Source organism: Ranitomeya imitator, chromosome 2 (genome assembly GCF_032444005.1).
Source record: "Ranitomeya imitator isolate aRanImi1 chromosome 2, aRanImi1.pri, whole genome shotgun sequence".
NCBI lineage: Eukaryota > Metazoa > Chordata > Amphibia > Anura > Dendrobatidae > Ranitomeya > Ranitomeya imitator.
In genome coordinates this window covers 300,023,216-300,075,082 of record NC_091283.1, presented here as the reverse complement: position 1 = coordinate 300,075,082, position 51,867 = coordinate 300,023,216, and the positions used below count along the sequence as shown (strand labels likewise).

The 51,867-nt window shown below is 44.3% G+C and overlaps 1 protein-coding gene across 2 annotated transcripts; it reads left to right on the top strand.

Annotated features, from left to right (window-relative positions):
* The first annotated feature begins 589 nt into the window (after positions 1 to 589).
* On the top strand, positions 590 to 35,258 carry LOC138663349 (oocyte zinc finger protein XlCOF22-like). Of its 2 annotated transcripts, none has more exons than XM_069749529.1 (7): positions 590 to 737; positions 3,028 to 3,177; positions 3,307 to 3,486; positions 3,571 to 3,694; positions 3,778 to 3,875; positions 18,932 to 19,022; positions 33,051 to 35,258. In XM_069749529.1, the coding sequence occupies exons 1-7, from the start codon at positions 735 to 737 to the stop codon at positions 34,322 to 34,324; spliced, it is 1,920 nt and encodes a 639-aa protein (XP_069605630.1). In that variant the 5' UTR covers positions 590 to 734; the 3' UTR covers positions 34,325 to 35,258. The 2 variants fall into 2 exon arrangements, with proteins under 2 accessions (XP_069605630.1, XP_069605631.1); XM_069749530.1 differs by having other exon boundaries at positions 590 to 802.
* Positions 35,259 to 51,867: the final 16,609 nt, after the last annotated feature.

The window sequence follows — 51,867 nt, the reverse complement described above, 5'->3', positions numbered from 1 at the left end:
CAAACACAAACAACTCTGCTCTGTACATACAGTACACTCACGGCTTACCACCGTACACCCTGTACACACACCGCTCCACTCAACACACCCTGTACACAGGCGGCTTCACTCCATATATCACACATGGCTCCGCTCCGTACACCTCGTACACACACGGCTCCGCTCTGTACACCTCGTACACACACGGCTCCACTCCGTACACCTTGTACACACACGGCTCCACTCCGTACACCTCGTACACACATTGCTCTGCTCCATACACCTCATACACACACGGCTCCGCTCCGTACACCTCGTACACACACGGCTCTGCTCCGCTTCATACACCTCGTACACACACGGCTCCGCTCCGTACACCTCGTACACACACGGTTCCGCTCCGTACACCTCGTACACACACGGCTCTGCTCCGTACACCTCATACACACGCCGCTCAGCTACATCCTCACAGTAAACCCCTCCTGACCCCACACATAAACTTCCCCTCATCCAGCACCATGACAACCAGCACAGCAGAGTCCTGCATACACTGAGGCCCTGATCATGTGACCCCTGACTCCTCCCCTCCTGTGACCTCAGCACAGGTCCTGTGCGCTCAGAGCAGCCGTAGAAATCTCAGGCCTCGGTGGTCTCACCCAACTTCTGCTCTTTCTCCTTCTTTTCTTGCAGGGGCCGCAGTGGATTTCATCCTAGATCCATAGATCCAAATAGAGGAGCGATGTTCCTTCAGTCTGATGGTAATTGATGGTGATATTTGTCCAACGGCCACTTTACTGAGTAAATCCCACCAGGACTGTAGCAGGTAAAGACCCCAATATCCACAGGTGTCCCTTCTAATTGGGGGGAAAGTACCAAAGAAAACCAATCATATCCTGAGAAAAAGAAACCCTGTACATGGAGACATTGGCCTCATGTATCTCCTGTCTTGTTCTTACCAACAACCTACTATATAATTCTGTAAGGGTCACTTCCGTCTGTCTTTCTGTCCGTAACGGAAATCCCAAGTTGCTGATTGGTCGCGGCTGTTTTGCCGCGACCAATCAGCGACGGGCACAGTCCGGCGGCAAAATGGCCGCTCCTTCCTCCCCGCAGTCAGTGCTCGCTCCATACTCCCCTCCAGTCAGCGCTCACACAGGGTTAATGGCAGCGCTAACGGTCTGCGTTATGCCGCGATGTAATGCACTCCGTTAATGCTGCTATTAACACTGTGTGACCAACTTTTTACTATTCATGCTGCCTATGCAGCATCAATAGTAAAAAGATCTAATTTTAAAAATAATAATAAAAAAAAAAAAAATCGTTATATACTCACTGTCCATCAGCCCCTTGGATCCAGAACCGGCCTTTCCCGCTCCTCGCAATGCTCCAGTGACCGCTCCATGCATTGCAGTCTCGCGAGATGATGGCGTAGCGGTCTCGCGAGACCGCAATGCACTCTTGAGACCGGAGCGTCGCGAGGAGCATCGGTAAACGCTTCGGCTGGATCCGGGGGCCAACGGAAGGTGAGTATATAACTATTTTTTATTTTAATTTGTTTCTTTAACAGGGATATGATGCTCACATTGCTATATACTACATGGGCTGTGCAATATACTGCGTGGGCTGTGCAATATACTACGTGGGCTGTGTTATACACTACGTGGCCTGTGTTATACACTACGTGGCCTGTGTTATACACTACTTGGCCTGTTTTATACACTACGTGGCCTGTGTTATACACTACCTGGCCTGTTATAAACTATGTGGCTGTGTTATATGCTATGTGGGCTGTGCTATATACTACGTGGCTGTGCAATATACTACGTGGGCTGTGCAATATACTGCGTGGGCTGTGCAATATACTGTGTGGGCTGTGCTATATACTACGTGGGCTGTGCAATGTACTACGTGGGCTGTGCAATGTACTACGTGGGCTGTGCAATATAATACGTGGGCTGTGCAATATACTGCGTGGGCTGTGCAATATACTGCGTGGGCTGTGCTATATACTGCGTGGGCTGTGGTATATACTACGTGGGCTGTGCAATGTACTGTGTGTGCTGTGCAATATACTGCGTGGGCTGTGCAATATACTGCATGGGCTGTGCAATATACTGCGAGGGCTGTGCTATATACTGCGTGGGCTGTGCAATATACTATGTGGGCTGTGCAATGTACTGCGTGGGCTGTGCTATATACTGCGTGGGCTGTGCAATATACCATGTGGGCTGTGCAATGTACTACGTGGGCTGTGCAATGTACTACGTGGGCTGTGCAATGTACTACGTTGGCTGTGCAATATACTGCGTGGGCTGTGCTATATACAACGTGGCTGTGCTATATACTATGTGGCCGGCCGCAAACAATTAGCGACCGGCGCAGTCCGACCGCGAATTGGCGCGGGATTTGAACCACACTTCGCTAGTTGGTCGCGGCCGGCCGAATCCTGTGTATTCAATGTATTATTCTAAAATCTTCATAAATAAACTACAGACATATTCTAAAATACCCGATGCGTTAGAATCGGGCCACCATCTAGTCTCTTATAAAAGCCTCAAACTTCTGTGTGTGAATCAGACCTGAGATCTAACGTGATAGAAGATTACAGTCCGGGGAAGATGGGAAACCTTCATATAGACGGCCGGTCGTGATGGAGTCAGTGACGGACTCTGGACAAATCTGTTTCTAGAGCCATAGTAGAAGATGAAGATGTCGTCCTCATCATGAAGTAGTTATTTCTCCTTTCACGTGTAATGAATATCTCCTCCTGCAGTATTGCTAATGCCGATTCCAGTGTCGGTAAATGAGACGAGAATTAGCGTTATGGAAGATGAATCTATGAGAAACGTATTCAGCTGCCGACTCCGAGGAAGAAACTGCTTGTTGTCTGTGGCCTAAATATATAGGTTTTATTAGTAGATGTAAAGAAGGAAACTAAATACTGTAAAATAATAAACCTCCTCATATGTTTCCCTTAGTATCTCCAGTAATTGTATTATTACACGGGATTTTTATGATGTTACATCGGCTCATCTTCTTCTCATTCAGGTCTCTACAATATCGGATCCTCTCAGTGAAGATCTTCTATATAAGAGAATTTTCCTGATTTACCCATCAAGGATGGATATGGCCAGAGACAAGATGGCAGAGAGGATATTACACCTCACCCTAGAGATTCTCTTCCGTCTTACTGGAGAGGTGGGAGATTCTGATGGCGTCACATTACATCATTCTTATCTATGGGAATAACAGATGGACAGAACTGGAGAGGTGAGGACTCTGGAAATGTCTGTAGTGAGATTTATTAATGTGTCTCTCCATAACCAGGACTACACAGTGGTGAAGAAGACCTCTAGTAAGCGCTGTCAGGACCCTGTGTCTGAGGGATGGGGAAGACCACTGAGTCCAATCATGGGGCCTCCACCTCACCCCCTGATACATGAGAACATCAATGACCAGAAGATCCTAGAACTCGCATACAAGATGATTGAGCTGCTGACTGGAGAGGTGACACTGCTGGGAATGTTGGGACATTATACAGTAACGCTATGAAGGGATCGGGGGGGATGACATTATCATTGTATGTGTCAGGTTCCTATAAGGTGTCAGGATGTCGCTGTCTATTTCTCCATGGAGGAGTGGGAGTATTTAGAAGGACATAAAGATCTGTACAAGGACGTCATGATGGAGGTTCCCCAGCCCCTCACATCACCAGGTAATAGACAGGACTAAATATACACGGCCTATAATTATCTGTATGTAAAGAATGAATTCAGTCCCTGTATGTGTTTCCTCCAGATCTATCCAGTAAGATGACAACACCAGAGAGATGTCCCCGTGCTCTTCTTCCACAGGACTGTAAACAGGAAGATCCCAATGTTCCTCCGTATTATCAGGTAGATGGAGAGAAAGTGTCATGAGATCTCCCTTAGGCCGATTTCACACTTCCTTTTATTTCCGATCCCGGAAAAACCAATACCGGAGATATCAGTGTCCATGTGTGTAATACTTGCGGCACATGTGTGGCAACCGTGTGTTGCATCAGTACCACACAGATGGCCACCTGGGAAGAAGTGCTACTGTAAGCGCTGTTCCCCGGTGGCGGGTGCTGAAGACGGCTCTCATCATTCTCCCCTACTCTGCCGGCAATCGGTGTGAGCAGAAGAGAATGATGAGTTATATTAACCCCTTCCCGACCTGTGACGCCACGTAGGCATCATGAAAGTCAGTGCCAATCCGACCTGTGACGCCTATGTGGCGTCATGGAGGGATCGCGTCACTGCAGATTGGGTGAAAGGGTTAACTCCAATTTCACCCGCTCTGCAGGGACAGGGGGAGTGCTACTTCAGCCATGGGGGGTGGCTTCACCCCCACGTGGCAACGATCGCTCTGATTGGCTATTTCACTTTCAACAGCCAATCAGAGCGATTTGTAATATTTCACCTATGAAAACTGGTGAAATATTACAATCCAGCCATGGCCGATGCTGCAATACCATCGGCCATGGCTGGAAACCCTGGTCCCCCCCCCCCCCCACACCGCCACCGATCTCCCCAGTCCTCCGTCCTGTGCTCCGCTCCCCTCCGTCGTCCTGTCTGCTCCCCCGTCCTCCTGTCTGCTCCCCCGTGCTCCGATCCCCCCGTGCTCCGATCTCCCCCCCTCATACTTACCGAGCCTCCCGTTGTCCGTCCGTCTTCTCCATGGGTGCCGCCATCTTCCAAAATGGTGGGCACATGCGCAGTGCGCCCGCCGAATCTGCCGGCAGGCAGATTCGTTCCAGGTACATTTTGATCACAGTGATCAAAATAAAAAAAATAGTAAACGAACCCCCTCTTTATCACCCCCATAGGTAGGGACAATAATAAAATAAAGAAAATATATATATTTTTTCCACTAGGGTTAGGGTTAGAGTTAGGCTATGTGCACACGGTGCGGATTTGGCTGCGGATCAGCAGCGAATTGGCCGCAGTTTTCCATCAGGTTTACAGTACCATGTAAACCTATGGAAAACCAAATCCGCTGTGCCCATGGTGCACGCTGCATTGTATTTTCCGCAGCATGTCAATAGTTTGTGCGGATTCTGCTGTGTGACAGCTCTCCAGCGACCAAACAGCGACGCTGCAGCGATCCGGATCGTTGTCGGTATCGTTGCAGCGTCGCTTAGTGTGACGGTACCTTTAGGGTTATGGTTAGGGGTGCGTTGGGGTTAAAGTTAGAGTTAGATTTGAGGGGTTTCCACTGTTTAGGCACATCAGGGGTCTCCAAACGCAACATGGCACCACCATTGATTCCAGCCAATCTTGCGTTCAAAAAGTCAAATGGTGCTCCCTCCCTTCCGAGCCCTGACATGGGCCCAATCAGTGGTTTACCCCCACATATGGGGTATCAACGTACTCAGGACAAACTTGGCAACAAATATTGGGGTCCACTTCTCCTGTTACCCTTGTGAAAATAAAAAATTGCTTACTAAAACATAATTTTTGAGGAAAGAAAAATGATTTTTTATTTTCATGGCTCTGCATTATAAACTTCTGTGAAGCACTTGGGGGTTCAAAGTGCTCACCACACATATAGATAAGTTGCTTGGGGGGTCTAGTTTCCAAAATGGGGTCACTTGTGGGGGGTTTCTACTGTTTAGGCACATCAGGCGCTCTGCAAGCGTAACATGATGCCCGCAGACCATGCCATCAAAGTCTGCATTTCAAAAGTCACTACTTCCCTTCCAAGCCCTGACGTGTGCCCAAACAGTGGTTTATCCCCACATATGGGGTATCAGCCTACTCAGGACAAACTGGACAACAACTTTTGGGGTCCAATTTCTCCTGTTACTCTTGTGAAAACAAAAAATTGCTGGCTAAAAAATAATTTTTGAGGAAAGAAAAATGATTTTTTATTTTCCTGGCTCTGCGTTATAAACTTCTGTGAAGCACTTGGGGGTTTAAAGTGGTCACCGCACACCTAGATTAGTTCCATGGGAGGTCTAGTTTCCAAAATGGGGTCACATGTGTGGGAGCTCCAATGTTTAGGCACACCGGGGCTCTCCAAACGCGACATGATGTCCGCTAACGATTGGAGCTAATTTTTCATTCAAAAAGTCAAATGGCGCTCCTTCCCTTCCGATCCCTACCGTGTGCCCAAACAGTGGTTTACCCCCACATGTGAGGTATCACTGTACTCAGGAGAAATTGCCCAATAAATTTTAGGATCCATTTTATCCTGCTGCCCATGTGGAAATGAACAAATTGTGGCTAAAACAAATTTTTTGTGAAAAAAAAAGTACTTTTTCATTTTTACGGATCAATTTGTGAAGCACCTGGGGGTTCAAAGTGCTCACTATGTATCTAGATAAGTTCCTTGGGGGAGTCTAGTTTCTAAAATGGGGTCACTTGTGGGGGAGCTCCAATATTTAGGCACACAGGGGCTCTCCAAACGCGACATGGTGTCCGCTAAAGATTGGAGCCAATTTTTCATTGAAAAAGTCAAATGGCGCTCCTTACCTTCCGAGCCCTGTCGTGCGCCCAAACAGTGGTTCCCCCCCACATATGGGGTATCGGCGTACTCAGGACAAATTGTACAATAACTTTTGGCATCCAGTTTCTGTTTTTACCCTTGCGAAAATAGAAAAATTGTTGCTAAAAGATCATTTTTGTGACTAAAAAGTTAAATGTTCATTTTTTTCCTTCCTTTTTCCTTCATGTTGCTTCTGCTGCTGTGAAGCACCTGAAGGGTTAATAAACTTTTTAAGTGTGGGTTTGAGCACCTTGAGGGGTGCGGTTTTTAGAATGATGTCACTTTTGGGTATTTTCAGCCATATAGACCTCTCAAACTGACTTCAAATGTGAAGTGGTGCCTAAAAAAAAGGTTTTGTAAATTTCGTTGTAAAAATTAGAAATCGCTGGTCAAATTTTAACCCTTATAACTTCCTAGCAAAAAAAGTGTTGTTTCCAAAATTGTGCTGATGTAGACATGTGGGTAATGTTATTTATTAACTATTTTGTGTCACATACCTCTCTCGTTTAACAGAATAAAAATTCAAAATTTGAAAATTGCAAAATTTTCAAAATTTTCGCCAAATTTCCATTTTTTTTACAAATAAACACAAAAATTATCGACCTAAATTTACCACTAACATGAAGCCCAATGTGTCACGAAAAAACAATCTCAGAACACTAGGATCCTTTGAAGCGTTCCTGAGTTATTACCTCATAAAGGGATACTGGTCAGAATTGCAAAAAACGGCCAGGTCATTAAAGTCAAAATAGGCTGGGTCATGAAGGGGTTAAAGTCTGAACGATGACAGCAGGTGGGGGCTTTTGGGACTCTTACTCCCATCATCTGACATTTGCTTCCCCTAATAACAGTGACATCATGAGCGGATCATCGGGGTATTCCTCAGCCGCCACTTGTGATATAATGAAATAAATGAATGATAAACCTGGTGAGCGTTCCCCCCTATTTTCTTGAACCAACCAGGCAAAACTCACAGCTGGGGGCTGCAACCCTCAGCTGTCAGCTTCAGCAAGGTTGGTTATCAAGAATAGAGGGTGTGAAGATCTGAGGTTGTGGGTTATAAAAATCACCTAGGCAGGTTAACGATGCTACTAATTTTTTTTTATTCCATGCATTCATGGTTGTACAACAAATCCAGATAGATGACCAACATACAGTGTCCTCTGTCCACAAGTTCCCAATCTGAGATCAGTAGTTCCACTGGCTCCATACCAGGCGATGCCCACTGTCTCCCAACTTTTGGTTGGCCCACAGATTTTGTATCTCCAGCTGGTATAGTGTGCAGTCACAGCCTATGTTCTTCCAGACGATGGCTATCCTGACCGTAGCTCATGGATACCCCTCCAGCCAACAATCTCCAAAGCTCCATAGATCATCCATCCATTCCAGCTTGGATCCTCTTCCATCGAAATCCCTCCAACAACTCGTCTTAGGTTTACATAAGCTCTATTCTGCTCATCTTCCTCTGCTGACTGCCACTGAATAGAGACATTGATTCCTGAGCATGAACTGATGAGCCAAGAAAATCACTAATAAAACACAGCAAGAAAATAACTAATAAAACACATCAAGCAAAGTAACTATTAAAGTACAATAATATTGATGTAACCGGTGGTCCATGCAGGAAAAAGTATTTATGTCTCCACTCTACATCCATTTGTCCTATAGTCTTCAGTAAAGGGCCATATCCTCACACTGGGGTCCACATGCTGTGGGTTTTTTTTTTAAATATTTTTATAAATCATTTTAAAAAAATGGCATGGGGTCCCCCGCATTATTGGCAACCTGCCTTGTTAAAGCTCACAGTTGGGGGCTTGTATTCTCATGCTGGTAAGGGCCCATTGCTTTTGGCCCCCCTCCAGCCTAAAAACGGCAGCCCACAGCTGCCCAGAAAAGGCACATCTATTAGATGCGCCAATTCTAGTGCTTTGCCCAGGTCTTCCCACTTGCCCTGTAGCGGTGACAATTGGTGTTAATATTTGTGGGGTTGATGTCACCTTTGTATTGTCAGGTGACATCAAGCCCATGGCTTAGTAATGGAGAATTGTCTATAAGACACCTATCCATTACTAATCCTATAGTTTATATGTAAATAAAGACACAGCCAGAATAAAATCCTTTAATTGAAAAAATGACACAGACTCCTTTATAATCTCAATGATACCATACTTACTGTATTGTCTAATTCCACCGAAGCCCTCGATCTATAATAAAAGTAAAATAAAAAAAACAACAATGTACCGTATGTGTCCATCTTTCTGTCCCACGCTGTAATCCATGTCTGGGGGCTAAATAGTTTTCAACCTGGACGGTGCCAAGATGTGACCGTCCAGGCTAAAAACCACTGGTGAATGAGCTGCTGCGAGCGCAGCCTCAATGGCTAGCGGTGACCTCATCACTGGCATTTTCCCACTTATATAGTAATACTTGGCACACTCGGGTGGATGTGGTGAAAAAACAGTTTTAATGTATTGTGAGATACATACAGGAGTCACAACAAACATTTCAGTCTTTCAAGACCTTCATCAGTGTACTACAAAATAAAGCAGAATAAACAATAAAGAAACCATATAAAGAAATTAGCGACAATCGAACAGGAAGGTCACAGTGAGTGACATAAATACCACAGTAAGGTTATCCAACATAATCGACCCATATCAACGTACAGAGGAGGTTGCAGCATGCATAAGAGAGCTAGAAGGTGGTAAGACATTGATATAACACCAACATACCTATTAGAAGTAAGAGCTGGGCATATGATTTTAACCCTTTAAGAGTGCGCTGGAATTTGGGGTAGGAAAAGGGGTGCATATGAAGTGGTGTTTTGCCTCAATTAATAAGCCAGGTGTGTCAGCAAGAAGAGAAAAGACACCTACCAATTTATAGGATAAGCCAGGCGTACTGGTTTGTGGGGGCCGTTTAATGGTCTATCTGAAGATATGTACAGTAGGTTAATATCATCGAGGTACTCAAAAAGATTGGGGCCTAACAGTGCATAAACTTACCAATACATCAGGAGCTATGTGCAAAGACACGGTATCCACCGCAGGTCTGGAGGGTGATCGTGGCGTGCCCGGGGTCCTGTTATGATCCGGTGACCTTGGAGCAGCATGAAAACTTTCACTGGAGTAGGTGGTAACTGTACTGACCGCAAATCCTGATCTTAACACCGCAAATAGAAGTAGCCATGGGGTGTACCTAACAAACCCTAGACACCTCGTCACAGCCGGAGGACTAAATACCCCTAAAGATGGAAATAGGAATTCTACCTTGCCTCAGAGCAGAACCCCAAAGGATAGGCAGCCCCCCACAAATATTGGCTGTGAGTAGGAGTGGAAAGACACACACAGGCAGAAAACAGGATTTAGCACAAGAGGCCACTCTAGCTAAAATAGGAAAGGATAGGACAGAGTACTGTGCGGTCAGTATTAAAACCCTTCCAAAAATATCCACAGCAGATTATACAAAAATTCCTCCATCTAACTAAAGATGTGGAATGTATATCTGCAACTCCAGAGAATCCTACACTCAGAGCAGGAATACAATCAAAAAACAAGCACACAGCAAGTGTGCCATAGAAAAAGAAACAGACACTTATCTTTGCTGAATTGGCAGCTAAGCAGCAGAAGCCAGACAGAGGTCCAACACCTTCCAAGAAACATTGACAACTGGCAAGGACTAATGAGTCCTGCAAACCTAAATACCCCAGTCAGAATTGCAATCAGTAGATACACCTGTCCAGGACTGCAGCCCAGGGACAACTGCATTACCACCTACAACCACCGGAGGGAGCCCAAAAGCAGAATTCACAACAGTACCCCCCCTTGAGGAGGGGTCACCGAACCCTCACCAGAGCCCCCAGGCCGATCACGATGAGCCAGATGAAAGGCACGAACCAAATCAGCGGCATGGACATCAGAGGCAAAAACCCAAGAATTATCCTCCTGGCCATAACTCTTCCATTTGACAAGGTACTGAAGCTTCCGCCTCGAAAAACGGGAATCCAAAATCTTCTCAACAGCATATTCCAACTCCCCATCAACCAACACAGGGGCCGGAGGATCAACAGAGGGAACAACGGGCTCCACATATTTCCGCAATAAAGATCTATGGAAGACATTATGGATCACAAAAGAGGCCGGAAGCGCCAGTCGAAAAGACACCGGATTAATAATCTCAGAAATCCTATAAGGACCAATAAACCGAGGCTTAAACTTAGGAGAAGAAACCTTCATAGGAACATGACGGGAAGACAACCAGACCAGATCCCCAACCCGAAGCCGGGAACCAACACACCGACGGTTAGCAAAACGTTGAGCCTCCTCCTGAGACAACACCAAATTGTCCACCACATGAGCCCAAATCTGCTGCAACCTGTCAACCACAGAATCCACACCAGGACAGTCAGAAGGCTCAACCTGCCCAGAAGAAAAACGAGGATGAAAACCAAAATGACAAAAGAAAGGCGAAACCAAAGTAGCCGAACTAGCCCGATTATTAAGGGCAAACTCGGCCAATGGCAACAAAACCACCCAATCATCCTGATCAGCAGACACAAAGCATCTCAAATAAGTCTCCAAAGTCTGATTAGTTCGCTCGGTCTGACCATTTGTCTGAGGATGAAACGCAGAAGAAAAAGACAAATCAATGCCCAGCCTAGCACAAAAGGCCCGCCAAAACCTAGAAACAAACTGGGAACCTCTGTCGGACACAATATTCCCCGGAATACCATGCAAACGGACCACATGCTGAAAGAACAACGGAACCAAATCCGAAGAGGAAGGCAATTTAGGCAAAGGCACCAAATGAACCATCTTAGAGAACCGGTCACAAACAACCCAGATAACCGACATCCTCTGGGAAACCGGAAGATCAGAAATAAAATCCATAGAAATATGCGTCCAGGGCCTCTCAGGGACCGGCAATGGCAAAAGCAACCCACTAGCACGGGAACAACAAGGCTTGGCCCGCGCACAAGTCCCACAGGACTGCACAAAAAAACGCACACCACGCGACAAAGAAGGCCACCAAAAGGAGCTACCAACCAAGTCTCTGGTACCAAAAATGCCAGGATGACCAGCCAACACGGAACAGTGAACCTCAGAAATCACTCTGCTAGTCCATCTGTCAGGAACAAAGTTTCCCCACAGGACAGAGGTCAGGTTTGTCAGCCTGAAATTCCTGAAGAACCCGTCGTAAATCAGGGGAGATGGCAGAAAGAATCACCCCTTCCTTCAAAATGCCGACCGGCTCAAGAACCCCAGGGGAATCAGGAAAAAAACTCCTAGAGAGGGCATCCGCCTTAACATTCTTAGTACCAGGAATGTATGAGACCACAAAATCAAAACGGGAAAAAAACAAGGACCATCAAGCCTGTCTAGGATTCAGCCATTTAGCAGACTCGAGGTAAATCAAATTCTTATGATCAGTCAGGACCACAATACGGTGCTTGGCCCCCTCAAGCCAATGTCGCCACTCCTCAAATGCCCACTTCATAGCCAACAACTCACGATTGCCGACATCATAATTGCGTTCAGCAGGCGAAAACTTACGGGAAAAGAAGGCACACGGTTTGATTAAGGAACCAACAGGATCCTTCTGAGACAAAACGGCCCCTGCCCCAATCTCAGAAGCGTCAACCTCAACCTGAAACGGAAGAGAAACATCCGGTTGGCGCAACACCGGAGCAGAAGTAAATTGATGTTTAAGCTCCTGAAAGGCAGAGACAGCCGCAGAGGACCAATTTGCCACATCAGCACCTTTCTTCGTGAAATCGGTCAAGGGTTTAACCACACTGGAAAAATTAGCAATGAAACGGCGATAAAAATTTGCAAAACCCAAAAATTTCTGAAGGCTCTTCACGGATGTGGGCTGAATCCAATCATGAATGGCCTGAACCTTAACCGGATCCATCTCTATAGACGAGGGAGAAAAAATGAAGCCCAAAAAAGAAACCTTCTGCACCCCAAAGAGACACTTAGACCCTTTCACAAGCAGAGCATTGTCACGAAGGATCTGAAATACCCTCCTGACCTGTTCCACATGAGACTCCCAATCATCGGAAAAAAATCAAAATATCGTCCAAATATACAATCAAGAACTTATCAATATAAGTCCGGAAGATATCATGCATGAAGGACTGAAAAACAGATGGAGCATTAGTGAGCCCGAATGGCATCACAAGGTATTCAAAATGGCCTTCGGGCGTGTTAAACGCAGTTTTCCATTCATCACCCTGCTTAATACGAACAAGATTATATGCCCCCCGAAGGTCAATCTTCGTAAACCAACTAGCTCCCTTAATCCTAGCAAACAAATCGGTAAGAAAAGGTAAAGGGTATTGAAACTTGACCATGATTTTATTCAAGAGGCGATAATCAATACAGGGTCTCAAGGAGCCATCTTTTTTAGCAACAAAAAATTACCCCGCACCCAACGGTGAAGAAGATGGCCGAATATGCCCTTTCTCCAAAGACTCCTTAATATAGCTCCGCATGGCGGTATGTTCAGGCACAGACAGGTTGAAAAGTCGACCCTTAGGAAACTTACAGCCTGGAATCAAGTCAATAGCACAATCGCAGTCCCTGTGCGGTGGAAGGAAACTGGACTTGGGCGCATCGAATACATCCTGAAAATCAGACAAAAACTCTGGAATTTCAGAAGAGGAAGAAGAGGAGATTGACATCCAAGGAACATCATTATGAACCCCCTGACAACCCCAACTAATCACAGACATGGACTTCCAATCCAACACAGGATTATGTACCTGCAACCACGGAAAACCCAGCACGATAGCATCATGCAAATTATGCAACACCAGAAATCGACAATCTTCCTGATGGGCTGGAGCCATGCGCATGGTCACCTGTGTCCAAAACTGGGGCTTATTTTTAGCCAAGGGTGTAGCATCAATGCCCCTTAAAGGAATACGGTTCTGCAAAGGCTGCAAGGGAAAGCCACAACGCCTGGCAAACTCAAAGTCCATTAAGTTCAAGGCGGCGCCTGAATCCACAAATGCCATGACAGAAAATGATGACAATGAGCAGATCAAGGACACAGATAACAGAAATTTAGGTTGTACAGTACTGATGGTTAGGGTTGAGCGACTTTTGTTTTTATAGGATCGGGTCGGATTTCACGAAACCCGACTTTTTCAAAAGTCGGGTCGAGTGAAATCGGCCGATCCTATAGAAAAGTCGGGGTCGGCCGAAACACGAAACCCAATGCAGTGCATTGGGTTTCTAATGGTTCCCAGGGTCTGAAGGAGAGGAAACTCTCCTTCGGGCCCTGGGATCCATATTAATGTGTAAAATAAAGAATCAAAATAAAAAATATTGAAATACTCGCCCTCGGACGCGCCCTGGTTGTAACCGGGAGCCTTCCTTCCTAAGAATCAGCGCTTGAAGGACCTTAGATGACGTCGCGGCTTGTGATTGGTCGCGTGACGCCCATGTGACCGCTCACGCGACCAATCACAAGCCGCGACGTCATCGAAGGCCCTTCAGGCGCTCAATCTTGGGAAGGAAGGCTCCCGGTTACAACCAGGGCGCGTCCGAGGGTGAGTATTTCAATATTTTTTATTTTGATTCTTTATTTTACACATTAATATGAATTCCGATACCGATTCCCGATATCTTAAACATATCGGGAATCGGTATCGGAATTCCGATTCCAGATTCAGAAGATCGCCGACCTCATGGCCGACCCCACAGAGGGGTCGGGTTTCATGAAACCCGACTTTGCCAAAAGTCGGCGACTTCTGAATTTGGCCGACCCGTTTCGCTCAACCCTACTGATGGTAAATGAACTAGCGATCCTCTTTGTCTGCTTAGGGCAGACTGAAATGACATGAGAAGCATCGCCCCAATAGTAACACAACCTATTCTGACGTCTGAATCCTTGTCGTTCCGTTCTAGACAGAATCCTATCACACTGCATTGGCTCAGGAATCTGCTCTGAGGACAACGCCACAGCGCGCACAGTTCTGCGCTCCCGCAAGCGCCGGTCAATCTGAATGGCCAGAGACATAGAATAACTCAGACCGGAAGGCATGGGAAACCCCACCATAACATCTTTAACGGATTCAGAAAGACCCTTTCTGAAAATTGCCGCCAAAGCATCATTATTCCATTTAGTCAACACAGACCATTTTCTGAATTTCTGACAATACAATTTTGCCGCCTCTTGACCCTGAGACAGGGCCAACAAGGTCTTCTCAGCTTGATCCACAGAATTAGGTTCATCATATAATAATCCTAAAGCCTGAAAAAAGGAGTCTACATTAAGCAAAGCCAGATTCCCAGATTCCAGGGAAAACGCCCAATCCTGCGGATCGCCACGCAGCAGGGAAATGACGAATGGAATCACCGGAGGATCGAGGTCTCAAAGCAAAAAAACAGTTTACAGTTGTTTTTAAAACTCAAAAATTTGGACCTGTCACCAAAGAACAAATCAGGAGTAGGAATCTTCGGTTCTAAAACAGGAGTCTGAACAATATAATCAGAAATACCCTGTACCCTAGCAGCAAGCTGGTCTACACGAGAAGCTAATTCCTGAACTTCCATGCTAGCACCAGACTCCTCAGCCACCCAGAGATAAAGAGGGAAGAGAAGACAAAACAGACTGAAGAAAAAAAAATGGCTCAACACCTTTCTTCCCTTCTTCTGAGATGCATTTAACTCATTGTGGGCCAGTTGTACTGTTATGATCCGGTGACCTTGGAGCAGCATGAAAACTTTCACTGGAGTAGGTGGTAACTGTACTGACCGCAAATCCTGATCTTAACACCGCAACTAGAAGTAGCCGTGGGGTGTACCTAACAAACCCTAAACACCTCGTCACAGCCGGAGGACTAAATACCCCTAAAGATGGAAATAGGAATTCTACCTTGCCTCAGAGCAGAACCCCAAAGGATAGGCAGCCCCCCACAAATATTGGCTGTGAGTAGGAGAGGAAAGACACACACAGGCAGAAAACAGGATTTAGCACAAGAGGCCACTCTAGCTAAAATAGGAAAGGATAGGACAGAGTACTGTGCGGTCAGTATTAAAACCCTTCCAAAAATATCCACAGCAGATTATACAAAAATTCCTCCATCTAACTAAAGACGTGGAACGTATATCTGCAACTCCAGAGAATCCTACACTCAGAGCAGGAACACAATCAAAAAACAAGCACACAGCAAGTGTGCCATAGAAAAAGAAACAGACACTTATCTTTGCTGAATTGGCAGCTAAGCAGGAGAAGCCAGACAGAGGTCCAACACCTTCCAAGAAACATTGACAACTGGCAAGGACTAATGAGTCCTGCAAACCTAAATACCCCAGTCAGAATCCGTAGATACACCTGTCCAGGACTGCAGCCCAGGGACAACTGCATTACCACCTACAACCACCGGAGGGAGCCCAAAAGCAGAATTCACAACAGGGTCCCTATTAATTCCTGGCTATGTGCGCGCCTTATTGCTGTGTTCGAGGGCCGGAAGCAGCTAACCAAAAGTGACGTTTGCGTGTCAGGAGCCGGAACAAGCGGCTCAATGCGTTACACTTGCCGGAAGCAGCTAACCAGAAGTGATGTTTGCGTGTCAGAAGCTGGAACCAGCGGCTCAATGCATTACACTTGCCGGGAGAGTGTTTAGCTCATGGATCCAGTACGCTTCCCTCTGTTATTATTGAGATGCGGTCGCTCCCCCTGCGGGGGAAGGGGGGGTGAGACATGGTCGATCACTTGAAACCTTAATTGTGCCACGTTATGGCCCTTAGAGAAAAGGTGTGGTGGAATGGAAAGTAAAAGGTTCTTGTACCTGATGGTAGACTTATGTTTCGAAATTCTGTCTTTTACCGATTGGGTAGTCTCACCGAGGTAAAGTAGGCCACAGGGGCACTTAATCAAATATACTACGAAATTGGAGTCACAGGTGAGAAATTGATTGATATTGTATCTCTTCCCAGTGTATGGATGATGGATAGTGTCTCCCTTCAGAACTTTGTTGTACTGATTGCAGTTGAGGCAGGGCAAAAAGCCCATTTTGGGATTCCGCAAGAAATATTGTGTATTGGATGTACGAGTAGGGCCAGTGTCAGCTCTGACTAAGGTGTCACGTATATTATTGCGTGCTCATCTGAAAGGGTTTTTTAAATCTTCATTTGTGGGATCGGCCGTCTGTAAAAGATACCAATGTTTGCAAATGGTTTTATGGCTAATATAGGCTGAAGGGTGATAATGATGTACAAAAGGGACCCGGCTACTCATAGTGTTATTGCGACTCCTAGTGGGATCATGGGTTGTGTTAACGCTTTGTGGGGGTAACCCCTATTGAGGAATTTAGACTTCTTTTCACCAGTAATAGCATTTTCCCACTGTCCTGAGGTCACCGCAGTTCAGCCCGGCCTCGATGATGTCACCGCTGGTAAATGATGCTGTGCTCTCATCAGCTCAGTCACCAGTGGTTTTCAGCCTGGACGGTCGCATCTTAACACTGTCCAGGTTGAAAACTAATTATCCCCCAGACATGGATTACAGCGTGGGACAGTATGACAGACAGGTATGGTATATTGTTGTTCTGTTATTTTATTTTTATTACAGGAGATCGAGGACTTCGGTGGAATTAGGGGAGGTCGTAAGTATGGTTTAATTGAGAATATTAAAGGAGTCTGTGTTTTTTTTTTCAAATAAAGGACTTTATTCTGGCTGTGTCTTTATTTACCATATAACTATAGGATTAGTAATGGAGAGATGTCTTATAGACACCTCTCCATTACTAAGCTGTAGGCTTGATGTCACCTGACAATACAAAGATGAAATCAACCCCACAAATATTAACCCCTCTTGCCACCGCTACAGGGTAAGTGGGAAGAGTCGGGCAAAGCACAAAAATTGTCGCATCTAATAGGTGCGCCTTTTCTGGGCATCTGCAGGCTGCTGTTTTTAGGCTGGGGGGTCAATATCCATGACCCCTTAACAGCCTGAGAATACCAGCCCCCAGCTATGAGCTTTAGCAAGGCTGGTTGTCAAAAATGGGGGGACCTCACGCCATATTTTAAAATTATTTATTTAAATAATTTAAAAAATAGCGTGGGTACCCCTCTATTCTTGATAACTAACCTTGCTGAAGCTGACAGCTGAGGGTTGCAGCCCCCAGCTGTGAGTTTTGCTTGCTTGGTTCAAGAAAATAGGGAGGAACCTACACCGGGTTTTTCATTTATTTCGATATATTGTAGGTGGCTGGTGAGGAAAATCCCCGATCATCCGCTTCTGCTGTCACTGTTATTAGCGGCAGCATTTGTCAGATGATGATAGTCCCAAAAGCCCCCACCTGCTGTCATCATTCCGACTTTAATATAACTCTCATCTTTCTCCTCTGCTCGCGCCGACTGCCAGCAGAGCAGGGGAGAATGATGAGAGCCGTCTTCAGCACCTGCCGCCGGGGAACAGCGGTTACTGTAGCGCTTCTTCCCCGGTGCTGATGTGTGTCACACGGAGGACATAAGTGTGTGTTCTCCATGTGCACATGTGCAGTACGTTTTCCCATCCATGCTGACAGTAAAAAAAGGACATGACTTCTTGCGGGACACACGGTCCATGGAAACACACTGACGTGCACAGACATTCATTTGAATGGGTCTACGTGTGTACGTGTCTCCGGTACATGTGAAATCTGTCACCTCACATACTGGAGACACGGACGTGTGAAAGAGGCTTTATGATGTTGCCGTAGTTCACTCACATGGTGGCACACAGAGGTAGGAAAAATGGGAACACTGTCTCTTTAAATCCTCATTGAGTTATTGTAAGGCAGCATAAACCAACTTGTGGGGAAAACAAACTCAGCCTTCTTGGATAAAACAGGAACAAAACGATAAAGGAATACAAAAATGCTGCAGCACAGTCCGTATGTTGTTGGTGGCACCCCGCTCTGGAGCAGGACAGGTTCAGTCTGTACTCGACGAGCCACAAAGCCTCTGGAGGTTCCTCTCTCCAGGCTAGCTGAACCCAGACTGCCTGTAGAGCTCGGTTATTTCAACCCAAGCCTGTATCTTCCCCATCATGTGATTGATCACATGATCATGACCTCATGCAGGTCCTGGCAGGTCAGCCAGGGGAGATGGACCTTCTCCCACCCGCTCTGTGAAGGTCCACATAAAACAAGCCCTGTTTATGCAACTTAACCCTCACAACACGTAGTGTGCTGGAGAAAAAATGCTCTGGTTTCACATCACTGATGCCGTTAAGCGCAGTGACACATATCTCCTCTATATCACCTTACCAGTGAGTCTGTGACAAGGTGTAGATGGCTGTGAAGGTCTTGTGTTCAGTGTTGCTTTATCCACCAGTATTATATGTTTTATACTTGTGTTATGAGAACGGTGGAGATGGCAGGATTAGAGCTGATCATAGATGTGACTTCTCCATCTGTCTGTGACCTTTACAATATTTGTTTCAGGGTGAAGACCTGACCCATATTAATACTACAGAGACATATGTGAGGGGTGATGAGCGGTGTAAAGAGGAGATTCCTACATATGACTACCCAGGTGAGTACTAACCACTAAATGCAGAGAAGTCACAGATTCTTCTCAGTCACCGGCTGTGGCTGCTTTATCGGTGGTGTAGTCCGGCCATATCACAATCGTGTGATCACCATTTTGCCTCTAGACCACAACATTCTTCTCCACCCAAAACTGTCCAAGTGACTTTGGACATTGAAAGCCCTTTTCTATAGAACTTACAACCTGGAGGATCCACCTACCCCCTGAGATTAGAAGACGGTGACCGTTATCTGCCCAAATCTGTAAACTACAAAGCCAAATGACAGCGTACGTAGAATGTGCTGACAAGTTAGAAAAATATTATGATGAGCCTTTTAGAGAAAACGGAGGGTAATGATGCTGTTGGCTTCCAAAATCCCTGACATGAGAGGAAGGAAAAAATCAGAGCTTTGAAAAGCGCTGCCAAGTGCTGAGCCATAAAATTGGCTATCAAAACAAATGAACGTAAAAAACCCCCAAAGTTTTCATTTTAATATTCTACCCATTTCCGATGTGAACCAGCTCCTTCCTCAGGCATATACAAATGATACATTGTGGATGTTTTATATGTGTTAAAACCTTTCTTCATATACAAAACAATACAAATAGATGTAAAATGCATATTGGATGCACAATAAAATCCATATAAAGAAAAATATATGTACAGGGAAAATCCTCCGGTTTAAGTGTGGATAGTTTAAAAATCCAATAGGATTCTCTATTCACAAGTCTCTGGGACCTATTAGACACATGTTCTGATATTTGTTCTGATATATTGTGTCTTAATCTGGTGGGATCTCGTTTATATTCTAAAGCGAAATGCCTAAACAGACTGTGACAGATTACACCTTTCCTAATATTATGTATCTGGCTGGTCATCCTATTATGGATCGTTTGGGTAATTTTTAGATCCCTGATATTGGATGAATCTACCTTCTCCTCTTCTGTGCTGCTGAATGTGCTCATATCGTCCCTACAAGACCAGGTCCAGTCTTTCTGACCAAACTTCGCTTTTATGATTAACAACATTAAATGTGCAGTGAGGGCCAAGTGCGAATTTCTGTACAATAACAGTAAATTCAAAAAAGCTCATTTTTTTCTCATTAATGTACACTCTGCACCCCATATTGACTGAAAAAAACAGGAATGTAGTAATTTTTGCAAATTTATTAAAAAAGAAAAACTGAAATATCACATGGTCGTAAGTATTCAGACCCTTTGCTCAGTATTGAGTAGAAGCACCTTTACAGCTACTACAGCCATGAGTCTTCTTGGGAATGATGTAACAAGTTTTTCACACCTGGATTTGGGGATCCCCTGCCATTCTTCCTTGCAGATCCTCTCCAGGTCCGTCAGGTTGGATGGTGAACGTTGGTGGACAGCCATTTTCAGGTCTCTCCAGAGATGTTCAATTGGGTTTAGGGCAGGGCTCTGGCTGGGCCAGTCAAGAATGGTCACAGAGTTGTTCTGAAGCCACTCCTTTGTGTGCTTAGTGTCATTGTCTTGTTGGAAGGTGAACCTTCGGCCAAGTCTGAGGTCCAGAGCACTCTGAAAGTGGTTTTCATCCAGGATATCTCAGTACGTGGCCGCATTCATGTTTCCTTCAATGACAACCAGTCATCCTGTCCCTGCAGCTGAAAAACACTCCCATAACATGATGCGGCCACCATCATGTTTCATCATGTTGGGATTGTATTGGGCAGGTGATGAGCAGTGCCTGGTTTTCTCCACACATACCGCTTTGAATTTTCACTAAAAAGGTCCATCTTTGTCTCATCAGACCAGAGAATCTTATTTCTCATAGTCTGAGAGTCCTTCATGTGTTTTTTTAGCAAACTCTATATGGGCTTTCATATGTCTTGCACTGAGGAGAGGCTTCCGGGCCACTGTGCCATAAAGGCCCGACTGTTGGAGGGCTGCAGTGATAGTTGACTTTCTCCCATCCGCCTACTGCATCTGTGGAGCTCAGCCACACTGATCTTGAGGTTCTTCTTTACCTCTCTCACCAAGGCTCTTCTCCCACGATTGCACAATTTGGCGGACGGCCAGGTCTAGGAAGACTTCTGATGGTCCCAAACTTCTTACATTTAAGGATTATGGAGGCCACTGTGCTCTTAGGAACCTTGAGTACTGCAGAAATTCTTTTGTAACCTTGGCCAGATCTGTGCCTTGCCACAATTCTGTCTCTGCGCTCCTTGGCCAGTTCCTTTGACCTCATGATTCTCATTTGGTCTGACATGCACTGTGAGCTATGAGGTGTGTGCCTTTCCAAATCAATTCCTATCAGTTTAACCCCTTACTGACATCGGGCGTAATAGTGAGCCGATGTCAGACTTCCTCCCTTTGATGTGGGCTCCGGTGGTGAACCCACATCTTTCATCATGTTTTGAACAGCTGACATGTGCCTGCAATAGCCACGGGTGGAATCGAGATCCAGCCACGGCTATTAACCAGTTAAATGCCGCTGTCAAACTCTGAAGCGGCATTTAAATTTCGCTTCTGGCAATCGCGAAGGAAATACGCACATCGGTGGCAACTCGTCAGGTGATTGCGGCTCACCGGTGTGTTGGCATGACAATCTGAGGTCTCCTGGAAACCTCTATGGTTATCAGTGCCGGCTTCCTGTGAGCGCCACCCAGTGGTCGGCGCTCATAGCAAATGAGTAAATCAGCTACATAGATATGATCAGAACATCGCCTCTATGTAGCAGAGCCAATCAGGTTGTGGCAGCTTCTAGTCTCCTATGGAGACTATTGAAGCATGCCAAAAGTAAAACAAAAAAAGATTTTAAAAATATAAAAATTAAAATCTCCCCCCTTTGCCCATACAAAATAAAATAAAAATAAAATCAAACATACACATATTTGGCCCTGCTGCGCTCAGAATCGCCTGATCTATCAATAAAAAAAAGGATTAATCTGATTGCTAAACGACATAGCGAGAAAAAAAGTCAAAGAATGTAAGCCCGCAAGGGCAGGGTCCTCACCTTTCTGTATCAGTCCGTCATTGTTACTTTGTTTACTGTAAGTGATATCTGTAATTTGTATGTAACCCCTTCTCATGTACAGCACCATGGAATCAATGGTGCTATATAAATAAATAATAATAATAACCAGAATTATGTTTTTTTGGTTGCTGCGACATTGCATTAAAATGCAATAACGGGTGATCAAAAGATCGTATCTGCACCCACATGGTATCATTAAAAACGTCATCTCGGTGCGCAAAAAATAAGCGCTCACCCAACCTCAGATCACGAAAAATGAGACGCTAAGGGTATCGGAAAATGGCGCAAATTTTATTTTTTAACAACTTTTTTTTTTTCACCACATAGATAAAAAAGAACTTAGACATGTTTGGTGTCTATGAACTCGTAATGACCTGGAGAATTATAATGGCCGGTCAGTTTCAGCATTTAGTGAAGGTAGCAAAAAAGCCAAACAAAAACAAGTGTGAGGTTGCACTTTTATTTTTTAAATTTCACCGCACTAGTAATTTTTTCCCGTTTTCTAGTACACAACATGGTAAAATCAATGGTGTCATTCAAAAGTACAACTCGTCCCGCAAAAACAAGTCCTCACATGGCCATATTGATGGAAAAATAAAAAAGTTATGTTTCTAAGAAGAAGGGGAGTGAAAAACGAAAACGCAAAACTGAAAAAGGCGTCGGGGGTTAATTAAACACAGCTGGCCTCCAATGAAGGCGTAGAACCATCTTAAGGAGGATCGCAACGAAATGGACAACATGTGACTTAAATATGAGTGTCTGAGCAAAGGGTCTGAATACTTATGACCATGTGATATTTCAGTTTTTCTTTTATATTAAATTTGCAAAAATTTCTACATTTCTGTTTTGTTTTCAGTCAAGATGGGGTGCAGAGTCTACATTAACCCCTTTACCCCCAAGGGTGGTTTGCACATTATGGACCGGGCCAATTTTTACAATTCTGACCACTGTCCCTTTATGAGGTTATAATTCTGGAACGCTTCAACGGATCCCGGTGATTCTGACATTGTTTTCTCGTGACATATTGTACTTCATGATAGTGGTAAAATTTCTTTGATATTACCTGCGTTTATTTGTGAAAAAAACGGAAATTTGGCGAAAACTTTGAAAATTTCGCAATTCTCCAACTTTGAATTTTTATGCAATTAAATCACAGAGATATGTCACAAAAAATACTTAATAAGTAACATTTCCCACATGTCTACTTTACATCAGCACAATTTTGGAACCAAAATTTTTTTTTGTTAGGGAGTTATAAGGGTTAAAGGTTGACCAGCAATTTCTCATTTTTACAACACCTTTTTATTTTAGGGACCACATCTCATTTGAAGTCATTTTGAGGGGTCTATATGATAGAAAATACCCAAGTGTGACACCATTCTAAAAACTGCACCCCTCAAGGTTCTCAAAACCACATTCAAGAAGTTTATTAACCCTTCAGGTGCTTCACAGGAATTTTTGGGATGTTTAAATAAAAATTAACATTTAACTTTTTTTCACAAAAAATTTACTTCAGCTCCAATTTGTTTTATTTTACCAAGGGTTACAGGAGAAAATGGACCCCAAACGTTGTTGTACAATTTGTCCTGAGTACGCTGATACCCCATATATGGGGGTTAACCACAGTTTGGGCGCATGGGAGAGCTCGGAAGGGAAGGAGCGCCGTTTGACCTTTCAATGCAAAATTGACAGGAATTGAGATGGGACGCCATGTTGCGTTTGGAGAGCCACTGATGTGCCTAAACATTGAAACCCCCCACAAGTGACACCATTTTGGAAAGTAGACCCCCTTATCTAGAGGTGTGGTGAGCACTTTGACCCAATAAGAGCTTCACAGAAGTTTATAATGCAGAGCCGTAAAAATAAAACAAAAATTTTTTCCCACAAAAATTATTTTTTAGCCCCCAGTTTTGTATTTTCCCGACGGTAACAGGAGAAATTGGACCCCAAAAGTTGTTGTGCAATTTGTCCTGAGTGCGCTGATACCCTATATGTGGGGGAGAACCAGCGTTTGGGCGCATGGGAGGGCTCGGAAGGGAAGGAGCGCCATTTGGAATACAGACTTAGATGGAATGGTCTGCAGGCGTCACATTGTGTTTGCAGAGCCCCTAATGTACCTAAACAGTAGAAACCCCCCACAAGTGACCCCATATTGGAAACTAGACCCCCCAAGGAACTTATCTAGATGTGTTGTGAGAACTTTGAGCCCCCAAGTATTTCACTACAGTTTATAACGCAGAGCCGTGAAAATAAATCTTTTTTTCCCACAAAAATTATTTTTTAGCCCCCAGTTTTGTATTTTCCCAAGGGTAACAGGAGAAATTGGACCCAAAAAGTTGTTGTCCAATTTGTCCTGAGTACGCTGATACCCCATATGTTGGGGTAAACTCCTGTTTGGGCACACGGGAGAGCTCGGAAGGGAAGGAGCACTGTTTTACTTTTTCAACGCAGAATTGGCTGGAATTGAGATCGGACGCCATATCGCGTTTGGAGAGCCCCTGATGTGTCTAAACAGTGGAAACCCCCCAATTATAACTGAAACCCTAATCCAAACACACCCCTAACCCTAATCCCAATGGTAACCCTAACCACACCTCTAACCCAGACACACCCCTAATCCTAATCCCAACCGCAAATGTAATCCAAACCCTAACCCTAACTTTAGCCCCAACCCTAACTGAAGCCTTAACCCTAACCCTAGCCCCAACCCTAGCCCTAACCCTAGCCCTAACCCTAGCCCCAACCCTAACCCTAGCCCTAACCCTAGCCCTAACCCTAATGGTAAAAAAAATGGAAATAAATACATTTTTTTAATTTTTTAATTTTTCCCTAACTAAGGGGGTGATGAAGGGGGGTTTGATTTACTTTTATAGCGGGTTTTTTAGCGGATTTTTATGATTGGCAGCCGTCACACACTGAAAGACGCTTTTTATTGCAAAAAATATTTTTTGCGTTACCACATTTTGAGAGCTATAATTTTTCCATATTTGAGTCCACAGAGTCATGTGAGGTCTTGTTTTTTGCGGGACGAGATGATGTTTTTATTGGAAACATTTTCAGGCATGTGACATTTTTTGATCGATTTTTGTGAGGCAGAATGACCAAAAACCAGCTATTCATGAATTTCTTTTGGGGGAGGCATTTATACCGTTCCGTGTTTGGTAAAATTGATAAAGCAGTTTTATTCTTCGGGTCAGTACGATTACAGCGACACCTCATTTATATCTTTTTTTTATGTTTTGGCGCTTTTATACGATAAAAACTATTTTATAGAAAAAATAATTATTTTTCCATCGCTTAATTCTGAGGACTATAACTTTTTTATTTTTTTGCTGATGTTGCTGTATGGTGGCTCGTTTTTTGCGGGACAAGATGACGCTTTCAGCGGTACCATGGTTATTTATATCCGTCTCTTTGATCGCATGTTATTCCACTTTTTGTTCGGCGGTACGATAATAAAGCGTTGTTTTTTGCCTCGTTTTTTTTTTTTTTTTTCTTACGGTGTTTACTGAAGGGGTTAACTAGTGGGACAGCTTTATAGGTCGGATTGTTATGGACGCCAGTTTGCACAGCACTCTGACAGATCACCGATCTGTCAAACAGCGCTGCAGCGTTACCAAGTGCCTGCTCTGAGCAGGCACTTGGTAAGCCACCTCCCTCCCTGCAGGACCCGGATCCGCGGCCATCTTGGATCCGGGACTTGCTGCAGGGAGGGAGGTAAGAGACCCCCGGAGCAACGCGATCACATCACGTTGAGGCGGGGGTCTCAGGGAAGCCCGCAGGGAGCCCCCTCCCTGCGCGATGCTTCCCTGCACCGCCGGCACATCGCGATCATCTTTGATCGCGGTGTGCCGGGGGTTAATGTGCCGGGGGCGGTCCGTGACCGCTCCTGGCACATAGTGCCGGATGTCAGCTGCAATAAACAGCTGACACCCGGCCGCGATCGGCCGCGCTCCCCCCGTGAGCGCGGCCGATCGCGCTGGACATACTATTCCGTCCTTGGGAATTAAGGCCCACCCCACATGGACGGAATAGTACGTCCAATGGCAGAAAGGGGTTAATAAGAAAAATGAACTTTTTTGAATTTACCAAATAGCTGCAATGAAACAGAGTGAAAAATTTAAAGGGGTCTGAATACTTTCTGTACCCACTGTACATATATTCACGCCTGCAGGAGATGTGTTGGCATGGCTCGAGCCCTGGTTTCATGGATTCACTCCATGTCATAAAATACATTATGTTTTCAATCCTAAATGCCGTATATACTCAAGTAGAAGCCAAGAATTTCAGCCCATTTTTTTAGGCTGAACTTGCCCCTCTCGGCTTATACTCGAGTCATACCCAGGGGTCGGCAGGAGAGGTGGAGTGGCAGCTGTCTAAGCATACTCACCTGCTCCTGGCGCGGTGTCCCTGGTTCCCCAGCGCTGGCAGCTTCTTCCTGTAGTGAGCGGTCACATGGTACTGCTCATTACAGTAATGAATATGGACTCAACTCCACTCCCATAGGGGTGGAGCCGCATATTCATTACTGTAATAAGTGGTACCATGTGACCGCTCACTACAGGAAGAAGCTGCCGGTTTCACGGAAGCAGGGACCGCGCCAGGAGCAGATGAGTATAAGATGAAAACAGGAACACATGGGCTACTTGCACAGTGAACAAGTCTGTATGATCATGTTCACACACCACCAAGAAACCTGAAGACACAAAAGAGAATAGTAAAACCAAAAACACTCAGTTTGAAAAAATGTTGCAGTAATCCGCAAGTGCTAGTAAAAGATGTAAAAAACAGGGTATTTGGTTGATACGTTTTTTGCAAAAAATGTATACTAAGCTGCTCTACCAATCTTCACGGTATACCCTTATCAGAGCAGTCCTAACTAATGTATGCAATCCCTATCTGATGTATTTAAAAACCTGATCATCTGTATATAACCTGTGTGAACAGGGTTCAGAGAGGAAAAATCCATGTGTGCATACAGGGTAGAACAGCTTTTGTGCAGATAGCCCAAGAGGAGTGGTGGAACTCCCCAGTCTTGTAGACACAAGAGAACAATTATGGAAACAGGAACACATGGGCTACTTGCACAGTGAACAAGTCTGTATGATCATGTTCACACACCACCAAGAAACCTGAAGACACAAAAGAGAATAGTAAAACCAAAAACACTCAGTTTGAAAAAATGTTGCAGTAATCCGCAAGTGCTAGTAAAAGATGTAAAAAACAGGGTATTTGGTTGATACGTTTTTTGCAAAAAATGTATACTAAGCTGCTCTACCAATCTTCACGGTATACCCTTGTCAGAGCAGTCCTAACTAATGTATGCAATCCCTATCTGATGTATTTAAAAACCTGATCATCTGTATATAACCTGTGTGAACAGGGTTCAGAGAGGAAAAATCCATGTGTGCATACAGGGTAGAACAGCTTTTGTGCAGATAGCCCAAGAGGAGTGGTGGAACTCCCCAGTCTTGTAGACACAAGAGAACAATTATGGAAACAGGAACACATGGGCTACTTGCACAGTGAACAAGTCTGTATGATCATGTTCACACACCACCAAGAAACCTGAAGACACAAAAGAGAATAGTAAAACCAAAAACACTCAGTTTGAAAAAATGTTGCAGTAATCCGCAAGTGCTAGTAAAAGATGTAAAAAACAGGGTATTTGGTTGATACGTTTTTTGCAAAAAATGTATACTAAGCTGCTCTACCAATCTTCACGGTATACCCTTATCAGAGCAGTCCTAACTAATGTATGCAATCCCTATCTGATGTATTTAAAAACCTGATCATCTGTATATAACCTGTGTGAACAGGGTTCAGAGAGGAAAAATCCATGTGTGCATACAGGGTAGAACAGCTTTTGTGCAGATAGCCCAAGAGGAGTGGTGGAACTCCCCAGTCTTGTAGACACAAGAGAACAATTATGGAAACAGGAACACATGAGCTACTTGCACAGTGAACAAGTCTGTATGATCATGTTCACACACCACCAAGAAACCTGAAGACACAAAAGAGAATAATAAAACCAAAAACACTCAGTTTGAAAAAATGTTGCAGTAATCCGCAAGTGCTAGTAAAAGATGTAAAAAACAGGGTATTTGGTTGATACGTTTTTTGCAAAAAATGTATACTAAGCTGCTCTAACAATCTTCACGGTATACCCTTATCAGAGCAGTCCTAACTAATGTATGCAATCCCTATCTGATGTATTTAAAAACCTGATCATCTGTATATAACCTGTGTGAACAGGGTTCAGAGAGGAAAAATCCATGTGTGCATACAGGGTAGAACAGCTTTTGTGCAGATAGCCCAAGAGGAGTGGTGGAACTCCCCAGTCTTGTAGACACAAGAGAACAATTATGGAAACAGGAACACATGGGCTACTTGCACAGTGAACAAGTCTGTATGATCATGTTCACACACCACCAAGAAACCTGAAGACACAAAAGAGAATAGTAAAACCAAAAACACTCAGATGATCAGGTTTTTAAATACATCAGATAGGGATTGCATACATTAGTTAGGACTGCTCTGATAAGGGTATACCGTGAAGATTGGTAGAGCAGCTTAGTATACATTTTTTGCAAAAAACGTATCAACCAAATACCCTGTTTTTTACATCTTTTACTAGCACTTGCGGATTACTGCAACATTTTTTCAAACTGAGTGTTTTTGGTTTTACTATTCTCTTTTGTGTCTTGAGTATAAGATGAGTATAAGCAGTGCACGATATTCACCTGCTCCCCGTTCCACCGCCGCTACGTTCCCCGTCCACTGCACTGATGCTCAGGTCAGAGGGCGCGGTGACGCAATTAGTGCGTGCTGCCCTCTGCCTGAGCAGTCAGTGCAGTGGACGGCGAACGTAGCGGCGGCTGGCGGCGGTGGAAAGAGAAGCAAGTGAATATAGAAAGTGACGAGGGCCTGAGCGACGAGAGGCGAGTATGTGATTTTTTTTTTTTTTTTATCACCGCAACAGCATATGGGGCAAATGACTGTATGGAACATCTTATGGGGCCATAATCAGCATTTATGGACCATTACAATGGGCAAATGACTGTATGGATCATCTTATGGGGCCATAATCAGCATTTATGGACCATTACATGGGGCAAATGAATGTATGGAGCATCTTATGGGGCCATAATCAGCATTTGTGCAGCATTATATGGGGTTTATTTTGTATGGAGCATCTTATGGGGACCATCATGAACTGTATGGAGCATTATATGGGGCTCCTGATTCAATATGGATATTCAAAAACATTTAACCTACTGATGTCTCGATTAATTTTTCTTTTATTGGTATCTATTTTTATTTTTGACATTTACCGGTAGCTGCTGCATTTTCCACACTAGGCTTATACTCGAGTCATTAAGTTTTCCCAGTTTTTTGTGGCAAAATTAGGGGTCTCGGCTTATACTCGGGTCGGCTTATACTCGAGTATATACGGTAATTCGGATTGTGCAGTAATCTCTCCTGAAATGGGGGCACTAATACTTTCTCTACTCTTCTGGTCAGGACTCATAGTTGTTAGGGCTAGCGGAACACACCGAGTAAAAATAGATGTTTATTATAAATGGTGCGTTCGCAGCCCGGGGTCCACCGTCTAGGAGAACCTGCTGCTAGTGAATGGTGGCACTGTTTGGCGGTATAGACTAGCTCTGTTACCTCACAGAGCAGCCGCAAGAGGAAAGCACTGCGCCCTGTTAGCCTCACAGGAGCACAAGCTTACTGCTGAACTGATAGCAGCCAGTGGTTAAGCACACACGCAATCTCCTCACCGGAGGTGCCGGTATTCTAGGGGCTTATTTCAGCCGGGTCCCTGAATCACGTTCACACAATCTCCTCGCCGGAGGTGCCAGCATTCTAGGGGCTTATTTCAGCTGGGTCCCTGAACAGATACATGCATAACCACACTGGCGCAAAGCACATATTAGAATTGATACTGGCGCATGGCCGTGTGGCCATGCGAGCCTTATATAGCTGCAGCAAGTAAAAGATCTTCCTAGAAGGACCAATGAGAGACTGCCATACCTGAGCATGTGACCCTAAATCTCCACTGAGAGATCTTGCCCTGGGCATGCTCAGTGTGTGCAAAGCAGGACCTTCCTGAAAGGACCAATGGACTTAGCTGCAGTATCTGACCATGTGACCCTCGATCTCCACTGGGAGATCTTACTCTGGGCATGCTCAGAACAAGAAAAGCAGGACTTAGTCCTAGAAGCGTCTGCTCGCCGCTGCCCAACACTGACTTCAATGGCAGAAGCAGGAAAAGCAGCAGTAACTCTTTGTACAGAGTGGGACTGAGCAAGATGCTGGGACCGACGTCTCTGCTGAGCAGGCTCCACTGTGGCAGGAGAAGAATGGGAGACCGCAGCGGAGACAGACCGAGATTCCCCCCGTGCAGAGGTGGGAACTCGACCCCTAACACATATTAGCTCCAGTAGTCCACCATAAACTCCGGTTTAGTGTTGGAGTTCTCCCCTCATACCTATGTTGTTGTTGAGGATGTAACTTTTTTTTTTTATATACATGTTCATTCTGCATGATAGTTTGAATGTGGTGGGATCGGCCTGCCTCTCTTATCTGAGTCTGTAGCTCCCTGGTAGTGTTTAGAAAAAGGTTTCAGTTACCAAATGCCTGAGATCTAAATTTAAGATTCCTCAGCTCTGCGCTATTATAAAAAGTTATATTTAAATGTCTAATATTTCTTCTTTGGCTAGATGAAGAGAATGGGGCATCAGACTGCGCTGCTCGCCTGTCAGGATAATGTACCAGAGAAGTCCAAATAGAAGTAGTAGAGAATAGACTTTATTTCTACGTGTTTCGTGGTGATCACACCACTTCCTCAGGACAGTCTATACCAAGAGGTATACCAAGAGGTATAGACTGTTCTGAGGAAGTGGTGTGATCACCACGAAACGCGTAGAAATAAAGTCTATTCTCTACTACTTCTATTTGGACTTCTCTGGTACATTATCCTGACAGGCGAGCAGCGCAGTCTGATGCCCCATTCTCTTCATCTAGCCAAGGATCATCACATCGGGGCTTGCAGCAGCCGCCAATGCTAAGTGCAGTGTTTGTGTCTTACACAACCATAATAGGTGAGTGAATTTATACTATCTCTCACGAATATTCCCTTTATCTCGGATAAGACCCTATGTGCGCTCTATATTCCTTCTAGCTACCTAATATTTCTTCTTGACATTTATCTGACAGAAAATATTGGTCCTTACGATAGTTTATATTGCATAGAGCCACCGAGTCCCATACTCCAATTACTCCAGAGAAGTTTCACCACTACTCATTTTTTTTCCCTGAGGATGATTGTTCAGCTTGATCATTTCAGTAGATGTGTTGTTGTCTATAGTCACAGTTTTGCCCATTACCCTTTAACTTCTTTAACCCCTCTACATGGATTTGGACTTACACAGAGACCCCTAGGCTTGGGCCACAGTGTTACCTGCTGTTCTGTGGAGTAAAATGGGAAGAAGAATAGACCGATAACCGTGTCAGAACCAAGAGGCCAGAGAAAATACTAACTCAGGAGACATAGGAGTAGTCAGTAAACAGGCTGGGGTAACAACAGGAAACAAATACACAAGCCGGGAGCTGAGCACAGAGGACTGAACTAGAGGAGATCAAGGCTGTATCTGGCAGATTCCAGCAATATGCTTCAAGCTTTAGTAAGGTGGGGTGCTTTCGAAGTCCAATTCTGATTGCCCAAGGTGTTCTCAATCTCAGACGGACATATTGCATATGCTTTGGGATTGTCCCAGATTTTCTCCTATTGGATTGTAGTGTTGAACTTCATTGGAGTGGTGTATGGGTACGTTATCCCTAGGGATCCGTTGATATCTATATTAGGGTATATGGAGGAAATATTAACTGACAATACGGCTAAAATTGTAATTGCAAGATTATTGTTTGCTGAAAGGAAACTGATTGCAAAATATTGGGTTAGAGAGGAGCCTCCGAATTCATTGCTCAAATGAACTACATAATTCAACTTGAGATAAGTATTTACACCAGGAGAGACGAGCTGGATTTCTTCCATAAATTATGGCAGCCGTGGTTGAATAGGATTAATGTTCTATCAGTATATAGTATTATAGAGTACAACTTATGGTAAACTGCAACTCGGTTTGATATTGCTAACTATGGACGAATTATTGTTTGCTCCTGATAAGGTTTCCATCGGGGGGTTAATTTACTGTAAAACATAAAATGAGTATGAACATGTGATCTGTTGTAAATCTTGTTATGGTTAATACAAATGTATCTGATTAAAAATGTGTGGTGCATTCCAATTGGCTAAAACAGGGAGCAGATTACTGCAGCTGATAGCACACACACCCATACTGCCAGACTGGATGGTACTACAGATGCCAGGCACCCTAATCTTAGCGGCTGGGAAGAGCCTGCACCGCCAAGAGCTTCTGGCTCCAACCCCACCTCTGTTACCAGCATCACCTGCAGAATTAGTAAGCCGCGTCTGGTGTCCGAAGCAGACGTTGCAGGAGCAGATCCCAGAGGAGATGGGGCACACCATTTGCAGAATCCCTAATATGACAAAATTGCAGAAAACCAGAGCAGATGAAATCCCTATAAAGTGACTCCATTTTGTAAATTATAACCCTCAATAAATTAATCTATAGGAATAGTGACTATTTTGACTGCACTGCAGTTTCCAGATATTAGCACGCGCAGTGGATGTTGGAGAGTGAAAATTTCAAATTTCCCAAGTTATTACCCAACACATAGTGCCCAGATTGTGCTCCAGGAGATACACATGCCGTGAAATAAGTGGTTTCTTCTCACTATAGTAATGCCAAAAGCATGGATGCTTAATGTGGTTTTGAGCACAGTCTAGTAAACTGTAAACTGTCATTGTCTTGGTGAATAATTTAATAATTTTGCATAACTTACCATTTTTACAGACCGTTTAAATAGAAATGTTCAAAAATATAGAATTCAAGGATATTTTATTCTAAAATAATAATTGGTTTTATTCTTGGCAGATGACCGTACCAGGAGATCAGCAGGACAGCTGACATCTTCAATGTTTAAATCAGATAATCTTGAGATCCCACAGGATACAATTGAAGTGAATGCCATTACTCCAAATATACCATCATCCCTTCACAGCAAAGATCTGTCATCTGATCATTTGGAACAGGTCCTGTCTTCTGATTCATTGCCTAGTACTAATGAAAATCAAAGTCACAAAATAAGCATTAAAAATCGAACTGCTCCTAAAGCAATGAAGACATTTTCATTTTCAGAATATGGAAATAGTTTTCCCCTAGAAAAGTCATTTCTCAAACAACAAAAACTTCACAAAGCAGACAATAGATTTTCTTGTTCCAAGTGTGGGAGATGTTTTAACCAGAAATCAGATTTTGTCAGTCACCAGAGCATTCACACAGTGAAGAAGCCATTTTCCTGTTCAGAATGTGGGAAATGTTTTATTCGAAAAGCGCAGCTTGTTACCCACCAAAGAACCCACACAGGAGAGAAGCCTTTTTCCTGTTCAGAATGTGGGAAATGTTTTAACCACAAAGCGAATCTTGTTAGCCACCAGAAAACCCACACAGGGGAGAAGCCATTTTCCTGTTCAGAATGTGGGAAATGTTTTAACCACAAATCGAATCTTGTTAGCCACCAGAAAACCCACACAGGAGAGAAGCCTTTTTCCTGCTCAGAATGTGGGAAATGTTTTAACCACAAAGCGAATCTTGTTAGCCACCAGAAAACCCACAGAGGGGAGAAGCCTTTTTCCTGTTCAGAATGTGGGAAATGTTTTCTAGCTAAATCATTTCTCGTCATACATCATAGATCTCATACAGGGGAGAAGCCTTTTTCCTGTTCAGAATGTAGGAAATGTTTTAAACACAAAGCGAATCTTGTTAGCCACCAGAAAACCCACAGAGGGGAGAAGCCTTTTTCCTGTTCAGAATGTGGGAAATGTTTTCTAGCTAAATCATTTCTTGTCAAACATCATAGATCTCACACAGGGGAGAAGCCTTTTTCCTGTTCAGAATGTGGGAAATGTTTTACCAGGAAAGCGAGTCTTGATAGCCACCATAAAACCCACACAGGGGAGAAGCCTTTTTCCTGTTCAGAATGTGGGAAATGTTTTAGCCAGAAATCGAATCTTGTTAGCCACCAGAAAACCCACACAGGGGAGAAGCCTTTTTCCTGTTCAGAATGTGGGAAATGTTTGGTGAAGAAACCATCTCTTTCTAGCCACCAAAGAATTCACACAGGGGAGAAGCTTTCTTTAAGTTCTTAATTGTTTTTACATAGTCACATACAAGTGCTTCTAAGTAAATTAGAATATTATCAAAAAGTTTATTTCAGTTCTTCAATGCAAAAAATGAAACTCTTATATTAGTCATTACAGAGTGATCTATCTCAAGCGTTTATTTCTGTTGATGACTATATCCTACAGCCAATGAAAACCCAAAAGTCATTATGTCAGTAAATTAGAATAAAAACACCTGCAGTGGCTTCCTAAACATTTAAAAAAGGTCCCTTAGTCTGTTTCAGTAGGCTCCACATCTGCTGACTGGACAGATGTCTAGAAGGCAGTCATTGACACACTCCAGAAGGAGGGTAAGCCACTGTAAAATATTAGTATTTCAATAATAATAAAATGTAGATTACATAACATATGCAGGTTCTAACTAGCAAATAGATACTCTGTATATTGTGGGAATTAGTTATTCTGAGGATTTTGGCCAATACATCTGTTCTCTGTCAGAACTATAGGTCTTTTGTCAGAACTGTCAATATGTGGCTATTTGGAGATAGTAAATGGTTCTTAAAGGTCACAGGCTATATGCTTAAGTATTTCAAAATGAGGTAATGTACAAAAAACTAATATTCATATTCCGCAAGTTACTAGTGTTCTTCTAATATGGTAGAGGCCATGAACATAGCGGCAGAACATCTTATGTTGTTATGAGACAGGAAAAATAGAAACCAATGTAAGTCTATGGGTCAAAATAGTATATAAGCCGACCTAACTCTTGTTCAGGAGATCTCTCATACTTAAAGAATCTCCAACCCGGACCACATCAACTTCAAGACCATATGTAAGAACCACTGAATGCTTGTTTTCTCTTTTATAATCTAATACTTATTTTTGGGTGCTATGAACTTTTCTTCATTTTTGTAATCACTTTTTGAATAAACATTAAACAAGATTTGTTTTATCCACATAATTCAATATTGCGTTCCTTTCTATCCTCACCGTGCTCTTACTTAAAAAAAAAAAAAAAAAAGTAAGAAAGTGTTATTTTTTTCTAACATTTTGGGGAGCCCAGCCAAATCTGATTTTTGTGCTATTTTGGATGGATTCCTTTTGATTGCACACAGGGGGAGGAGAGCTCTGCTAAACACCTGTTGTTCAGGGTGCAGGAATTCCACTATTTCACGTCACAAGGATCAGACAGAGCCTGCAGAGGAGTGAAGATTTGTGTCTCCAACCATAAAGAGCTACATGTGTCCCATCCAGGAGGAGGTCTGAGGAGTCAGTAAAGATACGGAGGACCATCCATTGACCATTGGATCAATCCACTAGAGGAAAAGACATTCCATATGTGAGAAAATGGATTTTATTCATGATTATTCTAAGAAAAGTATTAGAGTTTAAGTTTGTTCATAGCCATACAGATTCACAATTATGGTCTAGTTTGTATAGCCAATGTGAAGCAGAGAATCTTAAAATTTATAAGAGTTTTTTCTCAGTAAAACAAGTTACAGAGAAAGCTTCAAAATAGAATGCACATGGTCTGAGTGTACAATAATTTAGTCTTTGAGAAAACTGAAGCACAAACACATAAAGCATGTACTATCACACAAGACATTGGTCATACTGACACACAAGGTGACACACAAGAGTCTGACGGGGATTACTTCAATTGTCCAAATTGTTTGATATTGTCAGAACATAATGAACAATTGGAAGATCAAATTGATACTTGAACAGAATTATTGTCCAAATTGCACCAAGATATAAAAAAGGCTTCTGTTGTTACACGATCAAACAAACAGGAAGACAATGCGCCAAATCATTTTTACCAGACACACAAAATCCAGATGTTTCAGTAGAGGATTTACAGGCAGATGAACTACAACAGAAAAAATTCCATGACAGAGCAGCACAAATTAATCTGAAAATACACGATCAGTTAATGAAAATTGTAAAAGACGTTCCAAACTTCAATGACATGATGGATGCCTTTTATAATGTGCAAATTGCCTCTTCTGAGAAAAAGAGGACTTAAACTCTATAGCGCCACCTGTTGGAAGTAGCGATCCTACAAGTCACAATCAACTCTTTAAAGAGTCATGCAATATGACAGGATAAAAGCCAAATTAGTATCTCAATTCGCAGACACGGTGTTTCGGGCTGTTGGCCCTCGTCAGTGCGAAGCATGAGAACCAATTTGGCTAGGTGAGAGGCTCTGGACTGGGGTCTAAGGGGTATCGTTTCTCCTTATGGAGAGTGAAATACCATCTCTGGCTTGTCAAGGTAAGGAGGCTTATTTGCCGTGCAATGCTCCTCTGGGAAATATAATATGCAAATTGCCTCTTCTGAGAAAAAGAGGACTTAAACTCTATAGCGCCACCTGTTGGAAGTAGCGATCCTACAAGTCGCAATCAACTCTTTAACGAGTCATGCGATATGACATAGGATAAAAGCCAAATTAGTATCTCAATTCGCAGACACGGTGTTTCGGGCTGTTGGCCCTCGTCAGTGCGAAGCATGAGAACCAATTTGGCTAGGTGAGAGGCTCTGGACTGGGATCTAAGGGGTATTGTTTCTCCTTATGGAGAGTGACATACCATCTGTGGCTTGTCAAGGTAAGGAGGCTTATTTGCCGTACAATGCTCCTCTGGGAAATATAATATGCAAATTGCCTTTTCTGAGAAAAAGAGGACTTAAACTCTATAGCGCCACCTGTTGGAAGTAGCGATCCTACAAGTCACAATCAACTCTTTAACGAGTCATGTAATATGACTTAGGATAAAAGCCAAATTAGTATCTCAATTCGCAGACACGGTGTTTCGGGCTGTTGGCCCTCGTCAGTGCGAAGCATGAGAACCAATTTGGCTAGGTGAGAGGCTCTGGACGGGGGTCTAAGGGGTATCGTTTCTCCTTATGGAGAGTGACATACCATCTCTGGCTTGTCAAGGTAAGGAGGCTTTTTTGCCGTACAATGCTCCTCTGGGAAATATAATATGCAAATTGCCTCTTCTGAGAAAAAGAGGACTTAAACTTTATAGCGCCACCTGTTGGAAGTAGCGATCCTACAAGTCATAATCAACTCTTTAACGAGTCATGCAATATGACTTAGGATAAAAGCCAAATTAGTATCTCAATTCGCAGACACGGTGCTTCGGGCTGTTGGCCCTCGTCAGTGCGAAGCATCAGAACCAATTTGGCTAGGTGAGAGGCTCTGGACTGGGGTCTAAGGGGTATCGTTTCTCCTTATGGAGAGTGAAATACCATCTCTGGCTTGTCAAGGTAAGGAGGCTTATTTGCCGTGCAATGCTCCTCTGGGAAATATAATATGCAAATTGCCTCTTCTGAGAAAAAGAGGACTTAAACTCTATAGCGCCACCTGTTGGAAGTAGCGATCCTACAAGTCGCAATCAACTCTTTAACGAGTCATGCGATATGACATAGGATAAAAGCCAAATTAGTATCTCAATTCGCAGACACGGTGTTTCGGGCTGTTGGCCCTCGTCAGTGCGAAGCATGAGAACCAATTTGGCTAGGTGAGAGGCTCTGGACTGGGGTCTAAGGGGTATTGTTTCTCCTTATGGAGAGTGGCATACCATCTCTGGCTTGTCAAGGTAAGGAGGCTTATTTGCCGTACAATGCTCCTCTGGGAAATATAATATGCAAATTGCCTTTTCTGAGAAAAAGAGGACTTAAACTCTATAGCGCCACCTGTTGGAAGTAGCGATCCTACAAGTCACAATCAACTCTTTAACGAGTCATGTAATATGACTTAGGATAAAAGCCAAATTAGTATCTCAATTCGCAGACACGGTGTTTCGGGCTGTTGGCCCTCGTCAGTGCGAAGCATGAGAACCAATTTGGCTAGGTGAGAGGCTCTGGACGGGGGTCTAAGGGGTATCGTTTCTCCTTATGGAGAGTGACATACCATCTCTGGCTTGTCAAGGTAAGGAGGCTTTTTTGCCGTACAATGCTCCTCTGGGAAATATAATATGCAAATTGCCTCTTCTGAGAAAAAGAGGACTTAAACTTTATAGCGCCACCTGTTGGAAGTAGCGATCCTACAAGTCATAATCAACTCTTTAACGAGTCATGCAATATGACTTAGGATAAAAGCCAAATTAGTATCTCAATTCGCAGACACGGTGTTTCGGGCTGTTGGCCCTCGTCAGTGCGAAGCATGAGAACCAATTTGGCTAGGTGAGAGGCTCTGGACTGGGGTCTAAGGGGTATTGTTTCTCCTTATGGAGAGTGACATACCATCTCTGGCTTGTCAAGGTAAGGAGGCTTATTTGCCGTACAATGCTCCTCTGGGAAATATAATATGCAAATTGCCTTTTCTGAGAAAAAGAGGACTTAAACTCTATAGCGCCACCTGTTGGAAGTAGCGATCCTACAAGTCACAATCAACTCTTTAACGAGTCATGTAATATGACTTAGGATAAAAGCCAAATTAGTATCTCAATTCGCAGACACGGTGTTTCGGGCTGTTGGCCCTCGTCAGTGCAAAGCATGAGAACCAATTTGGCTAGGTGAGAGGCTCTGGACGGGGGTCTAAGGGGTATCGTTTCTCCTTATGGAGAGTGACATACCATCTCTGGCTTGTCAAGGTAAGGAGGCTTTTTTGCCGTACAATGCTCCTCTGGGAAATATAATATGCAAATTGCCTCTTCTGAGAAAAAGAGGACTTAAACTTTATAGCGCCACCTGTTGGAAGTAGCGATCCTACAAGTCATAATCAACTCTTTAACGAGTCATGCAATATGACTTAGGATAAAAGCCAAATTAGTATCTCAATTCGCAGACACGGTGCTTCGGGCTGTTGGCCCTCGTCAGTGCGAAGCATCAGAACCAATTTGGCTAGGTGAGAGGCTCTGGACTGGGGTCTAAGGGGTATCGTTTCTCCTTATGGAGAGTGACATACCATCTCTGGCTTGTCAAGGTAAGGAAGCTTATTTGCCGTACAATGCTTCTCTGGGAAATATAATATGCAAATTGCCTCTTCTGAGAAAAAGAGGACTTAAACTCTATAGCGCCACCTGTTGGAAGTAGCGATCCTACAAGTCACAATCAACTCTTTAACGAGTCATGCAATATGACTTAGGATAAAAGCCAAATTAGTATCTCAATTCGCAGACACGGTGTTTCGGGCTGTTGGCCCTCGTCAGTGCGAAGCATGAGAACCAATTTGGCTAGGTGAGAGGCTCTGGACTGGGGTCTAAGGGGTATCGTTTCTCCTTATGGAGAGTGACATACCATATCTGGCTTGTCAAGGTAAGGAGGCTTATTTGCCGTACAATGCTCCTCTGGGAAATATAATATGCAAATTGCCTCTTCTGAGAAAAAGAGGACTTAAACTCTATAGCGTCCACCTTTTATAATGTGGACATTTTTGAATCAAACACAGATTAATGCAATCTTAATGATGAACAAAAAAACAAGATATTCAAAGTATGGTTACCCTCACATATGGGAAAAAGATTACAGACCACACCCAGATTAAATGATAATGAATTGACACATAGCACAAAAGAAGACAGACTTAGACAACTAATACTGTTTACGACCGGCGAAGCCACTCCTACAATTGATGTCCTGGAAAATGTACGAACTAATATTAATGTTGACCCATTTGCATTTTTGGTAAAATTTGAACAGGCCTTTAGGATGGTGATGAATCTTAACCCTCATCCGGAGCCAACATCCATGATCAGATTTTTTGTAAAAAAAAGTTCAAATATTTAAAGCCTGCCTCAGAGCAGTTGGCTATTGCTCAGCCATCATTGCATGAAGCAACAGTTTTTGACTAAAATAGCTGTAGTTCATGAGAAAGAAATCAGCTGAAACCTAGACCCACAGTAACATCCAAGAACAGAGATTATATTGATCATAGAGGTAAAAATACTACACAAAGGAACAATATCCATTGTTATTTCTGTGGTATACCTGGACACTTAAAATGGCAGTGCAGAAAATTTTTGAGAGCAGAATCAGACAGGTACACAAGGAACAGGTAAGCTTGGAAGGGAAAATGGACTCGTGGCAAAATCATCCACCAAACCTTCTGCACCTCCATTACATTCTTCTGCACCCACTCACACTGACAACAGACAAACACAGTCACCGTATGCACCATTAATCAGACAGATCAGAGAGACGACAGTGAAGGAGACTGAGTCCAGGGACAGAATTCCAAGTGCTTTTAAAAAGGACATTGGTCTTCTCCCATCTCCTCCATCTTCTGACAATCATAGACTACTCCTACACCCCATCCATTGGAATTTGTGACTCGTTAAATTGGATGACTCTGGAAGACCATTTATCAAAGGAAATTTATCAAGACCGAATGTTGTATTTCTTATTGATACAGGAGCTCAATTAAGTGTCACAAATCTTGATTTGATGCTACAATCAGATTCACCAGTTTGTACAATTGTTGGTTTTAGTGGAAAGGTGGAACTAAAGCAACCTTGGTTACCAATGTGATGTTGGAAATACCTAGTTTTTTCAAAACAGGAATTGACATTTGGTATTGTCGTGATTCTGAAAATATATTTGGCACAGATTTTGTGCAGAAATTCGGATGGGTAGTCGATCTAGGAAATCAAGTGATCTGGAAAGATTCTAATGGTTGTAAACCTGAAGTCATTTAGTGATTATAGCCATGTTGGAAGTATTTGCTTAAATGATGTTGTGTCAACAGATCATTTGTGGCCTGAAACTGGTGGTGATGAGGTATTGACAGAATTGTTCAGCTTTTTCTTTTTCTTTGGGCTCTGTTCAGGAATGAGGTTGGTACAATGAAGGATGTTGTTGTAAATGTGGAAGGGCAAGATCTTCCACCACAACGTCAGTTGTTGTGAATTCCGCTCTTGGGCTCCCTCCGGTGGTTGTAAGTGGCACTTTTGTGAGTTCTGCTCTTGGGCTCCCTCTTGTGGTTTCTAGTGGTATGGCTGCTCCTTGGAGTTGGCTGTCATCAGCTGCCTCCACTTATCGTCTCTTCTGCTCGACTATTTAGGTCTGGCTCTTTCTTCAGCCAGTGCCACTTGTAAATGGTTCCTGGTTGGATTCACATCTCTTTGGAGTTCCCTGTTATCCTGACCAGTTCAGCTAAGCTAAGTTTTTGCTTGCTCTTTTCTGTCCATAGATTGTGGACTTATCCATTCTGTGCTTTCTATGTTTGTCCAGCTTATCAGTGTGAATTTATTCTGTCTTGCTGGAAGCTCTGGGAGGCAGATTTGCCCTCCACACCTTTATTCAGGTGTGGATATTTTTTGTAAACTCTGCGTGGATTTTTGTAGTGTTTTATACTGACCGCACAGTATTCCATCCTGTCCTATCTATTTAGCTAGACTGGCCTCCTGTGCTCATCCTGGTTTCATTCTGTGCATGTCTTTTCCCTCTCCACTCACAGTCATTATTTGTGGGGGGCTAATCTATCCTTTGGGGATTTTCTCTGAGGCAAGATAGTTTTCCTGCTTCTATCTTTAGGGGTAGTTAGCTCTTAGGCTGTGACGAGATGCCTAGGGAGAGTTAGGCTATAAAGGCACAGATGATTGACCTCGTGGAGACCAAAACATCCAACACCGCGGAGACACCATCACGTGTTTCTCAACGCAGTGATCCAGAACACTGCCCCCAAATATGCAAATGCAAGTAGAGGAGCTGCGGAGACACCATCATGTGTTTCTCAACGCAGGCAGTGAATAGCCAGGCCTTTCCCCGGGAAGAAACAACCAAGGGAAGGGCAGCATCCAATAAAGGAAAACATCCAATAAAGGAAAACCACCTATGCCAAGCATGGTATCCATCCACAGACAGCTGTTTCGGGGGTTTTGCCCCTCATCAGTGTGGAGTAGGAAACTGGCTATCAGGAGCAGTGCCTAGTAGAAAGTCTATAAAGGCACGGATGATTGACCTCGTGGAGACCAAAACATCCAACACCGCGGAGACACCATCACGTGTTTCTCAACGCAGTGATCCAGAACACTGCCCCCAAATATGCAAATGCAAGTAGAGGAGCTGCGGAGACACCATCACGTGTTTCTCAACGCAGGCAGTGAATAGCCAGGCCTTTCCCCGGGAAGGAACAACCAAGGGAAGGGCAGCATCCAATAAAGGAAAACCACCTATGCCAAGCATGGTATCCATCCACAGACAGCTGTTTCGGAGTTTTTGCCCCTCATCAGTGTGGAGTAGGAAACTGGCTATCAGGAGCAGTGCCTAGTAGAAAGTCTATAAAGGCACGGATGATTGACCTCATTGAGACCATAACATCCAACACCGCGGAGACACCATCACGTGTTTCTCAACGCAGTGATCCAGAACACTGCCCCCAAATATGCAAATGCAAGTAGAGGAGCTGCGGAGACACCATCACGTGTTTCTCAACGCAGGCAGTGAATAGCCAGGCCTTTCCCCGGGAAGGAACAACCAAGGGAAGGGCAGCATCCAATAAAGGAAAACATCCAATAAAGGAAAACCACCTATGCCAAGCATGGTATCCATCCACAGACAGCTGTTTCGGAGTTTTTGCCCCTCATCAGTGTGGAGTAGGAAACTGGCTATCAGGAGCAGTGCCTAGTAGAAAGTCTATAAAGGCACGGATGATTGACCTCGTGGAGACCAAAACATCCAACACCGCGGAGACACCATCAAGACAGATCAGAGAGACGACAGTGAAGGAGACTGAGTCCAGGGACAGAATTCCAGTGCTTTTAAAAAGGCCATTGGTCTTCTACCATCTCCTCCATCTTCTGACAATCATAGACTGCTCCTACACCCCATCCATTGGAATTTGTGACTCGTTAAATTGGATGACTCTGGAAGACCATTTATCAAAGGAAATTTATCAAGACCGAATGTTGTATTTCTTATTGATACAGGAGCTCAATTAAGTGTCACAAATCTTGATTTGATGCTACAATCAGATTCACCAGTTTGTACAATTGTTGGTTTTAGTGGAAAGGTGGAACTAAAGCAACCTTGGTTCCCAATGTGATGTTGGAAATACCTAGTTTTTTCAAAACAGGAATTGACATTTGGTATTGTCGTGATTCTGAAAATATATTTGGCACAGATTTTGTGCAGAAATTCGGATGGGTAGTCGATCTAGGAAATCAAGTGATCTGGAAAGATTCTAATGGTTGTAAACCTGAAGTCATTGACCCTAGTGATTATAGCCATGTTGGAAGTATTTGCTTAAATGATGTTGTGTCAACAGATCATTTGTGGCCTGAAACTGGTGGTGATGAGGTATTGACAGAATTGTTCAGCTTTTTCTTTTTCTTTGGGCTCTGTTCAGGAATGAGGTTGGTACAATGAAGGATGTTGTTGTAAATGTGGAAGGGCGAGATCTTCCACCACAAAGTCAGTTGTTGTGAATTCCGCTCTTGGGCTCCCTCCGGTGGTTGTAAGTGGCACTTTTGTGAGTTCTGCTCTTGGGCTCCCTCTTGTGGTTTCTAGTGGTATGGCTGCTCCTTGGAGTTAGCTTCCTTCAGAGCTCGTTCCATGTTGCTCCTAAACCACCGCATCATAACACAAATGTGCTCCTTGAAGTAACCTGCAAAACAGATATTGTTCATCCAAGAAAGTAAATGCAAACTTGTACTGACAACTCTTTTCAAGAGGTATACTGAAAAAACATTACTGATGTCCAGTACAGAGAAGTATTTTGCCTCTGCATTCAACCTTGCCATCATGTCATGAGTATCTGCAACAATGGGTGCTACATTGGGAGTATGTTTGCTAAACATGCGCAAATCCAATATCATTCGATAAGAACCATCAGATTTTAAGACACACCACAAAGGATTGTTACTTCCTTGGAGTTAGCTGTCATCAGCTGCCTCCACTTATCGTCTCTTCTGCTCGACTATTTAGGTCTGGCTCTTTCTTCAGCCAGTGCCACTTGTAAATGGTTCCTGGTTGGATTCACAGTCCCTAAGCTCAACACAACACTAGAAGTAGCCGTGGAATGCTCCTAACTCTCCCTAGGCATCTCGTCACAGCCTAAGAGCTAACTACCCCTAAAGATAGAAGCAGGAAAACTATCTTGCCTCAGAGAAAATCCCCAAAGGATAGATTAGCCCCCCACAAATAATGACTGTGAGTGGAGAGGGAAAAGACATACACAGAATGAAACCAGGATGAGCACAGGAGGCCAGTCTAGCTTGATAGATAGGACAGGATGGAATACTGTGCGGTCAGTATAAAACACTACAAAAATCCACGCAGAGTTTACAAAAAATCTCCACACCTGACTAAAGGTGTGGAGGGTAAATCTGCTTCCCAGAGCTTCCAGCAAGACAAAATTAATTCATACTGATAAGCTGGACAAACATAGAAAGCACTGAACAGATAAGTCCACAATCTGTGAACAGAACAGAGCAAGCAAGAACTTAGCTTTGCTGAACTGGTCAGGAAAACAGGGAAATCCAAAGGGATGTGAATCCAACCAGAAACCATTTACAAGTGGCACTGGCTGAAGGAACAGCCAGGCCTATATAGCCAAGCAGAATAAATAAAATAATCTTTATTTTTATATAGCGCTAACATATTCCGCAGCGCTTTACAGTTTTGCACACATTATCATCACTGTCCTCGATGGGGCTCACAATCTAGAATCCCTATCAGTATGTTTTTGGAATGTGGGAGGAAACCGGAGTGCCCGGAGGAAACCCACGCAAACACGGAGAGAACATACAAACTCTTTGCAGATATTGTCCTGGGTGGGATTAGAACCCAGGACCCCAGCGCTGCAAGGCTGCAGTGCTAACCACTGAGCCACCGTGCTGCCCCACGATAAGTGGAGGCAGCTGATGACAGCTAACTCCAAGGAGCAGCCATACCACTTGAAACCACAAGAGGGAGCCCAAGAGCAGAACTCACAAAAGTGCCACTTACAACCACCGGAGGGAGCCCAAGAGTGGAATTCACAACACATTTGTCGCCTAGTGTTTTCCATCAGGCGTTGGAAATGATATTATCTAGATTTTCTAGGCCAGATTGTATTTTGCAATATGTTGATGATATTCTGTTGTCTACTGATGATAAAGAATCACATGTTTCTCTTCTGACAGAATTGTTTGAGCTGCTGCATGATGCAGGGTTGAAATTGAACACCAAAAAGGTCAAATTGATGCAAACCGAGGTCTGGTTTTTATGAGTTTTGTTGAGTCCAGGAAAAAGCTACTGCATGAAAGAATAGCCAAAAAAGATCAAAAATGAAGATATTTTATCAAATACCCCCACCATGCTCAAACCCCAAAGTGGGGGAGCTGCCCAGGGAGATATTTAACTACTATTTGTCACAACGGACACTCCTCAGAATAGCATACAACAAAAGAACAAATGGAGTTCAGGTCCATAGATAAATGCTTTTTATTTCACAAAAATAACGATAATAATACAAAACATACACAATTAATGGTGTTCTCAAGTAATACCTTATATGAATAATTGCAAGGAAGGTGAATGGTAGCAAAAGATGGAAAACAGACACCTTAATGGGTTAAGCTAATGCCCTGTTATTATCTTTTAAAGTGCATAGTGCTGTAAACATAAAGGGCCAAGGACCAAAAGTATGGGGTTCTCATATATAAATCTATCAGGCTGATGTTAAGTAATGAAAGTGGTACCAGCCCTGCGCACAGACTGAGTGACCAAAATACGGTCAGTAATGAACCAGCCAGATAAAAGGAACCGCTATAAATCAGTCAAAAATGATCCTTACCCAGATAAGAGGCAGCTAGGATAACCCACCAGGTGGCCCCAACGCGCGTTTTGCGTTAGCTTCGTCAGGGGGCGATGCTGCTACGTGTCCAGAATGTGCCTTATATAGTACCGATCTCTAATGAACCCCCGTTCCACCTGTTACGGCGCATGTCGCCGCTCGCCCGACCGGAAGTTGCATCGCCGGCGGCATCCAAGATGGCGCCGCGGTCAGTTCCGTCGCAATGACGTCACTGAACCGCGCTCGTCATCAGACGGCGCCGCCCACAATGCTCCGGGCCGAAGACGTCAGCAGACATGCGCACAGTGGATCTGTGCTGTAATGTGGGAGGTACTGTACTAAAAAGGGGGCGGAAAGAACGGCCAAGTAAACGCCAGAGCCAAGATAGCCTCAGTTAGGAGAAAAAGGTCAGAGAAATTAACACTTGAGCGGGCATGTATCTCCCAGTGTACCTATAAGTGTACAGATAAAGTGAATATTGGAGTGAGCACATTAAAAAAGGTCTCCTTAGGGGGGCGTGTCTAACAGCCGGAGAAGAAGGACGCATGGTGGAGAGCTCCTCCAGTAAAAAGGAGATAAAAGGTCTTCCCCTAGACCTTAATCCATCACAGACCACCCGAAATTCCCTAGCAACGAGCCTGGATTAAGGGAGACCCCCAGCTGTGCCCCGGAGAAGTTATACCGGATCCGCAGGCACAGAGAGGCTCTGCAGCACAGCGCATCGAGCTTAGGCCGGCACAGAGAAGACTCCTCAGGCTCAGCAAACGGCTCAGGGAGGCCCGGCGGGCGACGTGTGACGAGGTGAGCAGCGGCAGCAAGAAGTTTGCGGACCCCCGCCGAGCAAAGGGGGTAGTGAAGGGGAGACCCCCCCGCCCCCGTATTCCCCGCGGCACCCGCAGAGAGAGCACCGCGAGCGTGCACACCCGGATCCCCTGCAGGCAGGCGGCGCGTGGTGAGGAGAGTGGCGGCAGCAAAAAGTCTGCGGACCCCCCGCCAAGCTAAGGGGGTAGTGAAGGAGAGACCCTCCCGCCCCTGTATTCCCCGCGACACCCACAGAGAGAGCATCGCAGGCGTGCTTACCCGGAACCCCTGCAGGCAGGCGGCGCGTGGTGAGGAGAGCGGCGGCAGTAAAAAGACTGCAGACCCCCCGCCGAGACACCGGGGTGTTGAGGGAGAGGCAGTCCCATCCTTTGATCCCCTGAAGCACCATCAGTGAGATTGCCACGAGTGCGCCTTTGCTCCATCAGTGCCGACTGTTTTCCCGCCACTGGGAGGGTAGACGCCATCTTGGGGTCGGAGCACCTCATAGAGAAGCACCATATCAGGGCAGACACACCTAAGATACTCGGCACTGCTGCATCTTACCCTGCATACCATCCTTGCTGCAGAAGCGGAGCAGTCACTCTACCATAGCCCCTTACTGGGCTGTCATTGTGTCTTAGCTACATTACATCAGAAAACAGAACCTCAGCACTCTACCTAACAAGCTTATAATTTACAAACTTAGACCTCTGGTGACACCTAGTGCTGGAACTGTTTATCACATCTAGAGGTTCCTTTTTCTGGCTCAGGACATTGTATATGCCCCACTAACTTAAAGATTATAATTAAATGCACCTCGGAGGGGGCTTGCTAATGGGGGGCTCTGCCTGATGCGGTGATCGCTGCACCCCCATGTTCCCCTGAACTCTACCACGGGCGACTAATAGCAGCAGACATATATGGGTAAAACTAAGAAGACTTCTGGGCAACCCATAAGCTTACACAAGGAGCCTCCTATTGAGGACATGGAACGGTTCTTAAACCAGCCACTCCAAACAAGGAACACCAGATCAGCAATGTCGCAAACACCGCATAAAAATAGTTCCTCCTCAAAAGAGCCACAGACCTCACATATCTCCCCTAAAAAATCAACTGACAACAGTGGCGGAGATGAAGACATGCCGGAGGACATGAATATAGCTGAATTGAGTAAATACATTAAAGCTCTTCCAACCAAAACAGACCTGGAAAGTTTTGCGTGTAGGCTTGAGAACTCATACAAAAAGGAGATACATAATCTGCAGACAGAATTCACATCGCGTATAGAAGATGTGGAAAAGACCCAGGAGAATATCTCACAGGAACTTCAGGCACACAGAGAAATCTTAATGGACCACACCATGAAACTGGAGGAAATGTCATCTGGTCTTGAGGACCTGGAAAATCGCAATAGGCGTAACAATATCCGTATACGTGGCCTACCAGAATCTGTCAGTCCTCAGGACCTAGACCGTACAGTTCAGAGAATATTTCTGGACATTCTCGGCGACCACGAGGACAACACCATCGAGTTCGATAGGATTCATAGATCCCTTGGTCCTAAACCCACGTCTGAGTCGCGCCCCAGAGACGTCATCTGCAGGGTACATTACTTCAGAGTTAAGGAGGCCATCATGATGGCCTCTAGGAAAAAGGGATCCCTCCAGTTTGAAGGTCAACCAATCCTACTCCTATCAGATCTATCCAGGCGCACTCTATTTTTGTGCAAAGCTCTGAAGCCCTTGCTGGAGGTTCTCAAGGAAAGAGACATCCCCTACAGGTGGGGGTTCCCATTCCAACTATCAGCATCCAAAGGTGGCAAAAGCGCATATTTCCGCCGGAATGGGGGATCTGGCTAACTTCCTGGGCACGTTTGAACTTCCATTAATAAATCTTCCGGATTGGCCTCTGGCGCCGACACTCCCAGATGCTCCTCCAAAGTGGCTCAAGGTTCCCCGTTCCAAGAATCGTCATACTACCGAAGGCTCCTCAGAGCCTCCATGAAGTTTTATCCCCTTTTCTTGTTTCAGTTTCTTCTTAGTCCCAAGTAGTTTTTATTCATTGCTGCAATGCACTCAGATACTCTACTGCAGTTGAGTAGTCTCATGAACACTTATTGTTAAACGGATGAGTCTCCTGGTGAGGCGGCATGTCTTACCATGGGCTCGCCTTGAAGGTTTGATTCTATTCTTTAAGCACCTGGGCGCGTGGTGTCCTGCCTGTCATCGGTGAATTTGTCCTTCTTCCCTCCCCCCTAAATTCCCACCCCTTCCCTCCCTCCCCCCCCCTTTTTTTTTTTGTATTCGCTGATGGCATGCGGGACATCTCGCCGGTGCAGGGACTATTACTATGTTTAACCAAACGTTACGTGTTTTCAAGTTCTTGTTTATGGGACCTACCAGGTTCGGGGGGGGCTGGGGGGTCAGTGTTTCCCTTGGCTTCCCTTACTCACCTAAGGTGCACGGGTAAAGGTAGGGGAGGAGACCTCTCCTCCATTCTTTTGCCCTAACTACACAGATGTAAAGTATGACCCGGTGCGTCAATCCCAACGCACCCTCTTTTATGTTTTCCATGTTCTATTATTTCTTCTCTACCCTGCCTTTTTCCCTTCCTTCCTATTGTTTCCTCCCTACTTCCCATGGCTGTCGCGTGTTCTGGCGGATGGGGCGCATGGTATTACGGAATGGCGTAAAGGTATTTGATAATGGATGAAATTAAATTTTGCTCCTTCAACGTTAAGGGGCTAAACATACCAAACAGGGGGTATCTGTGTTACTGCTCCAAGAGACACATTTCAAAACTGGTGTGGTGCCACACTGTATCACGAAAAATTACCCTAAATGGTATCACTGCCCAAATCCATTTTCAAAGTCAAAAGGTGTCTCAATAGCCTTCCACAAGTCCTTTGTGCCTGAGATCTTAGATTCACAAATTGACAAAAATGGCAGATATATCTTCCTACTCATCACATGGGCAGCTCATAAACTTGTAATCGCTAACGTTTATTTTCCAAACCAAGGGCAACAGAAGTTTGGAGCCGAATGCAAAAGACGCCTCGAGGAGTTTGCTGGTTCCTCTCCTGTGATACTTGGGGGCGACTTTAATATTCCTATGAACCCTGCGGTGGATGTCTCTTCGGGTAAGTCTTCATATCCTGCATCTTCTATTAAAAAAATAAGATCCCAGCTGCGCAGCATGAGACTGGTAGATGTCTGGAGGGTTCTTAATCCAACAACCAAGGACTATAGCTTCTTCTCAAAAATACATAACACCTACAGTAGAATAGATTACTTTTTCGTTTCTCATAGGTTGCTTGACATGCAGGTAAAGGCGGACGTGGGGTCGATACTGTGGTCAGATCACGCTCCTATTTACTTAACAATCTCACTTCATTCTGCCTCAAGACCAGGTTTCTCTTGGCGCTTGAATGAAAACCTGTTACAGGATCCCATATGTAAATCCAAGATTGATCAAACAATCACAGATTTCCTGTCTGACCACGAGGAAGACACCACGTCCCCCACTGTAAAATGGGAGGCGTTGAAAAGTGTAATAAGAGGCGTCCTCATTTCTCATGGCGCTAGGCTAAAAAAAGAAAGAGCGGCGGAAATACTTAGCTTAACAGAACAAATACACCAATTCGAAAACAAACATAAACGAGACCTTGAGGCCAGCACATTTGCTAGGCTCTCCTCGGCTAGACAAAAACTGCTATCTATAATAGACCAAAAATCCAAATGCCTCAGAGAAAGACTTAAGAGCCGCTTTTACCAGCTCGGTAATAAAAGTGGTAGACTCTTGGCCAGAGCTCTCAATCAACGCAATCCCAATACTTACATCCCTTTTATTAAAAACAAAGAGGGGAAGGAAGTTTTTAATACCAGAGATATTCTTTCCAACTTCAGCGAGTACTACAAATCTCTATATAACATAGCAGGACACTATAAAGAGGCTCCATTACATTTTCTCCGTAATAAAATCAAATCATATTTACAGGAACATAAACTACCCACTCTGCCTGAAGGTGATCTACTTGATATTGAAAAGGAATTCTCAGTGGAGGAGGTGTCTGAAACCATCAGCGCCCTGAAACAGGGCAAGAGCCCAGGCCCCGATGGGTTCTCAGCAGGCTTTTACAAGTCATTCAACTCACTGCTTAGTCCAATATTCCTGAAGGCCTGTAATTATGTCTCTCTTGGGGGCTCGTTCCCTACACAGGCACTCATCGCTCACATAACAGTTCTCCCTAAGCCGGGCAAGGATCCTTCTACATGCGACAATTACCGTCCGATTTCCTTAATAAACCTAGACATTAAAATATATGCAAAAATGTTAGCCAATAGAATATGTCCCCTTTTATCGAAACTAATAAACCAGGACCAGGTAGGCTTCGTTCCAGGGCGGGAGGCGAGAGACAACACAATCCGAACCATCTCGCTAATTGACAGAGCGGGCAGAGAGGGGGACCCCCTGTGTATCATGTCAATTGACGCTGAAAAGGCCTTTGACCGGGTCCATTGGGAATTTATTTCTCAGACTCTAGAGGAAATTGGCCTAAAAGAAAACATGCTGCGTAGGATCTCCGCCCTGTATTCTTCCCCTAGTGCTCAGGTCAAGGTAAATGGCACATTATCGGAAATGTTCCCGATCAGGAATGGTACAAGGCAGGGGTGCCCTCTCTCTCCCCTCTTATATATTCTAACAATGGAGCATTTAGCTGTGGCCTTGAGAAACAACCCATCAATCACTGGTATAAAACTTCGTTCCGAAGAACATAAGCTAGCGCTTTTTGCAGATGACATCCTGTTATATATTACGGCCCCCTCTACGAGTCTACCAAACATCATTTCGGAGCTACATAAATTCGGATTTCTAAGCAACTTCAAAATAAATTCCCATAAATCCGAAATCCTAAACATTTCACTCCAACTCCCTTTGGTAGATCATCTTAGGAAGACCTTCCCATTTAAATGGTGCTTTGATTCCCTTACTTATTTAGGTATTAAAATTACAAGCAAAACATCTAAGCTGTTCGAAACCAACCTAG

Excerpts from the sequence above, each read along its gene's own strand:
- LOC138663349 (XM_069749529.1), top strand. Across the intron at positions 3,876-18,931 it reads ATGTTCCTCCGTATTATCAG|GGTGAAGACCTGACCCATAT; the intron begins GTAGATGGAGAG and ends TATTTGTTTCAG. Across the intron at positions 19,023-33,050 it reads TCCTACATATGACTACCCAG|ATGACCGTACCAGGAGATCA; the intron begins GTGAGTACTAAC and ends TATTCTTGGCAG.